General features: G+C 42.2%; 4 protein-coding genes across 5 annotated transcripts; 2 read left to right on the top strand and 2 right to left on the bottom strand.

Moving 5' to 3' along the window:
- Positions 1-2461: 2461 nt before the first annotated feature.
- Tfb1 (transcription factor B1) lies at positions 2462-18651 on the bottom strand. Its single transcript, XM_028301941.1, has 12 exons — positions 18204-18651; positions 17515-17716; positions 16565-16701; positions 15264-15465; positions 14527-14632; positions 13677-13799; positions 12746-12988; positions 12204-12299; positions 11658-11765; positions 6446-6464; positions 5512-5705; positions 2462-4378 (listed from the first exon to the last, which is right to left on the bottom strand). Exons 1-12 carry the CDS (start codon positions 18355-18357, stop codon positions 4256-4258), a joined length of 1707 nt encoding a protein of 568 aa, XP_028157742.1. The 5' UTR covers positions 18358-18651; the 3' UTR covers positions 2462-4255.
- An 878-nt stretch (positions 18652-19529) lies between these two features.
- On the top strand, positions 19530-24011 carry Taf3 (TBP-associated factor 3). Its single transcript, XM_028301999.1, has 2 exons — positions 19530-19761; positions 19916-24011. The coding sequence occupies exon 2, from the start codon at positions 19936-19938 to the stop codon at positions 23212-23214; it is 3279 nt and encodes a 1092-aa protein (XP_028157800.1). The 5' UTR covers positions 19530-19761; positions 19916-19935; the 3' UTR covers positions 23215-24011.
- Positions 24012-27415: 3404 nt separating this feature from the next.
- Afg3l2 (AFG3 like matrix AAA peptidase subunit 2) lies at positions 27416-30473 on the bottom strand. The gene is made up of 2 exons (XM_028302058.1): positions 28861-30473; positions 27416-28597 (listed from the first exon to the last, which is right to left on the bottom strand). Exons 1-2 carry the CDS (start codon positions 30314-30316, stop codon positions 27735-27737), a joined length of 2319 nt encoding a protein of 772 aa, XP_028157859.1. The 5' UTR covers positions 30317-30473; the 3' UTR covers positions 27416-27734.
- A 373-nt stretch (positions 30474-30846) lies between these two features.
- Positions 30847-49099, top strand: LOC114351028 (serine/threonine-protein kinase 40). Of its 2 annotated transcripts, XM_028302072.1 has the most exons (11): positions 30847-30883; positions 31037-31373; positions 31759-31902; positions 33386-33619; positions 36002-36134; positions 37801-37981; positions 39412-39505; positions 39965-40153; positions 40931-41097; positions 45215-45385; positions 46965-49099. In XM_028302072.1, exons 2-11 carry the CDS (start codon positions 31047-31049, stop codon positions 47095-47097), a joined length of 1773 nt encoding a protein of 590 aa, XP_028157873.1. In that variant the 5' UTR covers positions 30847-30883; positions 31037-31046; the 3' UTR covers positions 47098-49099. The 2 variants fall into 2 exon arrangements, with proteins under 2 accessions (XP_028157873.1, XP_028157865.1); XM_028302064.1 differs by lacking the exon at positions 30847-30883 and having other exon boundaries at positions 30890-31373.
- The last annotated feature ends 3686 nt before the right edge of the window (positions 49100-52785 follow it).

Genomic DNA, 52785 nt, shown 5'->3' with positions numbered 1-52785 from the left:
AGGGTTAAAGTGTAATTGTTTAATTGCTAACTTATTAGTATAATAATAAGTTATTTATAAATTAAGATGCCTATTTATGGTGATGATGACTTTAAAAAGAAGACAAGTCTGCATTTCAATGGAAAACATACATTTCTATGAATGTATGTGAATTGACTGGATTTTATTACACAATAATAATATTCTTCCTGAGCCAGATTTTTAATTGGAAATCATAAATATAAAAATAGCAGTGATAGCTTCGCTATCTTAATTTTCGAAAACCAATTAAAAATCCAACTGTAAATCATTTGCATCGAACTCTAGAAAATGTAACATTTATTGCTTTTTGTTTCATTTTGAAGAATACCACAGTTATCCGAAAATACTTAAAATTAACATTACAAAATATAACTAAACCGAATGTGTGGTAACGAGAATTTTGGATTTCTTACACGCTAACGGGTTTATTGTCGCCGTTTAATTTTAGTACAAAATGAAATATTATTACTTTGATATTACAGTCATATAAGACCATGTTTAAAATACTATAATTTGTTTTAGAGTTCAAATAAATATTTTTAAAATTTGCACGGTGATGAAGTTCAAATAAATTAAAATTATTAATTCGAGATAATTAACGACACATACATGAATTTGGGAAGAAAATATGAATAATTATGACAAAGTTTTAGTAACTAATTGGGACCAACGTCTCAAGGCGATATTATGTGCACATAAAATTGTGTTTATGTGTGAAATATTGTCAATTATTAAGACGCCGATGTCTGCATTTAAAAAGTTAGATTGTTTAAATTAACCCATAGTTATTTGCTTACACAGCGAGGTTTGAAGTGACTTATATGGTTCAGATACTAAATGTAACATAAATCTAAAATTATCAGAATGCTACTTCGAAATAATAGCTCTCTCTCTCACTCAAACGAGCGTCTCAAGCTGAGCGAAAGAGACGGATATAATCCTGTCGAAAACATCTCGCAGAGTAGACTAAAGCGTGCATCACAATAAATTATATCAAAAACAGTCAGATTTGGTTTATCAAAATGCATTATTTTCATGCTTATCAGTAAATTAATTACTATTACAAACTAATTTGATATTCGGTATTCACAGACGTGGACATTTATACAGTGAACGTTGCTAGGTATATACATTTTATACATTTCAGTTATTTAATATTTACTTAATAATGTTTTCTATTAGTATTAGATCATTCTCCACACCAAATTAACAAAATAGATTGTCTATCTAAATTATAAAATATGTTTTGAAAGAAGTGAGAAACAAAATCTAATTGCTTTTTAAAATAAATGAGTAGACCGTTTCATGAAAAATTTAACTCCACCAAACTTCAGGAAAAACGGCTCTGCCGTTGTAGGCCGCAGAAATCATAACTTTATCGTTTGATAATACAATAACTGGGTCGTTCTACTTTTAAGGTTTAACCATGAAAAAAAATAAAGAAAGCTATTTAGTACATTTCATACGACTGAAATGTAGGAAAATTACCATAGATTCGGTATCTGTAGACCAGCAGCTCAGTTTTTTATCAAAACTTATATTTTTTTGCGTTTTACTAGACTAAGATGGAAAAAAATGTATCCTTCGTCACGAAATTCAGTTGTTTAAAACTTGATAAATTAAAAGAAATTTCAATAGATATTTGCATTTATTATTACAAAATCTCAGCTTAAATCAGTCTTGGATAATTGGTAGTTAATCGTTATTTAATCAGGTAACAATTCCATAAAAATGAACAGTTTGTCCCTTTCGTCACATTTACACCTTTAAAACTTAACAAAAATCTATAATTTTTCTCTTTTATAAAGTTATATTGAAAAAGTAGTATTACACACTAAAAACCAAGTATTACACGACATAAAATGAGTTACAAAAAGAGTTAACACTCTCATTTTTGTTGTTTAAGAGATAATATTTATTAGGGGACGAGATCAAACTCTTCGTTACGAAGGAGACGTAAATGTGATGAAGTAGACATCTAACAATTAATAATCAATCTAACTTGAAAACTAATGAGTGTCTCAGCCATTTTTCACTAAGCACAGGCATATCTTTGCTTATTACTAAAATATATAATGAAAAATATGAGGAAAATCAGCAAAAACCTACACAAATAGGAACTGAAACTAAGAGTATTACAACTACGGATTAAGATCGTTTAGTCGACGCAGCGTTGAAATTGTACAGATAAATGCAGTTTGCGCACTCACTACGCGACGTCAAGCAATAAAAACCTAAAATTCGAACGCCAACTTTTTGCTACAACGCTCTTAAGGCAACACCTTAGCATAATATATTTATAAGGAAACTGTGAATGTATGGTGTATGTTTTGTTGGTTGTCCTTAAATAAATAAATAAAACTTACTGTCAAATGACTCTACATTTCAGAAACACAGATTTTTTTAAGTCTGATGCACTATGTTTATNCCACCCAACTAATTAACGAGGCATTCACATTATTGCTTACTAGTCGAGAGTTAAATAATTAACTAATAGGTAGACAAATTAAAACTGCAAATTACTATTAAATCGACATTAAAGAAACTATGAGTAACGTCATCTTTAATTATTTTTAATATCAACAGAAACAGGCACATTCTTATAAATAATTTAAATTATGAAAAGAATCACAATAATATTTTTTAAAGAAACAACACACTATTCATAGAATAGCGGACTAAACGAACAAAACATAGAAGTATATAAAATAATTTTAAAACCTATCTAATATGTTTTTTTTATTACTTTATAGATTGCTTTGAATTGAATAGTGACCAGTAATGGTAAATCAGTAGTTATACCAGATACAATGATTATATTGAACTTCTTTACAATTTGACCAAGAAGCTAGCTATATTCTGTGGTTTTGAACATAGACCAAACACAATAGACGAACAGCAGCCTAACTGGTCAAATTATTAGATAATCATTGTAGAAAAGTCGATGTATGAGAGTATACCTGTGCATATTTTTATTTTATATCATTTTTTTTTTTGGCAATATAATATCGTTTTTTATGACATGTTATATTAATGAATTTAACAATGATAATTTACAATCACTTACTGACGATATTATAATACATTATTTTTGAACACTTTTCCACTTCAATGCACCAACGTACCCTAAATCGTAACTCTTTTATTTTTCCATAACAAAGTCCTATAGCCGTTTACAAACAAGATAATAAAAGCAAGGTTAGTGATAAATTGTCTTAATGTCGTGGCCATAAGGTGCATATTTCATTGGCCGTTAAAGGCATCTTATTTGAAAAAGCCTGAAATGCACCGTATGTCCACGACTTACCGACTTAGCTTGAGGTTCCTTGACTTTTTTCTTTGTGCTGCCTTACTTGAATAGAAACTGCTTTCACTAAAAATCTTCCACTTTCTTAAAGATTTTCTTCAATTCAATCTAATCTTCGTAATTATTATGAGCCCTTTTTTAATATGTGAGCCATACACTGCCAAGTAGTAAGACACTTGTGAAATATGGCTTGTTTCATGGTCTGTAGGATGTTCATGAAGCAAATTATATCGAACAAGAATCAATTAATCCGTAACTCTATTTGAAAACAGTAGAGATAGATTTGACTTCTGTACGGTGTGATGTCAAATAGGCAAAGCCCTACAACTTCACGACCGAATTCATTAAACATTTTGGGCGTCCTAAACGATATAAAAACTTTTAGATTTTTGTCAGTTCAACTCCAACACAGGTAATCTGACACAATTATCACTTGTCAGATTAGCGGATGATATTTAACTGTACACCTCACACTGACTGTTACGAACCAGTCTAACGCGTGGGCAATTCAATAATCAAAAACCACGCCATATTTAGATGTACTCCTCACACATTATTTGTGAGTTATTTTAGCCATCACTTCTCCGACTACGGGTGAGCATTCCGCCACTTTAATTAGCTGTACTCCCCACATAGTATTTACTAATAGTCTCAAGGGTGAGCATTTTGCCGCCTTAGCTGCACTCCTTACAATAATTATTTTCTTCATTCCTACGGGTGAGAGTTTCCCCGCTAATTTAACTGTACTAAACTCCTCACACTGTTACGAATCAAAGTTACGGGTGAGCATTTTGCCGCTCGTTCGTCACGCAGTATTAAAGTATTGTATCAGTCCTACGGGTGAGAGTTTCACCGGCTTATTTAGCTGTACTCCTCACAGAATATTAATGAATTTTATGAAAAGTCATCAGTCTTACTTAGCGTGTACTACCGCAGCTTGGCCTGGCGCTGCTGCCACATGGCGTACTTGGCGCAGGCGGCGTCGATCATCTGGTTCATGTGTCTGGTCAGAGATGTCGCTAGCGGTGTGAGGTCGCGGAGCATCTTTTCCTGGAATGAGGAAGAAAGTTACGTTATGAACGTTCAATGAAGATGTGTTCTATTAATTTTGAATCCAAATGTAATACTAACTAGCTATCTGCCCGCGGCTTCGCCCGCGTGGAATTTTGTCTGTCACAGAAAAACAATATCGCGCGCGTATTTGCTCACCGTTTAGACCTACCCTGGACTACGACAAACATTTTAAAACCAAAATCAGCTCAATCGGCCCAGCCGTTCTCGAGTTTTAATCAGACTAACGAACATCAATTCATTTTTATTTATATAGATAGATAGATTATATTGCTGTCGCGACTGTGCGACGGGCGGCCGAAGTGAGTGTGCGAGCGCGACAGACACATAATTACGCGTGAGCGATAAGGATGAGTAGCTTGGGGTCATTGGACGAAATTCTACGTGCTCGGCGACCGGTCTTTAGTAAGTAGATACAAACACTACACCCACACTCACCTCGAACGGGCGCAGCTTGACGTTTCTAAACCTAGTTGTTACTAGCTCGCTTACATCTGGAGCAATGTAACTAGCTCGCGTACGAACTAGCTCGCTTACATCTGGAGCAACGTAACTAGCTCGCGTACGAACTAGCTTGCTTACATCTGGAGCAATGTAACTGGCTACGTCACGAAGCAACAGACAGTAGGTCGCTCACCTAAAACGGCCGCAGCTTGAAGTTCCTAAACCTAGTTGTTACTAGCTCGCGTACGTCTGGAGCAATGTAACTAGCTCGCTTACTCAGGAGCAATGTAACCGGCGACGTCACAAGCAACAGACAGGTCGCTCACCTCGAACGGGCGCAGCTTGACGTTCCGGAACCTCAGCAGCGCCTCGTAGAACTTGTCGGCCTTGGCCACGTTGTCGTCGGCGTCGGCGCCTCAGAGGTAGATGCGTTGTGACTAGCTTACATCAGGAGCAATGTAACCGGCGACGTCACAAGCAACAGACAGGTCGCTCACCTCGAACGGGCGCAGCTTGACGTTCCGGAACCTCAGCAGCGCCTCGTAGAACTTGTCGGCCTTGGCCACGTTGTCGTCGGCGTCGGCGCCTCAGAGGTAGATGCGTTGTGACTAGCTTACATCAGGAGCAATGTAACCGGCGACGTCACAAGCAACAGACAGGTCGCTCACCTCGAACGGGCGCAGCTTGACGTTCCGGAACCTCAGCAGCGCCTCGTAGAACTTGTCGGCCTTGGCCACGTTGTCGTCGGCGTCGGCGCCGGCGGCGGCGGGCGCGGGGAAGCAGCGCCACAGCTCGCGCAGCAACTCCCCGCCCGACAGGTAGATGCGTTGGAGTTCGCTTGCCACGTCGGGAGGGATCAGTTCTGGGGAATTCAAATAAAAGAGCAATTAATATTACAATTAAAATTTCGTATAACACTGGGATCCACACTACAGATGTTTTAAGAGACCAGTAGTCCTAGGATGCGCGCCGCGATATAATTGTCTCACGCCATGTTATCGATTTCACGCGATAAGCCATTTGTCGTCTAAAATAATCGATAGGATTTATCACGGCGCGCATCCTAGTCCGACAGAAGACAATGAAATGATGTCGGAATAACTTCAAATCGGACGCCAGCGTCACCTATCAGCGCTTGACAGAGCCCATGACGTGGCGGTCGACTGAACGGAGACAAGCTTTGTAGCAGCAGTCAAACAGTTAGTGCTTGTTCACGTAGGCACGCGCGGGCGCGGGAAACGTCGCGAGCTCGTGTTCACATTGACGACCAGGCGTTCGCGCGAGTGTGACGTACTATCGTTTCTAGCGACAAGTTCAAACTGGTTGAACTTACCTGACTGACGTCGCGAGTGAAACGCGCGCGCCGCCGCTAGTTTGACATGAACACACACAAACATCTTCACGTGTTGAAATTACCGCGAGCGCTCCGCGCGCACCAGTCGCTAGCTTGCCCGCTAGTTAGACCGCACGTGCGTTTCGTACGTGAACACTTGGAATCACTACATATGTTTGATATTTCGTCACCGCGCCCGCGCCCGCGCCCGCGCCCGCGCCCGCGCCCGCGAGTCAACGTGTACAAGCACTTAACCCGCGTGTACTCACGCGCCATGCTGGCGGCGCACTATGGAGCGAAATTGCGATTTATGGACATAGCGATTTTTTTCACAATTTCTATTTGAAAAAAATACCTATCGATAGGTTACGTTATTCTGATGAATAAATGCTGCACAAGTTTTTCTCTAAAACCAATAGTTTGACTGGAAAAAAATACTTTCCATTTTCGTTGTATGGAATGAAACATAAAGTGGTCGATTTCGACTAAGCCTTGACAGATAATAAATAAATAATAAATAAATCTTTGGACAATTTCTCACAGCGCCAGCTAGCCCCAAAGTAAGCAACTTAATGCTTGTGTTATGGGTGCTAGCTTAACGGATATACTACTTATATACTTTTTTTTTTAAATACATAAATATTATACATAGTCACACCCAGACCCGTCACAGAAATTAAAATTCATCATTTCAATTTCTGCCCGGCCGGGAATCGAACCCGGGACCTCTCGGCATAGTAGTCCGTTCTGAACCACTACACCAAACGGCCGACAAACCATTATACCATTGTTATACAATCAATCGTGTAATAATATACACTAATATTATAAAGAGGAAAACTTTGTTTGTTTGTTTGGTTGTAATGAATAGGCTCAAAAACTACTGGACCGTTTTAAAAAATTCTTTCACCATTCGAAAGCTACATTATCCAAGAGTAACATAGGCTAGGAAAAAAATAGGGTTCTGCAAAATATGTAGGTAATGTAGTCCACGCGCGCGAAGCCACGGGCGGAAAGCTAGTAAGTCATAAACTAAAAGCAGAGGTCTGCTAATTTCTTACACATAGGCGCAGCTGGCTTTATATCAAAGTGTTGAGGTGTAGAGAGGCTTAGGTATGCCCTTGCAGTGGAAGTAAGATTATCGATACTTTTTTTTATAGTTCACATGGGATATGGGGAACAGAATGTGGTGCGGTTTTGCGTGATTCAGTTCCGATTGAGTCTTATACATATAATTATACAGTGTAGTGGGATAAAGTCATCATCATGACTTGTCGCCATGACGGCCTAGCCAGTGACCATCCTAGCTGGATGGCTCATGGTTAAAGGCCAACCCGCCCCTTAAGTCCCCAGCCTGTAACTGTCATCCTCGCCAGTGGTACAGCCTGTCTCGCCTGAGGCAGCCGGATGGATCTGATGGCATCATTGAAGACCAGCGGCCGGGCCAGGCCTAGCACAGCGATGTCGTTGTCATACTGCGGCTGTCCATATCGCGGGTGCACCGTGGACCAACCCTATTCTAGTGATAGAGTCTAGCACATAGGTGAGAACTTACCGCAGTGAGACCCCAGCCAGTGACCGTCATCCTCGCCAGCGGCACGGCTTGTCTCGGCTGGGGCAGCCTGATGGATCTGATGGCATCGTTGAAGACCAGTGGCCGGGCCAGGCCTAAGACAGCGATGTCGTTGTCATACTGCGGCTGTCCGTAACGCGGGTGCATCGTGGACCAATCCTATTATATGATAGTCTCGCATATTGATATTGTGATGACTTACCGCGGCAAGCCCCCAGCCTGTAACCATCATCCTCGCCAGCGGTACAGCCTGCCTCGCCTGAGGCAGCCGGATGGATCTGATGGCATCGTTGAAGACCAGCGGCCGGGCCAGTCCTAAGACAGCGATGTCGTCGTCATACTGCGGTTGTCCTTGGCCCTATTCTATTGATAGAGTCTAGCACATTGTTGAGGACTTACCGCAGTGATTCCCCAGCCAGTGACCGTCATTCTCGCCAGCGGCACGGCCTGTCTCGGCTGGGGCAGCCTGATGGATCTGATGGCATCATTGAAGACCAGTGGCCGGGCCAGGCCTAGCACAGCAATGTCGTTGTCATACTGCGGCTGTCCGTACCGCGGGTGCATCGTGGACCAACCCTATTATATGATAGAGTCTCGCATATTGATATAGTGAGGACTTACCGCAGTGAGTCCCCAGCCCGTGACCGTCATCCTCGCCAGCGGCACGGCCTGTCTCGGCTGGGGCAGCCGGATGGATCTGATGGCATCGTTGAAGACCAGCGGCCGGGCCAGTCCTAACACAGCAATGTCGTTGTCATACTGCGGCTGTCCGTAACGCGGGTGCACGGTGGACCAACCCTATTATATGGTAGAGTCTCGCATATTGATATAGTGATGACTTACCGCGGTAAGCCCCCAGCCTGTAACTGTCATCCTCGCCAGTGGCACGGCTTGTCTCGGCTGGGGCAGCCGGATGGATCTGATGGCATCGTTGAAGACCAGCAGCCGGGCCAGTCCTAATACAGCAATGTCGTTGTCATACTGCGGCTGGCCATACCGTGGGCCAACCCTATTCTATTGATAGAGTCTATCACATTGATAGAATGACTTACCGCAGTGAGTCCCCAGCCAGTGACCGTCATCCTCGCCAGCGGCAGGGCTTGTCTCGGCTGAGGCAGCCGTATGGATCTAATGGCATCGTTAAAGACCAATGGCCGGGCCAGGCCTAAGACAGCGATGTCGTTGTCATACTGCGGATGTCCGTACCGTGGGCCAACCCTATTCTATTGATAGAGTCTAGCACATTGATGAGGACTTACCGCAGTGAGACCCCAGCCAGTGACCGTCATCCTCGCCAGCGGCACGGCTTGTCTCGGCTGGGGCAGCCGGATGGATCTGATGGCATCGTTAAAGACCAGCGGCCGGGCCAGTCCTAAGACAGCGATGTCGTTGTCGTACTGCGGTTGTCCGTAACGCGGGTGCATCGTGGACCAACCCTATTATATGGTAGAGTCTCACATATTGATATAGTGAGGACTTACCGCAGTGAGTCCCCAGCCAGTGACCGTCATCCTCGCCAGCGGCACAGCCTGTCTCGCCTGAGGCAGCCGGATGGATCTGATGGCATCATTGAAGACCAGCGGCCGGGCCAGGCCTAGCACAGCGATGTCGTTGTCATACTGCGGATGTCCGTAGTGCGGGAGCACTTTGAGCTGACCCTACCATACATTGATAGAGTCTAGTTCATTGATATAGTGAGGACTTACCGCAGTGATACCCCAGCCCGTGACCGTCATCCTCGCCAGCGGCACGGCTTGTCTCGCCTGAGGCAGCCGGATGGATCTGATGGCATCATTAAAGACCAGCGGCCGAGCCAGGCCTAAGACAGCGATGTCGTTGTCATACTGCGGTTGTCCGTAGCGCAGGTGCATCGTGGAACAACCCTATTATATGGTAGAGTCTCGCATATTGATATAGTGAGGACTTACCGAAGTGAGTCCCCAGCCAGTGACCGTCATCCTCGCCAGTGGCACGGCTTGTCTCGGCTGAGGCAGCCGAATTGATCTGATGGCATCGTTGAAGACCAGCGGCCGGGCCAGGCCTAGCACAGCGATGTCGTTGTCATACTGCAGCTGTCCGTAACGCGGGTGCATCGTGGAACAACCCTATTATATGGTAGAGTCTCGCATTTTGATATAGTGAGGACTTACCGCAGTGAGTCCCCAGCCAGTGACCGTCATCCTCGCCAGTGGCACGGCTTGTCTCGGCTGAGGCAGCCGAACTGATCTGATGGCATCGTTGAAGACCAGCGGCCGGGCCAGGCCTAGCACAGCAATGTCATTGTCATACTGCAGCTGTCCGTAACGCGGGTGCATCGTGGACCAACCCTATTATATGGTAGAGTCTCGCATATTGATATAGTGATTACTTACCGCAGTGAGTCCCCAGCCAGTGACCGTCATCCTCGCCAGCGGNATAAGTTTATATTTATTAAAAAATATATATTTTGTAATGTAACTAAAAATTTAAGGTTTTCGGAATTTTTCCTTTATGTGTGCTATAAAACGTTGCTTCATGCCAAATTTCAAGATTCTAGGTCGACTGGAAGTACCCTTTAGGTTTTGATTCCCTTGCGAGTACTTGCGAGTTTCAAAATATGCAGCTTAAATTGCTGTTTCTTTTGATTGCGTTGACATAGAAGTTTGATTTTGTTACAGCTTAAAGGTATTATAGACCTGAGTATTTGGTATGAATTTCAATTTAATACCTCTACGCGTTTATGAGGAAATGGGTAGTAAGTTTAAAATTATTAAAAAAAAAATATATTATGTGATGTAACTAAAAATTTATGGTTTTCGTAATTTTTCCTTTATCTATGCTATAAGACGTTGCTTCGTACCAAATTTCAAGATTCTGAGTTCACGGGAAGCACTCTGTAGGTTTTGATTCCCTTGCAAGTGTCGAAAATTTGCGGCATAAACGGCTGTATCTTTTGATTGCGTTGGCTTAGAAGTTTGATTTTTTCACAGCTTGAAGGGACAGTAGACCTGAGTAATTGATATAAATTTCAGCTTCATACCTCCACGCGTTCCTGAGAAAAAGGGTCTTGACAGACGGACGGACGGACAACAAAGTGATCCTATAAGGGTTCCGTTTTTTCCTTTTGAGGTACGGAACCCTAAAAACATCCATCTTTATCACTACCCAGACGGGCGACGCGGAGCGCGTCATCTTCAAACACAGACTAAGAAAAATTTGGTTGAAAAGCAACCATAGTGCCTAGAAAATACAGCTATCACATTCATACTTAAGCATTATTACTTTCGTGCGAAAGAAACAGAACTATATTTTTTAAATGACAGGGTCCCGTACTTGGACAAGTGATTTGCGGCGGGAGCCGCCGCAGATCACTTTAGAGCTTCGTGACGTACGTCGGCTCCCGCCAAAGATCGCTTGAGAGGAAGATAAAATACATTGACATTTTTATAAGTTCGCGATACATTTAGTTAGTGTTCACATTTTTCCTCTTCTCTTTATTGACTCAGTAATAGAATGCCACCTTTACAACTTTTATTCAAAAACACTTCCAAACCCACTTCTCCCGCAAACAGTGCGAAACTCGACCGATTTTTTAATTTATACACTCAGAACCCGGTCTCAGCAATTTTTTCCTTGTAACTGATCTCCCGTCTTGGTGTAAATAGACCCTCTTTTTAATATTTCTTCGCCCCGGAGCCATTTATCTCCAGTTTTATTTACTAGTACTTTTAATGAGCTCTTTTTGTCACCTTGTTATATTTTTTACCTTTTTTAAGACGACAACAGAAGCGTAGAAAGAGCGAAAGGTTTTAAAAATGGGTTAAATTACAAATGCACCCGCTTGGTCGATGTCTTTTGCAAATAATAAAACGTTGAGTAGTGCTTGAACCTCCGAGAATTTAATCATGGACTTTTCAAGTAAGTCTTGCAATGCTTTNCATGAGCGCGCCGCCGGGACTGAGCTCGCCGAGCGCCGCCACCGCCGCCGCCGCCGACACGCGCGCCGGCCGCGAGCACTGCTGCCCGCTGCTCCACGCCTGGAATACAAATCAATTATTAGAAACCAGCAAGAAAGGAGACGATGACGCGACAGTGACGAGACGGTGACGCGACAGTGACGAGACGGTGACGCGACATTGACGAAACGGTGACACGACAGTGACGAGACGGTGACGCGACAGTGACGAAACGGTGACGCAACATTGACGAGACGGCAACGCGACACTGAAGTGAATGCGGCGCGACGCTGACGGGACGGCAACAAGTCTCCTGTGACGTAACGAAAGCGCAACGTGGATGTCATCATAATAATGTTGCGTCACACTAAGCGTGATTTCTCAAGCATTTTAAACATGATGTGGATGTCACTACTAATTAGCTCAACATAATTCATTATTAAAAGCCGGGTAAAGGGCTACAATTTTGCTCAAATTCAAGAGAAATAATTTCATATTCTACTTAACTTGACGACTTACCTGACATATCGACGCTAGCGCTGACAATGGCGGAGGATTCGTGTTGGGCCCGCTCTGGTGCACCTGCGACGAAGGGCCCAGGAGATACCGTTCCACCTGCAAAACGATAAACATTTGGCACTCGTTTTTCTTTCATTTAATTCCAATAAAAGATCTTTCCTCGACAAAATTGATCTACCACTTATACCAGTACCATAATATGATTGTGACACCAAAAAATGTTTTAGTAAATCAATAATTAAAATCTAAATTTAATAGAATTAAATTTTAATGTAAATTTAATTGTTTGCCTTGTTTTTCTTCTTCTCTTCCTGTACATTGCACCCCCCTGTTGACAACAGAGGGCCCCCGCTGAAAATCAGTTTCGAGACAAGCCCTGGCGCGGTCTTGACGTATGCTGAGCGGTGCCTTTTTGTCAGAGGGGCACAAGCAGCTATCTGTCCATTTGTGTATCTCTTTAATTATGTACCTATGTCTTGCCTGCTTGTATGTCTTTCTTTCAAATAAAAACTATTCTATTCAAAGAATCCCACAAAGCTTACCTTCGACAATTTCAACTCCTGCGTCTCCCCATTATCATTCCCCGCTTCTAGATCCTCGTAATGTATCTGCTCCATTATCCTCCGCTTTTTATCCGGCGGCGCGTCGGGTTTGGTCTCCGCAGCGCGTTTCTCAACTCCGTTGCCGACGACGCCGTTCTCCGTTTTGTTGTTGTTATTTGTTGTTTTGTTACTACTACTGCTACTGTTATTACTATTATTTGTTTTATGACTAGCTTTGAGCACCTGGAATAAACATTTTATTATATTTAGACAAGTATTGGATGGGGTATTTATATAATTATGAAATAATAAATATCAGTGGTCTAGCGGTCTCTACCCATAGTACAACAAACTTTGCTTACTTTAAGACTAGATGGCGCTGCGATGTCGCAACAATCATATCAATCGATTATTTATTCTTTCATTGAATATACTGTTTGGTTTTGCAGCCTTGAAATAATAACTATCGAGAGAAAATACATGCAGCGTCCCATGCTAGCTGGCATGACTGCGTGACAATGACGTCACGACGTCGACGTCGTTAATTCTCTAACCCAGTTTCCATACTAAATGACAATTTAAGCCAGAGTTCAACTAGGGTGTAACTTTTATTAAAAAGGGGGTCATGCCCATTTTCACTATCAATCCCTAATTTTGAAGTGACCCCTATACACAACAAAATTACCCCTACTTTAATTAATTACTAATTACCCCTGTAAACAAAATTCTTGTTATTTGTTACCATAGGGAACACTTAAAAATTAGGGATTTATGGTAAAAACGGGCATAATATCCTGTTTTAGATATCGTCTGACCTTATTTACGGAACAATCTTTTGAAATGTAACCCATATTTTTTATCCGTGCCTACCTGGCATGGAAGCTAACTGCCAAGTCCCCTAAAACTGAAACTAGCATCATCAAACCCTCACCATGATGGAGTGTTGGTTGAACCGCTTGATCATGTTGCGGTGGATGGACGTGGAATCGCCCTTCGGCTCCGGCGGCTCGTCGTCCGCCAGCGGCTGCGGTTCCGTGAACGAGGGTATGTCCACCTGGAAACAATTATCGATCCATTTTTTTATTATTATTATTATTATAGCTTTTTATTCCACATTTTTACAGTTTGATTCAATTAATCTATATCTCTTGTTTGTGGCCCCACTTGGGTAAAAGCCTCCTCCATCTTTTTCCACCTTTCCCTGTCGCTGGCTATGTGCATCCAATTTTTCCCTGCCTTGTTTGTTATGTCATCGATCCATTACCACTACATAAATAGTTATTTTGGAAGCGCTGGACGCAGGCCGCTACCAATCGATCAACATGGAAAGCATTGGGAGAGGCCTATGTTCAGCAGTAGACGACCTATGAGTTATCGCTGAAATGATGAAAGTGCTATTTGGTGCTGTACAGGTGGATACTAAAACTTCGTTTCGAAATAAATAATTTGGTCCCTATTTCCTCCGCAAAGAATTCCAAATGTGTTGGAAACAGATAAAATCGGCGGTTCACGCCACAATAAATAAGCGACCGAGACGGGACCGCGACCGTTACTGGACTTAGGTTTCTATCGCCAGGGGTGTAGAGAAGGCTGAAATAACCGATAAGCAGAGGAAACAAGTGCCTGGGGGTCCCACGATTTTTACGATGAAGTGGGTTAGGGAACCCAACAACTTTTGATACAGAGCCCGTCTATGGCACGATTGGCACGCTACGCCACTGCTGTCGCCTATCTCGGTCTCGCTCACAAGAAACTTTTTTTTCTCCCATTGCGCAACTTACCGTGAGATCCAGTGTGGTGTGTTTCATGGCGGACGCAATCGCTTGGTCGTCCATTTTGGCACATTCACCGAACAGATCTTTACTCGACGATGAGGCGATGCGGTCCCTGTAAATAATTGGTCAATCACAAAGAGAATTTGTTATTTTGTCGACGTAATATGGATCCAAAAAATCTGTACCAGTGACCACTGTGGAAAGCTCGAAGAACTAGTGTTTTGGCAAAGGCTAATAGTAAAAGGTATATTACTATTGGCTAAAGGTAAGTAAACCAACCGCGCGATATGGAAATCATTGGGGGAGGCCTATGTTCAGTAGGGGATGTCCTGTGGGTGACATGATGATTATGATATTATTATTATGAGATACAGGAATTATAATTCTTAGTTCAGGCACGTATGTACTTTTACCTATTATAGTTTAATATTAGCCTATTGTAAAAACTGTCAATAAGTTATTCAATAAAGAATTTATTTATTTTATTTATTACAGTGACAACTGTCTGATATTTATAGCACAAGTTTGTTCAATTTGCGACTAGATGGCGCTGTGTAAAATGTCCAAGTACCTACATAATTTTATTTTATTTTATTTCTTACATCCACTGGGCTCATAAAGGTAGCAGGAAGGCGCTGGATGCAGGCCGCCACTATCCGGCCAGTGTGGAAATCAATGGGAGAGGCCTATGTTCAGCAGTGGACGTCCTATGGCTGAAATGATGATGACGATGACCCACTGACCTGTGGAAGTAATGCGACTGGAAGAACTTAGTCCAGAACTCGGCCTCGGTCATCTTCTTGGGCACGTAGTCGCCGTGTTTCTTGCGCACGGCGGGGTACGTCTTGAATATCGCGTCGATGACGTCCTGCGTCAGGTTGTATTTCAGGCCGTTGCAGCCGTCGGTTTGAGGTTGGATGTCAGCAAGGAACGCGCCTGACACTCCTGCGAAAGGATTTTTTATTTATTGGGTACACCAATAACAGTCACATAAAGTAGTATAGATATACAAGTAGGTATTTAGGTACATTTTTTTAACATGGTTAACACATGATGTATATATGACCTCAAGTACAGGTATACACAGAATTTCTTTTTGCAAAGTTAGGGATTTGAAGATAAATACTCTATTTTAGAGATGCCACTATAGCTTACATTTAATTTTGATAGACTTATCGATAGTCCGACTAATTGTACCTACTACTGTGGATAGAACTATAAATAAAGTAAAATATTCTACTTATTGATAAATTGAAACAGAAATGCAGCTGTAATATCCTTGATCAAGAATTACTTTTATGGTTGAAAACTCATAATCATTTAATACATATTTAAACTTGCAAAGTAAATTTTGCCTAGTAAATCAATAAGACATTACATTGTAGTCATCAACTAGCTAGCTCATTAGGACTAACCATTACTTGTTTAGACTAGTCACATTGTTTGCATTCATTAGGTAGATAAGTACTTTAACTGACGCGCGATTCTACATAGACGCGATTCTTTATTGAGTTTGCTACATCAACCACTCACGTCTCTATTTAACAATTTTATATTTTTTTTCTAATGTTACATTATGATAAATATGTATACAGCACAATATAATATTAAGATAATGAGAATTTCGCAGTGCTACTGTTACAGTTCATTTATTGTAGTGTTCAGTCGACAGCACATCAAGCTATACATTTTCGTTGTAAACTCGCCCCTATCGCAACTACGTAAGATACCGCAGTGTTTACGTTGACGTGCTGTCGACCGTACTTTCAATACTTTCAATGTAGTATAAGTTATCTATTATGTCATGCACCCCTATTATTACGCATTCATGTGAGTTTTTCGGATTCATAAGAATGGAGAGGAAAAGAGAAGCATCACAATACATTATGTTGCAATATTACGTCCACACTGCTCTGCAATGTCTTATCCCTAATTTCCCTAAAGAAAGTTATTTTCGTATTGGGGTTAAACTCAAGACACAGATTTTGAGCGTCTAACCCACTAATTACTTTCTGCTGTGTAACATATTGTTAACATAACTTACCAGCTTCCTGCTTAATGTTATTTGATTCTGTGTAGTTTTTTAATGTAGGTGTGTTCCAATATTCTTCACTATTTATCACTTTTGATATGACCAGATCCTCGTATAAATGCTTCAGGGTAGGGTGTAGGGATAATAACCTGGAACAATCATTTAGAAATTTGGTTCCTGACTATTTTATGTTTATAAGTACAAAATAGATGAATATTGCAATAATTGTGTGTTTTATTTTAAGTTTAACCCCCTTACTAATAACAAGTTACACAAGCATTGAACAGTTATTTTTAATGACATTTCCATACTAAACATCACTTTATACAAGTGTTCAAAATTACACTTTTATTAGATAACGGTGTTTGACTTTAAGATGTAAATAAAATGTATTGTGATTTATACAATATACATTAGTTTGTATTGTATCACATTTGGAATTATCTTAAAGGAAATCAAATTACAAATTGTGGTCCATATTTACATACAATATCAATGCCCCAGACAAACAAGTCAAGGCCAAAATGTCAGGACAAGTATGTAGCAATGTGACCTTCCCAGTTATTCATACTTTCATATTTACATGACCAAATGAACGCAAATTGTCGCGTTTTCGGTCCCGTCAAGATTCAAGTTTTGATTATTGATTAATATAATTCATATTAAAACTGGAGAAATAATTCACCTAAATAAAATAGTGTTATAAAGCAAAATTTGTGTCTAGAATTATGCAACATATTTTATTCAATACATTTTCAAGTCTATTTAATAGATTTGTAAATCAGTCTACATGAAAACATGTCTACACACAATTATTAAGTACATGTTATCATCCCAATCACTGAGTTAATCTGCCACTTTTTATTCCTTTTTACTACAATCATTATATCAATGTACAAATATTAACAGAATAATAAGTGGCCATTTAGCTGAATTGAAATAACTGACAAAGTATTTCTCACCTAGATTTCATTTCCAGCTCTCCATCGATTTGCCTCTTAAACTTTGGCAGCAAGTTCTGCAATAGCATCTTGACCTGGTCCCTGTCTTTGGCCTGAGCCTCCGCACCTGCCGGGTTCACGAAGTGGAACGTTGAACATGTCCCGTCGTGCAGCACTACTTGTAATTGAACTTTTGGTTTGCCAGCCGGTGATATTTTTTGTGCTGAAAATAAAAAATACACTAGCATTAAATAATATTTGTTATTTTGTATCTAATTGTGGGTATACAAATAATAAATTAGTTATGCTTTGACTTGAGTTGATGTTGTATCTTTTATTTTGTGAACATTGGTTTTATTATGCCTTTAATTAATAACAGAGTAAATTAACAACAGTCTTTAGTAATAAAATCTTAATTTTATTGGTGCGATGACAGTACGAACTAATTTGTTGTCTTGGTACACTCGCAAGTTGTGACTCATCGCCGAGCAGATTAAAGGTCTTACAAGGTGAATACTGTGTCCAAACAACAAATGGGACTGCACTGGGACTGTATTTGAGTATTATTGAGAATTGCAGTATGCAGCATAGACATTAAAATGCTGCAAATAAATACATTCACCGCTCCTTTTCACTCCACCGACACACACAGAACAACACTTTTGACAAGACACAGAACTCCACAGATACCATATAATAGAGCTACTCACTTTTAATATCAGCATATTTGTGAGATACGGCCACTGTATCCCGATTCTCCAGCATCCATGCCAATCTTTGGTTCATAACATATAATGTACCATCCCCCTTCTTAAACCGAACATGGCCCACGCTGAGCAAGACGTCCTCCGAAGACGTCGTCATCTTCTAAGCTTCAGAACAATCTATCACAAGTTTATCAGCAATCCACCAAAGTTATATTTTTTTTGTAAGTCCGAACTTGAGGTTGAAAATTTGACTCGGTGTGAATGACCCCTCGAGTCACAAAATTTAAATTTCTGGCACGTCGCAGCAAAAATATAATGTTTATCACATCAGAGAAGTGGTTTTCGAGTGTAAAAATGGGTTTAACAATTTTTTTTTCTACAAAAAGCACATCACAAGTCCATCAACCATTTGCAGTTTTGACAAACTGTCAAATTTATAGTGAGGTGAGTGAACAATCAAATTATCTGACTCAGATATACAATTGAACATAATTGAATACTCGTATGTTTTAATGCGATCATGCTATGGTTTATAACCGTTTTAGTAGCGCCACGGACTTCTTTAAAAGTCAGCACGTTTCCATGCCCTTCATGCTACGTCTTTTAAGAACATTAACTAATCACAACAAACCTTATTAAAATGTCTTCATTTTGTGCGTATCTTTACGATTACCTACCTAAAACCCTAAACTCATATTTATATTTTAAATAGAGGCCTTTGTATATTATCAAAATAGACAATAAATTTTCTTACTGTTCTAGTCTTTTAACCTAGAGTCTAGGTTAGATCTTAGACCTAAACTAAGTTTAGTAAAATCGTAGAATATACTTAAGGGGTAGCCATTTTGACAATAATAATAGCCCTACCCTACTGTAATACCTAAAGAGCGAAGAATTACATGAAACATCTTCTTCTTCTTCTTTTTTGATGATGTTGGATTTTTTTTTACATACCTATCGCAAAACCAAACAAAAAATATTTATATCTTACAAATACAACGTGGTATACCTACATAATTATTGTACAATAGCGGACGTGGCTACGTGACTCACCCTATATTAGTTTAATTATTATTTTTATGATTAAGCGGGGTCTCCAGCGTAAATTTCCGCGCGTGTTCGACTGACATTTTTTTAAGAAATTTTGTTGAATGTTGACATGTTTTTGTTTATTGTGTAGGGAAAAACATGCACTGGATTTCCGGTTTTATAATATCGAAACATACGTAACGTTATTGGTTATTTAGAAATGGTGTTTAACGGTATAATAATAACGGGTAATGTGAATGCACCCATTAACAACCGCCATTTTTTTTATTTTAATCTGGCAGCATTGAACATTGACAATCCAAAATGCAATCATGGCGCACGGGGCACTGTGTTTTTAGAATGCTGAGAAGTTTTTACGTAAACACTTCATTATTTTGCATTGTAACTTAATTTTCTGTTTGTATAAATTATCTGTGACTTTCAAAGACTGTAGTGAAGCATACATGTGCGTTCCAAGCTTTAGGTTTCCACCTGTTCGCAGTCACGTCTCTGCACCACTAGACACTTGCAAGTATGAAAATCATGAGATTCACTGTTTCAGCTATGCTATAGTTTGTAACGTGACGTTGGTCCTCGCTAAACGCGGTCAATGTGCTGAAGCAGGTCTTTTCAGTTCATTTTGTGGTATTGTTTAGTTGTAATTGTTTGAATTTCGTTTGTTCCAGATAAGTTTGTTGGTGTCATAATGTCAGAGGCGTTCGCCCGAGATATACTACGGAGGAATGTTGCGCAAATATGCCAAACTATAGGATGGAACGGTATAAACTCAACGCCACTGGACATTTTGGTGCATGTGCTGGAAAAGTATATTAGGTCACTTGGCACTCAGGCTAGCAGATACGCCGAACAATTTAATAGGACTGAACCAAATTTACATGACTTAGGATTAGTATTTCGTGACCTACACGTGCAGTTGCCCGAGCTAGTAGAGTACACAAGGTGTGTGCCGCCCGTTCCGGCCCCGGTGGGTGTGGAAAAGTTCCCAAAACCCAAGGACTCAAACTTGAACTTTCTCAAACCCGGCAGCCATGAAGTCGTCACAAGGCCAATGCATGTGCATGAGCATCTCCCTCCCATGTATCCTGAGAAGGAACGGGACACACCGGCGGTGGCTGGCACTGTGGAGATCCGACAAAACGGCCTTGACAACGGTGACAGTAACGCCACATGCACAAGCCCAGAGATATCTGTCACGGACAGTCCAGAGAAACCTAAAGACATATTCAAGAGACCAATCGATCCCGTTTCACTGCCAAACAGCAAAAGGCCGAGGTTACGTCTGGATGAGGAGGAGCGGACCAGAGAGATCAGTAGTGTAATGATGACCATGTCGGGCTTCCTGTCCCCCGCCAGAGAGGGGAAGCTGCCGGAAGCCCGACCCCCAACAGTCGTATCAGAAAAACATTACGACAAACACAAAGCGAACTCACATCATTCTAATCCTATGAAAGTACCAATGTTAGACAAAAGTGATAAGAAATCTAAGAAAAATAAATTATTGAATGGTAAAATTATGAAGAGTAAAAGAAAAGATAAGAGTCATAAAGGTGAGAGTAGTAAATCTAAGGATAGTAGTAAATTGAGTAAGTATCCCCCGGGATATCCCGTGCCGCATAAGAGTAAGGACGTGCACGCGCAGCCCACACACAACCACGTGAGCGCGGCGCCGCGCCCGCCCGCGCCGCCGCCCCGGCCGCCGCCGCCGCACGTGCCGGTCCCGGAACCCAAGCCCGTCATCAAGCAGGAGCCTCCCGACCTGCCGCCGCAGCCATCCGTCGCCCCCAAGCATCCCGTTCCCACGGAGGACTCCATTCCGGTTCCGAGGAAAATTCCAATCCACAAATCACCGCTGGTTGCGAATTCCATACCTGTACATAAACAGTCTTCCACGAACTCCCTCATACCGGATGTAGAAATTAAGAAAGAGGTCATCGATGAGGAGGAAAAACTGGCTTCTCAACCGGACAGATCAAAAGTTAATATATTTAAAAGAATATCGAACAAATCAAAAGAAGATAAAAACGCTCCAGAGGTTGTTTCTGATAAGTTGCAGTCTGATAGTTTGATCTCAAGGTTGCAGAACTCGACTCATGTGAATTCAGTCGAAAGGCACGCCCACGAAAACGTCAGAGTGAAACATGAAGAACCCGTTGTTAATAATAATGATAATAGTGCACTAGATTATTCTAAAGTGATGGATTTAAGAACTAATGAAGTTATAAGTATCGACGATGATTCCATGGACACGCATACAACACAACAATCCAGGCCCGCTCCCCACGCGGAGCCGCGGCCGAGTATATCGGTTAATAAGTCTTTGCAAGTACCATATCCCAAAGATGTAGCTAGTGTTAGTCCAAAAATAAAGAAGGAGAAAAAACATAAAGATAAAAAAGATAAAGCCGCCAAATTGGAGGCGAAACTGTTGAAGAAACAGCAACAGGCACTGGCGTTCGAAATGGCGCAGGCTGAGAGGCAATCGATGAAACTGAGCACGAAATCGCCGAAAAATCGGAAGAACGACGCGAAGGTGCCGCAGATGCCGCCGGGATTCCCGTTCTTCCACGGCTTGACGCCCGGGAGAGGTCTCATGCCCGGTCCCGGGTTAATACCGAATCCGGGACTCATACCGGGCGGGGAATTCCTCGCGGGTCTCGCCAATAACCCTGCGTTAAGAGGCCTGCCGAACCCGAACCTGCTCACGAATCCGTTCGCGCTCGGCGCAGCGGGCCCGGGGCTGATACCGGGGCCGAGTTTCCTCCACGCGTCCGGGCTGTCCAACCCTCTGATGAACATGGGCAACTTCCCCCACACGTCGAGATCGATGAAAATACCTCAGATGCTCCGTCGGCCGAGCCTCGAGGTGATCCCCGTCGACAACGACGACGACCGGGGGCTGCACAAGTCGCCCATGTCGCGCGACAAGGAGCGCCACGACAAGCACAAATCTCCGACCATTCCGAACATTCTGCAGAAACACAAGTCCAAGTCGAGCAAAGACCACAAGGCGATATACAAAATGCCTCCCGTCCAGCCGGACATCACGATAGAGCTGAACCCGCCCAAGACGGAGCCGCCGCGCGAGCCGCCGCGTCCGCGCCTGCCCACGCCGCAGCCCGCGCCGCCGCCACCTGAGCCCGATATAAAGCCGGTCGAGCTCGCGCCCGAAAGCGCCGACCCCGAGAGGAAGAAGGACAAATCCCACAAAAAAGATAAAAAGGACCGGGACGGCATCAAAATAAAAAAGAAAAAGGACAAGAAAGACAAGAGCAAAGACAAGAAGCTGAAGCAGGAGGTGAAGGAGAAGATCAAAAAGGAGAAAAGAGATAAAAAGAAGGAGCGCGCGGGCGACGGGCTCGTGCCCAAGCTCACGCTCAAGCTCGCCTCGTCCGACTCCAGCTCGCCCATGCCGCCCAGCTCGCCCGACGTGTACAAGCTCAACATCAAGCCCGTGGTCAAGCGCGAGGAAACCGCCAGTCCGCCGCGCGAGCGCTCGCACAGCCGCTCGCCCGAGCTGGCGCAGATCTCGGCGCTGGTCACGCGCCCGCCCAAGCCCAAGCCCGCGCCCAACCACGAGCCCGAGGACGCGTCGCCGCCGCCCGCCGCCTCGCCGCCGCGCCGCAACCGCCCGCCGTCGGCCTCCAAGTACAAGCGCATCCTGTTCAAGCCGCTGAAGGCGGAGGACGAGGCGGAGGCGCCGGCGCCGGACGGCCCGCTGCCGACGCCGTACTACGTGGACGAGCAGGGCAACAAGGTGTGGGTGTGCCCCGCGTGCGGGCGGCCCGACAACGGCTCGCCGATGATCGGCTGCGACGGCTGCGACGGCTGGTACCACTGGGTGTGCGTGGGCATCACGGAGGAGCCGGGCGCGACGGAGGACTGGTTCTGCGCGGGCTGCCTGGCCAAGCGCGCGGGCCCGGTCGCGCGACGCCGCGGCCGCAAGCCGAAGCCCGAGCGCCATTGATGGATGCCGCCCCGCCGCGGGGCCGCGCTCTTGTTGACCGTTTAGTTGTTGAATGAATGAAACGAATGAGACGTTTTCGCCGTTTACGTTACACTGTCGTAGGCTAGGTTAAGCGTAGATAATGATATTGAATATTGACATAAAATGTTGAACATGAGTAGCGTAGTCGCCTGTATGATTACCGTAATTACCATAATTTTAGATGTTTTGTTACGATTCTTCTTATTTGTCGTTCGCTCGGTTAGATCAAGATCCGCGGGCGTGTTATACACTACTCGCGAGTAAACATAGAGAATAATATTGTAAGATTCTTTTTATATTGTACAAAAACTGAATTTACTTAAGAAATTGGTGATGTATAAAGTTAAATGTAGTGCATATTTAAATAAACAGAAGGGCCGGATGTATTTTCGGTCGATATTTGAATATTTTCATATTATAATTTTAATATAACCCTGTTTTTTTTTGTTGAAGTTCTTCCTTCAATTTTTATGTATAGGGCTGTCGCAGCGTCGCGATCTCTCCGGTCTCCGCAGGGCGCGTGGGGGGTAGTTATAGTTCTTCGTTTGTATGGCTTTTAACGCAAAATCATAAATTAACAGTTGTTTAATATAAGTCTTTATTTGTTGGGGATAGCGCCTGAAGTCCTTTGGACGGCGGAGACGAGAGCGGTCGCGAGGCCGCGCGCCCCTCGCAATCGACTAACTTGGAGGGAAGAAAATGTAAATTTTTTGATTTCAGCCAGTGGCCAATTAAATATATTGGTACTCGAAATTGTGGTAATCATTTAACTCCTTTACTGTAAGATTAAATTAAATAAATTGTTATATATTTTAGGTAGGGTGCCAATTTTTTGGTCCGCAGAAAATCCACATACATAAGGTCAATTACGTTAGCTGTTATAACAAAATTAAAATAAATACGATTTTGAATAATGAATTTATATTTTTATTTCAGTTTCGAAAATACAAGATAGGTCATAATGTGCACATCCTCTGTAGTCTGTCACACACTAGCTAGAGAATAGAATGGAATAGAGGTTCACTGAATCATTCATTTGAAATGCAAAAATGGCACCTTTTCATTTAATAACCTAATATTAAAGCAGTTCAACCACTTGTGGCTGTTATCCCAAAACAGGTGGCAAGAGGGACAAGTTTTACTAGAACTTATGTATTCATAATGCCACGTGGCGTGCAATTGTTAGCTTATGGGGTAATGGGGCTTTTGTAATGCTAAAAGCGGAATAGTCCCATTGAATCTATTACTTTTCTTTACTAAGTACACCCTTTCATATTTCTTTAGCAAGAAGCCCGCAAAAGAAGCACTTGCGTATACCTTACTAACATTAGAAGAGGGCTTAGTTGAGGGCACATCCCTATGCCACGTATTATTACTAATATTTTGTGATGCCACGTGGGTGGGATCATGAAGCTATAGGGTGGAATACAAACACCTGTCACAGTCACGTGTTTGCCATGGCGGTATACATGCGCTAGAGCAAAAGCTTTGGATATCTAAGTTCTAAGTAAGTACCTACTTACTGCTACCTAGCTTACTGCCAATATTTTGTGTAGAGCAACTATTGTTGTTGGTTTATATTCTTATCATTTCAAACTTAGTACTCAAAATATTTACCGGTCTAACTTGGTTTCGAGTAACTGACATAAATGTATGAATACTCGCGCTTGCAGGTGGCGACTAACGATCGTACTACCTACCCTACCTACTAAGTATAGGACAACTGTGAGGCAGCTGAGCGAGGGGAGCGAGCGACCAATATTTCGGCGTTATTAAAAATGTCATAGCATTCAATATGAACTAAGCAGGCGAAGGCTATAGAGGTACCTACCGCCTCATGTGGTCTAGTGGTAAGACCACCTGACCATATATTCTTTGCTTCAGACGCAGAGGTCCCGGGTTCGATTCCTAGTGGGGGCAGATTTTTCGTTTGGTTTGGTTGGTGGTAGGGCTTGTTCTAAGTCCGCCTGGCTAGCTACCACCATCTTACCTTAGTCTGTCGCCATAACAACAATGTTGACAGCATTATTGTGTTCCGGCAGTTAGAGGCAAGATAGCCAGCGATTCTCCGTGGTTGAGGATTCCGGGTGAAGCTCACTTACCATCAGGTGAGATACAGGCCAAGATCTTCCTCATTGTGGATATAAAAAAAAGGTTCTAAATTAAGACTCATAATCGCGTCTTTCGGATCGCAGGAGAGAGTAGTAAGTAGAGGGGTCACGTTACCTACGGAATGCGCGAAGAGGACATTAGGACGTCTACCCCCAACCCAAAGGTGGCGAAGAAAGGCGCTGGATATAAGCAGATACCAACCGGCCACTATGGAAATCATTGAGGGAAAGCCTATTATGTTACTAGCTTTCCGCCCGCGGCTTCGCCCGCGTGGAATTTTGTCTGTCACAGAAAAACTTTATCGCGCGCGTCCCTGTTTCAAAAACCGGGATAAAAACTATCCTATGTTCTTTCCCGGGACTCAAACTATCTCTATGCCAAATTTCATCAAAATCGGTTGCGAGGTTTAAGCGGGAAAGCGTAACAGACAGACAGACAGAGTTACTTTCGCATTTATAATATTAGTTGGGATAACAGTGGACGTCCTGTTGTGACCCGATGAAAATGAATCGGACAGTTTTTTTAAACACCATGCATGTGGAGCTTAGTGTTATTGTAAAGTATGCAAAATGCAGTAGATTTTGCAACTCTATCAGTTGATAGAGTCGCAAGTTTTTAGGCATTAGGTACTTAGGTATGTAAGTATGTATTTCATTTCAATGTCCATGTAGGTACTTCTTATCTACACCTTGTATTCTAGACTCTACCAACTTAGCTTAGCAGTTCCACTGAGCAAGTAAGCTCCTTACTTATTTTATTCGTTATCAACAGAAAATTCATTCCAGGAATCCTTTACAGGATTTCGCTGACACCGTAGTCTTGGTTATATCGATTATTGCTTACACACAAAATACCTAGTAAGTACACGTACGGCATTGATTTTCGTGCACGAACATGACTCGTATTACTTACTCGTGAGAAAGTGATGACGGAGCGAATGATAATTTAAATAGTAATTGTATCGTTAAGTATTAGGTACTAGAATTACATTTAATTGTAAACAAGAGTGACTTATTAAAGCCAATAACATAGGTTTAAATACCTACTGGCCACTCATGCGAGACGCTTCGTCCCTACGCATTTCGGAGTGGTCAGGCGAGGTGTGACAAAACTTTCTCCGGCCACTGCGCTATATTTCTGAACAAGATCCATGCTTGCTGCATTAAATATTATTCACGTTACAGAGCCATTTTATATTGGTTTTAAAGTTATACTTATCAAAATCGGTTTAGCAAACACGATTCAGGCGTTACTGACTTACAACTCGGTATTTTTAATCAGTACTTGAATAGTTAAATTATTGTTTGTGATAAGACTTAGGCCTCAGCCTCGAACTTAGCGGGAAGCGGGGCGGCGGCGGCGGCGGCGCGGGAGCGGCAGGATCTTATGCGTAAAATCAAATAGACCGGTTCTCGAAAACAGCGGCGCGGCAGCGGCGCCGGAGCGGGCAACGAGCGGGCAGCGGCGAGGGAGCGGGCAACGAGCGGGCAGCGCACTCCTTCTTTTGCCCACAATAAATCGAGCGTTAGGAATAAATTTGAATCGAAATAAAATTGTCGCCGTTGTTCAGACATTTCGTTTGCGAATAAAAACAAATATCTCGACAACACAACCCCGAACACAACACTTCGCCGCTAAAGCGCCGCGCGAGCTGCCCGCTTGTTTCGAGAACGGGTCTGCGTTGCCCGCCCCGCTCCAGCGCCGCCGCCGCTCCCGCCCCGCTGCCCGCTAAGTTCGAGGCTGAGGCCTTAGGCATGTATATTTTGCTTGTGCTTAATTTCATAATAACTAATTCGTTTATAATTTTACGTATATTTGTCGATACTTACTTATTTTAGTCGACTGATTATGCGAACTTCTAGGCCGCCACTAGATGTCGCTTGCTAGCTAACTGTCGATGACCATCGATTAGCACCTAAATTGTTAGATTCCTCTCTATACACTACCTTTATCCAAAATTATTGACCTGCATTAAAAAACTAAGGGTGATTTTATGATACGGTAGTAGACCTTAGTTCGGTTCGGCCAAGGGGTATGGAACTACGTAATAAATACAAAACACATGAAGTAACTGGAATTTATTTATTTTACAAAACAAACGCAGTAGTAGTCACAAGTAGTCGTTAATTGCAACTAGAAATGCAAGCAGCCTTCTGTTAATATGTATTAATTACAGTTTAATTACATTACTGTTTGTTGCTTCTGATTATATTACATCGGCCGCATTTTCGGCGCAACTAAGAAAATCCAGTATCCGTTCAAAAACAAATCTATTTCGTGTCGCTCACATCACTAAAACAACAAAATCCCTTTAAGTCTTAAAGGTAATAATTAAAATATATTTCACATAAAACTGACTAAAAACTCAACAATCTACAAGTATGGGCTTATTTACTGGGCTCGGCTCCGGTGGGTATGCTGGCGGGCGGCGGCGTCGTCGGGTTCTTCTCTTTGTTCCAATCCTTCAGGCCTTCGGGCAGCGTCGTGTCCTCTTCAAGGGACCCGGTGCCTTCGACGAACTCCTCGTAAGTACTCTTCTCAGGGAACGGCCTCGGGCCCAGCAGCTCGATCATGTCCTCCCGACTCAAAATCTCCTGCTTCAACAGCCTCTGGGCGACCTTTTCAATATTGTCTTTGTGCTTCGTCAGCAGTTCTGTGGTAAACCTGTGCGCTGTGCCGATTAGATCTCTGACTTCCGAGTCGATGAGCTCGGCGGTTTTCTCCGAGTACGGTTTGTCGACGACCATTTCACCGGGCTGGGGCATCTCAAAGGAGACGTTACCGACCTTCGTGTTCATACCGTAATGGACGATTTGTGCGTAGGCGCTCTGGGTGATCTTCTTCAAGTCGTCCTGCGCGCCGGTCGTGATTCTTCCGAAGAAGATTTCCTCGCTGACCCTGCCGCCGAGGGTCATGCACATTCTGTCGAACAGCTGCTCCTTGCTGTAGAGATACTGTTCCTTGGGTAGGTACTGGGCGTATCCGAGGCCTTTTCCGCGGGGGATGATGGACACTTTGAGGAGGGGGTCGGCGTGCTGGAGGAACCAGCCGGCGACCGCGTGTCCGGCCTCGTGGTAGGCGACGATCTTGCGCTCGTCGGGCTGTAAGACGTTGGACTTCTTCTCCATGCCGGCCACGACTCGCTCGATGGCCTGCTCGAAGTTCTTCATGGTGATGTCGAGCGCCAGCTCTCGGGCTGCGATGAGCGCCGCCTCGTTGCACACGTTGGCAATGTCTGCACCAGTGAAACCTGAAACATTGGCATTTTGAAAGTTAATTATTTTGTTGCATTAACCATTCCAACGCAACCTGGTTTTGAGTGAGAGATAAAATTGATTGAAGAAGAATTTTGAAAGAGAAAATTAATTAGAAATAAATGGGAAAGATAAGCTTGTTGTTAATTTACTAGTACAAGATGGACTTGATGATCTTTACCTTTTAATCAACTTAAGCAACATTTTATTTCTGCTTGCTGTATTTTTTTTTAAATCTGTAAACTAAATAATTATTTACCTGGAGTTAATGCAGCCATTTTACGTGCTAGATTATCTTTATTCAAGGAAGTTTTAAGTGGTGACAAATGCACTTTGAAAATGGAAGCTCTGCCCTTGATATCCGGAGCGGGAACGAAGATCTGTCTGTCAAATCTGCCAGGACGTAACAGAGCTTTGTCCAAGATATCAACTCTGTTGGTTGCAGCTAGAACCACAACATTGGTTGTTGTGTTGAAACCATCCATTTCAACTAGAAGCTGGTTCAATGTATTTTCCTGCTCAGAATGCCCACCAAAACTACGTCCACCACGTTTTCTACCAACAGCATCGATTTCATCTATGAACAAAATGCAAGGGGCATGTTTGCGGGCCATTGAGAACATGTCTCTCACTCTAGATGGACCGACACCTACAAACATTTCCAAAAACTCTGATCCTGACACAGTAATGAAGGGTACATTGGCCTCTCCTGCTGTGGCTTTGGCTAACAAAGTCTTTCCAGTACCAGGGGGGCCAGTCAGGAGAGCTCCCTTAGGGATTTTGGCTCCCAAATCAATGTACTGCTGAGGATTCTTTAGGAAGTTTACAAATTCCATAATCTCAATTTTAGCCTCCTCACAACCAGCCACATCTTGGAATTTAACTCCAATGTCTGTGGGGTTTATTAACTTGGCTGTTGACTCCATCACACCACCAAACAGCCCACCGCCTTTCCGGCCACCACGGCCCATCATATCTGCTGATCTTCTCATCATGTATATCAAAAATCCTATGATTAACAGAGTGGGGAGCATGCCAGTCAAACTGGACGCTTCCACCTCAGTTTTATAAATAACAGGAATAAAGTTAGGAGGGTCAATACTCATCTCTATTTGTGCATTCTCCAGGTTCCTTTCAAAAGAATCGACACTTCCAATGGCGAACCAAATCACTTTGCTTTCTAATGCTGATCCAGGTTGTAGCTTAACACGCACCCATTTCTTATTGATAACCTCAAGTTTTTCTACTGCTCCCTTATTTAGATATAAATTAACGAAGTCTCGCCAGCTTATTTCTCTATATCTTAGTTCGAAGTAGGCGATAGAGGCTAGAAGGGTCACCACTCCCATCGCGCCGAACATCATCCATTTCTCCCTGTCCTGGCCCTCGTACCCGCCGCGGCCGCCGCCTCCTCTCCCGCCCCCTGTGTTTGAAAACATGTTCATGTTCCATTTGTCTGCGGAGGACGACGGCTTGGAAGCCGCAGGCGAGCTTTTAGACGGCGCAGGCGCGCCATCCTTCTCTGGTAGTTTCTGCTGTTTCTGACTGGTGCCAGGCTGGAAATACTTTTCAAAACCTTTAGGCGGCTTCTTACAAAACTCGTACCATTGGTTTAATACTGTATCTAAAGCTGGAACACCGATCGCCTGCAGTTTGTGTCCCTTGAAATGTATTTTCGATAATTGAGTCTGTGTCAATCTGAGGCCCTTCCACATCCTGAATCTGTGTGTTTTATTTACAATAAATGAATATTAATCTATATATTGCACAATCGCACTGAGAATTGTATCACAAAAAATCATCAAGAAACTATGACAAACATGGTTAGAAAAATTGTCAAATTTGATTTGACAGTCATGACTTTTTTCCAGCAGTAGTGCCGCGCTCACAAAATTTTTGGATTTTGGTCGTCTACATTTGAAAGTTCAAATGATCGAGATTTCCTTTTTAATTAAGATTTCAATTAAGTAAAACGTGAAGCTGAAACTACCCAGTTTCATAATTTTCTTGGTTTTCTGCTAATTAACAGAGTATTAACAATTTTTGGAAATGTAAAACTAAAAAACTCCGTCTGACATGGAGGTACCGTCTGATTTTGAAATCCTTTAAAAAATTTACGACACCAAATCAACTGAAAGTGTAAACATAAATAATTTCAAATAAAGCAGGTATGGGCTGTGCTTTTTAGAAATATCAAAATGTGCAAGCAAGTGTATTATTTATTTTGTTATCAACACTATTTTTGAACGAAAAGCTGTCAGACATTTTCGTTTCACAGACAGGTAAATAAATGACAAAAATTTCACTTTGCACTTTTTGTTCTTTACCTCGGTTTTCTTGACCTCATAAGTATCCAAATTTTAAGCTAAGTGTATAAATAATATTAGTCTTCGTATTACGCTTCAGTGAAGTGAGTGGTTATAGATATATTGCAGTATAAACGACATGGACCCCGAAAGACCTGAGAGCAGTTCGAACCATGGAAAGAGGACACGACCTTTACTCCTGCAGCCAAGTCCGAAGGTGGCTAGGGTGTCAGCGTACGCGAGCACGTCCTCCAGTGGGGTCCTGAAGGGTTCTAAGAAGATAACGCCTAAGAAAACGAAGATTACATATGATAACAATGATGTGCCTGCACCTGGGACCCCAGTGCCTGATAAACACGTTCGTAAGGCTGGCCCTTACCTACTGGGCCCCAAGCTTGGCCCCAGCCCTGTCAAGAGCATAGTTCAGTGTCTAGCCAGGAAGGAGAGGACAGATGACTTCTATCAGGTTAGTAAAATGTGATCTAAATAGTATTCTATTTCCTATTACTGTTTCTAATATTGTGAAATTGAATTGCAATAACTTGATGACAAATTTTGAACATAAACTGTATTATGAACTGCTCATACTGTGCTTAACATCTAATCTATCCAATCCAAAGTAAATTTTTAGTAGAGGCACAATAAAATAAATATGCAAATTTTATCGAGTGATGTACATTGAGTTTAACACTGCGCCATCTTATGTTATAATAGGTGTTATCTTGCAACAAATTATGTTAACATTGTAGTTTGATATAATTTTACCATAATATCATATTGATGCTTATTTAATTTGTATTTTTATTACCATGTTATCCCAATGCAACTAATGTTACTCGTTTTAATTTTAGGTAAAAATTCTAACACTAAAGAATGAAGGTCAAGCTGAAACCCAAGATGACAGGCAGGGTAAGATGCTCCTCCACACTGAGTATTCCCTGCTGTCTCTGCTGAAGGACCAGGACGGTGTCATACATCACCATGGCCTTTTCAAAGTGAGTACACAGTAGTAAGATAATATAGAGTAATACAGTTGTAAGATCTTTGCGACTGTAATTTATTTAGTGAATTTGAATCAGTTGCCTTTGCATTTATTGCTGTGCTTTTATCTAATCCTTGTGTTTGAATATCATAAGTCTATTTGCTAAGAATAATTTATGGTAGCAGTAACATATACAGGGTGTCCCGTAATGTAACGTCAAGCCGGAACTGGGTGTTGAGGCAAGTTGTGCTGGTTATCAGAAAAATATAAAAAAAAATCTATGTGGCATATTTTAAAAATAATAGGCATTTAAAAAAAATCAAAAAATTCTATTCCAAGTGACGGTCCTTTTACTCGTGTTGCCACAAATCTTCACTTTTTCCAAATTTTTTTTTTGTTATGTAACCCTGAATAATGCTTCTCTAAATTGTTATCAAAATTACAAAACCAGCTGCTCCAGCTTGGATGAAAAAAATACATTATTCTCAAAAAAAATTTCAAAATAAAAATTTTGCCTAGTTTAAGCTGACTGTACTGAAAAAAAAATGTACTACGCGAGTGTGGCAAGTGACGTCATAATTTGGCGCATTTGGTTACGGTTACGGATATCCATAACATCCCTGCTAAGATGGCCCTCTCCGTCCCGCTCATACCTTTTAAAATGGCTTCTCCACCTCACTTAAGCCAGAAACTTAAATTTTGAGCACATTAGAATAATAATTTTAACCAAGGTAAATAAAGTTGAAAACGGGACTATTTCCAAAAAACCAAAAATTGTCGACAATTATAGCAAAAATTTACCAAGTGTTATACCATTTTGGAATCCTTACTAAATGCGCCAAATTATGACGTCACTTGCCACACTCGCGTAGTACATTTTTTTTTCAGTACAGTCAGTTTAAACTAGGCAAAGTTTTTATTTTGAAATTTTTTTTGAGAATAATGTATTTTTTACATCCAAGCTGGAGCAGCTGGTTTTGTAATTTTGATAACAATTTAGAGAAGCATTATTCAGGGTTACATAACAAAAAAAAAAATTTGGAAAAAGTGAAGATTTGTGGCAACACGAGCAAAAGGACCGTCACCTGGAGTAGAATTTTTTGATTTTTTTTAAATGCCTATTATTTTTAAAATATGCCACATAGATTTTTTTTTATATTTTTCTGATAACCAGCACAACTTGCCTCAACACCCAGTTCCGGCTTGACGTTACATTACGGGACACCCTGTAGAATGCATTTTATAGTCAGTATCTTTAGACAGTCAGTATTTTTATCCCTAATTAGAGATTAGTAAGGTTTAAGAATGTTATTGTTTTCTTCATCCACTGAATCTATTTTGCATCTTGAATAAAAATATACATAATTAAAGTGATAATAAAAACCCTAGGTCCCTAAACCTAAATTTTGTCTATACTGTTTTGTGCAAATTATTGATTTATAGCTGAACTTGTTACTATGTACCTGGTATTTTACTCCCTCCCTTTTCATTTCCAGGATCATGCATTAGAAGAAATACCCAACCCCAATGGTCCAGGGTTCATATACACTGGAAGAGTCAGGCAACGGTTATTCCTTGTGTTAGACTGTGTAACGTCACATCAGTTCAGTGAAAAGGCCTCCGAACTGATCAACTTGCAGCAGTACGTCACCAAAGTCAAAAAAGTTCCAGAAAAAGAGGCCATATTGATATTCTATGATATTGTTAGGGTTGTTACTAATTTACATAAGGTAAGATTTAAAAATGTATTTTTAATACTTAAATTTATGATCCTACTTATTAAGTAACTAGCTTTCCGCCCGCGGCTTTGCCCGCGTGGAATTTTGTCTGTCACAGAAAAACTTTATCGCGCGCGTCCCTGTTTCAAAAACCGGGATAAAAACTATCCTATGTTCTTTCCCGGGACTCAAACTATCTCTATGCCAAATTTCATCAAAATCGGTTGCGAGGTTTAAGCGGGAAAGCATAACAGACAGACAGACAGAGTTACTTTCGCATTTATAATATTAGTTGGGATGCCAGTTTTCACCATCAATCACTAATTTTTAAGTGACCCCTATGGTAACACATAACAGAAATTTTGTTTCAAAAGGGCAAGGTTCGAAAATATCCGATATTTATTATAAATATCAAAATATCGGATATTTATGATATACAGGGTGTTTGGCGCATCGTGTGCCAAAATGATTTGGCGGATAGAATGGGTCATTTCCTATATTTTCAGCCCCCATAACACGTTCCATGCCAGGCGGCTACTTTTAAATTAATGTTTTTAGTAATTTCACCAAAATACCCAAATCGCATCATTTAATTTCGATTTAAAAAAAAACTACTAGGCGCAGCTCTAAAGTAAATATTTTGTTTTGACGTGCATTAATGTAGGGTTGCATCAGATCTAAATTTACTGGCAAATATCATCTACTTTTTTTTAAATTCAGCTTTGAAGTTTTCCGAAAAGTTAAAAATGGACTGAACAAAAGGGGCTATAAACACAAATTTCGCAAATCAGTCCGAGTAGAGTCAATGCACTAATTTAAGAAATTTGTGAAGTTGTTGTTATTATTTAAACAAGATTAGTATACCGTTTGAATGAGGATAGACTAGAGAAGTTTTGATAAAATCCGAAGATCGCTACCTCTTTTAAAAAAAAATTTATACCTATGTAAACTTAAATGTTCAGTCCATTTTTAACTTTTCGGAAAACTTCAAAGCTGAATTTAAAAAAAAGTAGATGATATTTTCCAGTAAATTTAGATTTGATGCAACCCTACATTAATGCACGTCAAAACAAAATATTTACTTTAGGGCTGCGCCTAGTAGTTTTTTTTTAAATCGAAATTAAATGATGCGATTTGGGTATTTTGGTGAAATTACTAAAAAAATTAATATAAAAGTAGCCGCCTGGCATGGAACGTGTTATGGGGGCTGAAAATATAGGAAATGACCCATTCTATCCGCCAAATCATTTTGGCACACGATGCGCCAAACACCCTGTATATCCGATATATATCAACTTTGATATATATCAATTTTGTATGATAAAAAAGACAAAATTTTGTATGACAAAGCCATAGTATTATTTTATTGTATTATTCATGAATACTATTGCATATGTGTTACATAAACATGTTTTTAATGTTTTTAAAACTTAAAATCAGACAAATAAAGCAAAAACATAAAATATCTTTGAAATACGGCAAAATCAACTGAGAAAATAAAAATCTTATGTCAAAAAGTACAAATACAGTAACAAATTTTAAAAGTTGATATATATCATCAAAACCGGCTTGATATATATCGGATATATATCTGATATATATCTTGATATAGTATATCCCTTGATATATATCCGGGTCACTTAAAAATTAGGGATTGATGGTAAAAACGGGCATAAGTCTTCCGCGAGTATACACGCGCCCTGTCGAGCGCAAAGTGCAAATGAAAAATGTAAATCCTCTATGAAAGAACCTTTATGAAACTGCTTCATTTTGTTTTACTTACTTTAAATAGTGACTGAGTTTCTTGCGCTGCTTCTTCTCAGCACTGGCCCATTTATTGTCCTGAAGCAGTGGTAGGGTTAATACTGGGACGTGTAAAAGTGCTTTTTTAAGCCTATTTACAGAAATACATGAGTTTTAATGAGTTTTTAAACTTTATTGCAGACAATACTACTTAAAATTTACTTAAACACTTCTTCTTTTCTTGTCGACATCAAACCTACACAGTGTCAGCCCAAAACTCTGCCACAAGAGTGGCGTTGTCAGCAGCACTCATCAAATCCTCCTGAGTGCAGTTGCTTGGTCACTCAGGGCACGACATCAAGTCATATGATCAATACTTACTTTAAACTTTAGGGGCCTTCCATAAAGTACGTCACACGAATTTCATGACCCCCCTCCGTCCTTGTCACAGGTGGTCACATTTCTGATACCCCCCCCTCCCTAGTGTGACGTCACATGTTTTGCAATTTCACATCGAAAAATTATTAAATTAACAGCAGTTCCGACCCCTCCCACCCCTTGTCACACCATGTCACACTTTACAACCCCCTCCCCCCCTCTTTACGTGTGACGTACTTTATGGATGACCCCTTATAGTACAAAATGTTCCAGAGAAACATAGTGCACCGAGACCTGAAGCTCGGCAACATAGTGCTGAACCAGCGCACCGGCCGCGTCACCATCGCCAACTTCTGCCTCGGCACGCACCTGGGCAGCGACCGCGACCTGCTCAAGGACCAGCGAGGTACAAGACTGTTTATGTAAACTATACTCAACATCAAATAAACCGCAACTTCCACGACGTGAACTTTAAAGATTTTCTTCTGACACAATCATGGTGCCCCAACAATTTTGGTGTTATTTGAAAGCCCAATAAATAAACTTAAAGAAAAACACATTTAATTTCTTAATAAACGTTTAACATAAACTATAAATGTGACTTGAAAAATAACCTCACTTGGGGCTCACCTCTGGGATCAATTAGACCAATTTTTATGGTTATGAAAACAAATAATGATCTCACGTGTCCTCTTTAACAGATGGATAGCGATTAATCCCAACTTAACAGTTTTATAGCCATAAAAGTTGGCTCTAGCGTAACTACCTATTTTTTGAAGAAGTGTCTCCGGATCCTTCTAAAGACACTTTTTTGTGGTAAAAACCTTTGCTTTAATGAAACGAAGCTTAGAACTAGGCTTTTAAATGATGCCAATATTGGTGGGAAGTCGGGATGCATACGTTTGAAAGTGCTTGTCGCGGGAGGTGCGATTTATTTGATGTCGAGTGTATTTCCTGATGGTTAATGGACAAATAGTGCAAATCATCAGGTCATTAAGTCTCTACCGCAGGAACATGATTCTCTGTAATGTTTAAGTACGTTTGGTGTAGTGGTTCGAAACGGACTACTAGCTATTCCTGAGGTAGCGGGTTCGATTCCCGCACAGTACAAACATTGGTGTGCATGAACATATTTGTTTGTATTGGACTGGGTGTTTTCTATGTATAATAAGTATGTATGTATTTACAAAAAAAAAGTATTTAAGTACGTTTATATTCGTTGTCTAGTACCCATAGTACATGCTTTGCTTAGTTTGGGACTAGAAGCGCAGTGTAAAATGTCTAAGGATATTTATATTTACCAAACGCTTGTAATTCGCATACTTGTCTTCTGAACGCCTTTTACGACGTTCGCGTGAAGAGTGGGAGTGAACCTATTCTACTCTTCTAAAACCGTACGGCAAACAGCGCCGACCTTGGTACAACTGGCAGCCCTGGCCATTTGAGGACTAAGTAGGCTTTTTTCTCTAAAAAAGCAAAAATGTGGTCATTGCTTCTTTGACAGGTTTCTGTTTAAATTATTTTTCAGATTAAATGGGGTGCCCTTTGATTGCGGGGTTTTGGGCACGAGCCCAGTCTGTCAGTGGGGCAGTGCGGCTCGACTTTTAGCCTAGGCGCAAACCACCGATTTCTAGTCGGCCGATAGTTGGGCCCAATTCTGATTTGTATGAAAAATCAATCGGTGTAATGTGCGCACTTCCATACATGCCCATACTGATTAACTGCCCGATTAAACTATCGACCGACAATAGGCTAGTTTCCTAAAAAAATTTTTTAGTCCGTCATGTTTAATATCAAAAAATATTGGTCACATATATTTTTATTTGTCAATCTAACAAATAATTACATAGTTATGGTGCGTTGAAGTTCCGCACGACGTCACAACGTGCGGCACTTTTATGCACGCATTGACGTCACGGGCCTCTTCTTATTAACTTTGGCGCGCTTTATCTTTAAATTTTCATTAGTTTGAAAAAGTGAAAAATACGTGTAGAGTATTTTTTGATAAGTTAACTGATGGACTAATTAAAACTCTTGCTTTTTGACCCAGGAAACATCCCTATTGTCCCCAGGCTCCCCCGCCTACATATCGCCCGACGTCCTGCTGTGCAAGCCGTACCTGGGCAAGCCGTCGGACATGTGGGCGCTGGGCGTGGTGCTGTACACCATGCTGTACGGCCAGTTCCCGTTCTGCGACACCAGCCTCACGCAGCTCTTCAGCCGCATACAGGCCGCCAACTACAACATACCGCCGTGAGTGACCGCAGGCTCCTCGCCTATATCCATTCCCACGATCCCTGCCTTCATCCATCCTCAGAATCCCCGCCTAGATTCATCCCCAGCTCCTTGCCTAAATTCATCCCCGGGCTCCTCGCCTATATTCATTCCCGGGCTCCTCGCCTATATTCATCTCCAGCTCTTTGCCTAAATTCATTCCCGGGCTCCTCGCCTACATCCGTCCCCAGGCTCCCCGTCTATATTCATTCCCGGGCTCCTCGCCTACATTCATTCCCGGGTTCCTCGCCTACATTCATCCCCGGGCTCCTCGCCTATATTCATCCCCGGGCTCCTCGCCTATATTCATCCCCGGGCTCCTCGCCTATATTCATCCCCGGGCTCCTCGCCTATATTCATCCCCGGGCTCCTCGCCTATATTCATCCCCGGGCTCCTCGCCTATATTCATCCCCGGGCTCCTCGCCTATATTCATCCCCGGGCTCCTCGCCTATATTCATCCCCGGGCTCCTCGCCTATATTCATCCCCGGGCTCCTCGCCTATATTCATCCCCGGGCTCCTCGCCTATATTCATCCCCGGGCTCCTCGCCTATATTCATCCCCGGGCTCCTCGCCTATATTCATCCCCGGGCTCCTCGCCTATATTCATCCCCGGGCTCCTCGCCTATATTCATCCCCGGGCTCCTCGCCTATATTCATCCCCGGGCTCCTCGCCTATATTCATCCCCGGGCTCCTCGCCTATATTCATCCCCGGGCTCCTCGCCTATATTCATCCCCGGGCTCCTCGCCTATATTCATCCCCGGGCTCCTCGCCTATATTCATCCCCGGGCTCCTCGCCTATATTCATCCCCGGGCTCCTCGCCTATATTCATCCCCGGGCTCCTCGCCTATATTCATCCCCGGGCTCCTCGCCTATATTCATCCCCGGGCTCCTCGCCTATATTCATCCCCGGGCTCCTCGCCTATATTCATCCCCGGGCTCCTCGCCTATATTCATCCCCGGGCTCCTCGCCTATATTCATCCCCGGGCTCCTCGCCTATATTCATCCCCGGGCTCCTCGCCTATATTCATCCCCGGGCTCCTCGCCTATATTCATCCCCGGGCTCTTCGCCTATATTCATCCCCGGGCTCCTCGCCTATATTCATCCCCGGGCTCCTCGCCTATATTCATTCCCGGGCTCCTCGCCTACATCCGTCCCCAGGCTCCCCGCCTATATCCGTCCCCTGGCTCCCCTCCTACATCCATCTCCAATCTCCCGCCTACATTCATCTCCAAACTCTCCGCCTGCATCCATTTTCCCCGCCTATTAGATCCAAGCAGCTTCCAACTGGCCAATCTAAGAATCATTAGGTGTTCAGCCATAGACGTCTTTTGTTTTAAACGAAAAACCGAAAACAAACTTAAAATCGGACATGTAAGTTCTGATCTTTTAATTTATTTTCAGGGATGGCAACTCAGTGCAAGTGTCAGACAATACGGTATTCCTTATCCAGAGGCTCCTAGTAAAAGATCCAAAGCATAGATTGTTGGCAGAAGAGGTAAGTTATTCGTTTTCAAATCGTTAGCATTTTTCACTTCGTACGCGTGGACCTCGTAAAATCTGTTGTTGGATATTATGTTGATAGATGGCGTTTCACGGCTCCCCCGCATGAATATTTACGAACGTCAAAAACAGTAGTTTGTCCAGCGCTGTAGATTTTAACCAATGACGATAGATGGCGCTTTTTAGACACGTCTTTTTTATTTGTTGAAATTTATTTGTCACATATCGTCATAAATTATAGCCTATATGTTAATCTGGGTTATAAACAATAATACTGTAAGGTTTCAACAAAATCCGTTCAGTAGTTTTTGCGTGAAAGAGTAACAGACATCCAAACATCATGACATCCAGACATCCAAACTTTCGCATTTATTATATTAGTACGATTAGTAAGATAAGAAGTAAGAAGAAAACTAAGACAATTTATTTATTAAAACAACTAATATATTTGTAGGTGCTAGACCAGCTCTCCAGCATCATAGCAGCATACGTAGTTGTCCCCAATCCCCCCGAGGACCTACAAGTGGTCCCCGACATCCCCTTAGACGAGGAGCCCAAGGACAAAAAAGAGCAGTCGAATGAATTGGACAAGAAACCGTTTGTGAACATCCCCGAGAGTAATGAAAGGACACCGAGTGCTACTGTGAGTATGAAGGTCTTCATAAGTAAGCAATCCAATCCTCTTAACTCCGACTACCTCATAAAGGTAGCAGAAAGGTGCTGGATGCAGTGCGCTACCAACTTGGCGATGTGGAAATCATTCGAGGAGGCCTATCAGTGGACGTCCTGTGGCTGAAATGAAGATGAATCCTCTTAATTTTTCAGAGGCAAATAAAGATTGGGGAGCCCTGATGTTCGTATATAATGTCCCTTAGGCTTTTATAACATCTAGGGTGAGTGGGCAATTTTACTCTGCCGGCACAATATGGCTTCACGACTTACGAGTATTTTATCTTTTACGATCACGGGAGGACACGGTCGTGAGGGTATATTTTGATATGTCTAAGCTATGAGAGACACTTATTGCGGCTCATTTTCGTTACACCATATAACACTTGATTTATTAATTGAAGTATGTCATAATAGGCTAGTTTCTTAAAAAAATTTTTTTAGTCCGTCATGTTTAATATCAAAAAATATTTTTATTTGTCAATCTAACAAATAATTACATAGTTATGGTGCGTTGAAGTTCCGCACGACGTCACAACGTGCGGCACTTTTATGCAAGCATTGACATCACGGGCCTCTTCTTATGAACTTTGGCGCGCTTTATCTTTTTAAATTTTAATTAGTTTGAAAAAGTGAAAAATACGTGCAGAGTATTTTTTGATAAGTTAACTGACGGACTAATTAAAACTCTTGCTTTTTGACCCAGGAAACATCCCTATTATGTAATTTAAGTGTATTTTTCCACCTCCAGGAAGACCTAGGCGTGTTCTGCGTGCCTCTGCCGGACTTCCTCGCGCTAAACTTCCCGCCGCCGCGCCCCGCGCCGCCCGCGCCCGCGCCCGCCGCCGCGCCCCGCCAGCTCGCCGTGCAGAGGGTTGGGAGGGACGCGAGGCCATTGTTACCCTGCGAGATAGCCAGGTGAGACTGGTGACGCCAGTAGGTGAGGTGCTCCCACAGGCAACCACTGGCGTCACACCAAGATTTAGGCGTTCACTAACGTCACGCCAAGTCTTAGGAGTATATTTCCCGCCGCGCTCGCCAACACGCCCCGCCAGCTCGCCGTGCAGAGGGTCGGCAGGGACGCGCGGCCTTTGTTGCCTTGTGAGATAGCCAGGTAGGATAATGGTGACACCCCTACCTGCTGACGTCACGCCACATCACCGCGCAAAAGGTAGGGACAGACGCGTGATCGCTACTGATCGGTACGGAGGCACCCTAACCGATGACGTCACACTAAATTACCGTGCAGAGAGTAGAAACAAATGCACTTCCACTGCTGCCTTGCGAGATAGTCAGGTGACAGATTAAAGCGACTAGAGTATGGAAACACTCCACCTGGCTGTCCGTACACAAGGTGGAGAAAGACGCGCGCCTGTTGTTACCTATGGAATCGCTAAGTAAGTAAGTAAGGGAGTATTTTAGAACACTTGGGTTATAGGAGCACCCCACCTGCTGACGTCACACAAAATCACCAAGCAGTAGATGGACATAGATGCACGCTTGTTGCTTTACCAGATAAGGTAAAGGGATTAAAACGTCTGAGGTACTTAGACGCTCCGCCTGATGACGTCATGCTAAATCACCGGGCGTATTCTGCGTGCCTCTGCCGGACTTCTTAGCGCTAAACTTCCCGCCGCCGCGCCCCGCGCCGCCCGCGCCCGCGCCCGCCGCCGCGCCCCGCCAGCTCGCCGTGCAGAGGGTCGGGAGGGATGCGCGGCCATTGTTACCTTGCGAGATAGCCAGGTGAGAGAGAATAACGAGTCCATAACGTGACGTCAGTAGGTGAGGTGCTCCCACAGGCAACCACTAACGTCACATCAAGACTTAGGAATATATTTCCCGCCACGCTCGCCAACACGCCCCGCCAGCTCGCCGTGCAGAGGGTTGGGAGGGACGCGAGGCCATTGTTACCTTGCGAGATAGCCAGGTGAGACTGGTGACACCCCTACCTGCTGACGTCACGCCACATCACCGCGCAAATCGCCAGGTGCTGAATTAGAACGACTGAGGGTACGAAGGCACCCTAACCGATGACGTCACACTAAATTACCGTGCAGATAGTAGACTAAAATGCACTTTTGCTGCTGCCTTGCGAGATAGTCAGGTGATGGAAACACCCCACTCACGTCGCTACGCTAAATTACCGTACACAAGGTGGAGAAAAACGCGCGTCTGTTGTTACCTATGAAATCGCTAATTAAGTGAGTATTTTAGAACATTTGGGTTATAGGAGCACCCCACCTGCTGATGTCACACAAAATCACCGAGCAGAAGGTTGAGATAGATGCACGCTTGTTGCTTTACCAGATAAGGTAAAGAGACTAAAATGACTGGGTTATGGAGACGCCCCGCTTGCTGACGTCATAATTAATCGCCGTGCTAAAGACCTAGGGTATTCTGCGTGCCTCTGCCGGACTTCTTAGCGCTAAACTTCCCGCCGCCGCGCCCCGCCAGCTCGCCGTGCAGAGGGTCGGAAGAGATGCTAGGCCATTGTTACCCTGCGAGATAGCCAGGTAAGGGAGTAGTAAATTGGCTAACGCCCAGTAGGTGAGGTGCTCCCACAGGCAACCACTAACGCCACACCAAGATTTAGGCGCTCTCTGACGTCACGCCAAGTCTTAGGGGTATATTTCCCGCCGCGCCCCGCCAGCTCGCCGTGCAGAGGGTTGGAAGGGATGCACGGCCTTTGTTACCTTGCGAGATAGCCAGGTGAGATAATGGTGACACCCCTATATGCTGACGTCACGCCACATCACCGCGCAAAAGGTAGGGACAGACCATAAAGTTAATATTCCTTCGGAATAGAGCAACAATCACGAGCTGTCAAACGAAACCAAAAATGAGATGTCATTTGTGTGTGTAAATATAAATCCCACCAAAAACATTCTGTAAAAAACTAGCCAAGTCTCGATGGAGCTGCTTGTTTATCTCTAAAAAGTAATGAAATCTAGACAAAGTCGTGCCAAGTCTATGGTNAAATCTTTGCTTACAACTTAAATTAATGTTTAAAGAACATAATTATCACACTTAGTGCTTAAAATTCTAAGCGCATTCACAAAAATAAAGCTAAAGTTTGGAGGTGTCGATTTCAATAAATTTACCTGTGAAATGAATATTTTGCGGGATTATTTCTCTGGTTTACATCACAATCAAGGACGGAACAGGTCACCATTGTATTACAATAAAAAAATTCCAAAACTATACAGGATTTTACGAAATTTTTAGAAAAAACTGTGATTTGAAATTCTGCTTTGTGCCTCTATGTGTCACTGCCTGTCAAATCTTTTGCAAAAATGGTTCTATTGACGTGACGATGATAGCATCACACATCTCTTTTTATCACACAGGGTTGCAGATAGTGACATCTCGCTCGCTCATTCTTTGTTACTCTATTCCGAAGGAATATTAACTTTATGGGACAGACGCGCTTGCTGCCTACAGCAAAGCTGCTGCTTCGCCAGGTGATAGATTAGAACGACTGGGGATATGGAGGCACCCTAACCGATGACGTCACACTAAATTACCGTGCAGAAAGTAGGCCGCTGCTACCCTGTGAGATAGCCAGGTGAGACATTAGTGCCCCTGGGGTAGTGAAAAACCCCTCCTGTTGAAGTGTCTATACCCAAAAACCGCGCAGTGACAGTAAGACATTAGCACGAATGGGGTAAGAGACACTCCACCTGCTGACGTCACGCTCAATCACGGAGAAGAGAGCCCGCTGCGCCTTGCAAGATTGTTATTCATACGGTGGGTTAGTGACGTCACCCTAGGAGTAAACTTTCCGCCCTCCGCGTCCGCCAACACGCCCCACCAGATCACTGCAGAGGTTGGGGAGAGATGCTAGGCCGTTGCTGCCTTGCGAGATAGCCAGGTGAGACTGGGGTCCATAACGTGATGTCAGTAGGTGAGGTGCTCCCACAGGCAACCACTAACGTCACACCAAGATTTAGGCGTTCACTAACGTCACGCCAAGTCTTAGGAGTAAACTTCCCGCCACCGCGCCCGCCGCGCCTGCTAACTCGCCCCGCTAGATCACTGTGCAGAGGGTCGGGAGGGACGCTAGGCCGCTGCTGCCGTGTGAGATAATGGTGACACCCCTACCTTCTGACGTCACGCCACATCACCGCGCAAAGGGTAGGGACAGACGCGCGATCGCTGCTGATCGGTACGGATGCACCCTAACCGATGACGTCACACTAAATTACCATGCAGAGCAGACAGAAATGCACTTCCGTTGCTGCCTTGCGAGATAGTCAGGTGATAGATTAAAGCGACTAGAGTATGACAACACTCCACCTGGCTGTCCGTACACAAGGTGGAGAAAGACGCGCGCCTGTTGTTACCTATGGAATCGCTAAGTAAGTAAGGGAGTATTTTAGAACACTTGGGTTATAGGAGCACCTCACCTGCTGATGTCACGCAAAATCACCGAGCAGAAGGTTGAGATAGATGCGCGCCTGTTGCTTTGTCAGGTAAGAGATTAAAACGACTGGGGTATGGAGATACCCCGTCTGTTGACGTCACGCTAAATCATCATGTTAGGACCTAGGTGTATTCTGCGTGCCTCTCCCGGACTTCCTAGCATTAAACTTCCCGCCGCCCGACATCACGCAAAATTACCGTGCAGCAGTTGGTAAAAGATACGCGTTCTCGTAGAAACTACTAATTAGGGCTATCGTTTTTATTCTTAACAGTTGGCACCCCTGGCGATTGACAGGAACTTACTCTACAGTGGCGCCATCTTGATGAGTGCAAATGCGATTGTCCTCCTACCACTTTCGCGCTCACCAGTTGGTGCCACTGTCTTCGCTACTAGTAAGTGACAGGACCTTACTCTACAGTGGCGCCATCTTGTTGAGTGCAAATGCGATTGTCCTCCTACCACTTTCGCGCTCACCAGTTGGTGCCACTGTCTTCGCTACTAGTAAGTGACAGGACCTTACTCTACAGTGGCGCTAACTGGCGAGCGCTAAAACGGTAGCCCTGATTATTTGAATGTTTTACAGTAGCCATACATTATCAACCTTATTTCCAGATACCAGCACATGTTCACGAACAACCAGCAAGGCAGCCAGCCGCGCGCGGAGCCGCGTCCCGCGCCCGCGCCCGCGCCCCCCGCGGAACCCGCGGCCTCCCGTCTCCGAGCGTTGGCCCAGCGCATCCCGAGGCTAAATGCGCACGCGCCCGACTTCAGGGTTATACCTTGGTAAGTTCAACTTCAGTAAGGCGGTTATCACACTGCGCCGCGCTCCGCCGCGGAGCGCGTGATTTTCATATAAAAAATCACGCGCACGGACGCGTCGTCAGTGTGAAGTGCCGCGCGTGTTTTCTATACAAACTGAGGTACTTGCATACAATGATTAAATCTGTCGCCCCGCGCTCCGCGGCGGAGCGCGGCGCAGTGTGATAACCGCCTAAGGTCAGAGTAAATACAAACGAGTAGGTCATCTTCATAGAGGCGCACGGGCGCGGTTTGTGTGTGAGCGCCACACAAACCGCGCCACACTGACAAATACGATGCGCACGCACACACTGACAACATTTAGCGGGGATTAGCGAGGAGTCAGTGTGTGCGTGCGCGCCGCATACGTATATTGGCGCGCTCACACGACCTTCACGCGGCCGTGCGTTTCTATGAAGATGACCTACTCATTTGTATTTACTCTGGTAAGGTGGACCGACGATCTGGTAAAGGTCGCTGGAGGTGCCTGGATACGAGCGGCGCAAGACTAGTCTTTGTGGAAATCCTTGGGGGTGGCCTTTGTCCAGCAGTGGACGTCTTTTAGCTGAAACAAACGAACGAAGTTCAAGTTAACTGTATAGTTAAAAGATTTTGAAACATCAAATGGCGAAGATCGGAAATAGTAATCGGCATTGATGGCAGCGCCCTCCTGCAAATGACATTTCAGTGTTTTCCAACGTGGAGAAAATCGGAACCAGCGATCCGGTTTTCTCCACGTTGGAACGTTGGTTAAAATTAACTGTGCATTTTACATTCATAGACTATAAAATCATTTCAGCAAACGCTTCGCCCTAGGTTTTCTACAATGATTGGTCCTGCTCGCAATGTAAGTGCTTCTCTCACGGCCTTCATCAGATCGTCGATCCACCACACATTGTATTATCATACAGCTAAAGAACTGATAGGTGATATAGTATCTTCTGTTACAACCCGATCCAGAGCCCCGATTACGGTAATTTTTAACGTCAACAATCCAGACACGCTTCTCGATTCTGCGATACGATTGGTCGTTCAACAGCGCACGTCAGCTGTTTTGACCAATCGTATTGCAGAATCAGAAACGCATCAGAAACGCGTCTGGATTGTAGACGTTAAAAGTTACCGTAATCGGGGCTCTGTTAACCTGGCAGCTGTGACGTCACATCGACGCTCTGGCATGGATGGAGCAAACGCGGGAAGGTATACAGTTAGCTCGATCGGGTAGCAGGTACTTCCTCCAGAAGTGATTTAGCCAAAAGTGACAAGATCAAACTTGCTTGTTGCAATTTCTTACAGAACTTGCGCGCAAAAAGCAAATCTAGTATGTAAATCATCAAACTTCTAACGCTCGTAACTCAGTTCAGACTGAGTTTAGAGGTATACTTGTCATAGTAAGTTTGGTTTATTACACTATTTTGTAATCAAAAAACAAAGTTTGGTCGATGGCCGCGCGAAAAAAAAAAGACGCCACCTTCCATACAAAATCTGGCATTGCCATTTAGAGTTACAAAATTATAATCTTACTATCAATGGAATATTCTATTTACTTATTTATTCTCCCCAGGTCAGAAAGGAATAGAATCGACAGGTCATGGGATAACGAGTACGTTCTTCGCTTACCCGTACTGGATTTGTCTCGAGCGCGCGCGCCCGCGGCCCCTAGACGCGACCCACGCCCCGAAGGCGAAGAACAGTGACAGTGACGTTGACAGTGCGGTGACAGTGACAGCACAGTGATAAATGGCAGTTGAAATGAAATGAACTCAAACCCAAGATTTATATTTTCATCTACCGGTACCGTGTAATGGCTATGCTCACGTTACATAGGCAAACGTGGAAAAATAATACCCATAGAGGAGAAGAAGAAGAAATGTTGATAGGTCTTTGCCAGAGAAATTTTAATGGCCCAGTTACACTATGCGTGAACTTGATCAAATCGGATAGTGTAGACCAGTGTTTTTCAACCTTTTTCATGACGCGACCCCCCTAGCATGAAAAATTTTTTGCGACCCACCGACCGTTCGCTTTTTTTCATGCCTTTTACGAAGATGTTGTAGGGACCGAATTCTTCAATCTATACAACATTTATGCTTTTGCATAATTACATTTCGGATAAATCTAGCTTTAAAACTTTACTGTTTTTTTTACTGAGATAGTTTTTACGACCTCTCGCGACCCCCCTATAGAGGCCCACAGGTTAAAAACACAGTTGTAGACACACAGTTCCGTGCGTGTATTTACGCTTGTATTCGATCAAGTTCGCGCATAGTGTAACCGCGCCATAACTCTATACGCTTCAGTGGGACAGTCCATCAAATCTGAAATGAATTGACTCTCCAGTTGTACTTTTTAACAAACCCTTTCAATAATAGCTATACAACTACTACAGAATATTGGACCAATAGTAACCAAGGCACTTAATATTCATAAGTTTACTTTAAAATAAAATTTTACTTTACAAAATTAATCTTAATTTGAAATGAATTAAATTTTAATAAAATATTGAATTATATTTAAGTAAGCTATCTGTGAATCAGATCTTGGAAATTATGATAAAATAATTATTTCCATCTATGTATATAAAATAAAAAATGGCCTACACTAAAAATGTGTTTTAAAAGGTTTGAGCACTACAGTTTTATCTTCTTAATGAAAAAAATATTGTAAAGTATATTATAGGTCTTAAAATCATGTCACCTTAGCCCATATATGCCCAAAACTATTTAAATCTCAGATTTTTATGTAATTTGGCATATTTACAGTTTCTTTTATAGGCATCGCAAGAGAACTTGTACCATTTGGTCGTTTTCGTGCCTCTGGGCATATATGGGTTAGTATCAACCCCTATGCTTATAAACAATGTGTCTGTAATATTTTTCTGGCTTTCTTCTCACTCATATTATTTTTATCTGTACTTATTAAACACCTAGGACAATGTTTGTAAGTCAAAGGGTATATTTTTGCCAAGTAAACATAATTTAAGTAGGTAATTATTGTGCACTAGAATTTAACACACATAGAAATGCATTTGGCATGTTTGTACATAATTATCTAATATTATTACTGTTTGAGTAATCTACAAGGTATTTTATTATTTCGCCAAATAATGTGATTGTTGTACAAAAACCCCGTTAATCACAGCATCGAAATATCACTGCCACTATATGCAAATTGATAGGAATAAGATATTGTTATTAATTTGAACCCTTAAGCTAAGTTATAAAGTTTCATTTGCATTGGGAACTAACGTTAAAAGGGCACCATCACACTCAATACTTGTATGATTGATTTGGTCCTATATGGGATTATAATTACGAGTAGAACTGTGTTAAATCTTCTTAAGTGTGAAGAAATAAAAAACAGCCAATTTAATGACCTAAGGTGATAAAAATATTAAGTGTGCGAGAGCCCTAACCCCTTGTTATAAGCTGTACCAAGTCTGATGTAACTTTTACGCTAGTAAAGTAGGATAAATGTCGGCATTACTACTGATAAGTTGTTTTTGGTTGTAGTGCGGTTATTTTTTTATTCTTTTAAGTAGCCTTAAAGCCTAGTCTACATTACGGCACATTTATTGTATCGCAACAACGTTTCGGTATAAGGTATCGCCACTGTAAAATAGAATGGTTTAAAAGTTCGAGAAGTCACCGCGATCTAAACTACAATCAGCGCCATCTGTTGAGCAAAACTTAACACGTATTAGTTACAAGACCACGGAAAAAGTCAATCACGAGGGAACAGTGTAGTGTAGTTTTTAGGCGTGTACCTTGTACCGACGATATAAAGACTATATTGGCTTGCAACAAGTTCGCGTGCGATTGCCGTCTACCCTCGTCTTGCGTATTTTTTATTTTGTATATTTTTATTATTTAGTTGATTAATGCAACTATTCTTTATTTTTGTAGGCATTGTAAACTTAATTGGTATCGTCCATTTTGTAAATGTGTTAGTAAGTATGTTTTATCGGACCGCCGATAGATGTCTTTTTTGTGTTTGTATTAGGAATTAGAACTTATATTCGTCGATTGTATGGAATCCTTTATGTGAATCTTTGCGAGTAACTACCCAATTTTATTAATGCTTGCTTAATATGTATCTATGTTATATTACAGGGTAAATATGTTTTGTATTGATTTTAAATAGTTCTGTCTGATATATTAGTGCCATCAATTTGTTTTCTTCTTATACATATATTCAAATATGAAGTATAAGATATTATTGGCTAATTATTGTGTATCTTTTACGACCACAAAAAAGACGTATAAATGTGTATAAAATCTTTATTGAGGAATTAATTGAGTTCTGATTAGCGTAGTTAGTTTAAGTAGGACAATTTGTTATTTGTTAGCTGCATCCTGTGGTATGGTATGTACTAATAAAAATGTATTTTAATGAATTCACTTTCTTATTATTCCACAAAATATTTCCAAAACCTGACACTTAAAACTCAATGAAGGCTAATGCCGGCTGTTGAGTAATTTCAATCGTCAGATATGCCAACAGTTATGTATAAAAATTAAAGCCTTCATTAAAAAAGCATAGATGTAAAAATTCTTGCTTCTTCAGAATTTTCATTCTAGTTTAAATAAGAAATGTTTATCTATAATTTGTATCCTTCAAATCCACAAAAGTCCGCAAGAAAACTTCCCGAGCTGAGGCCACATTAATATTAAAATTAGTTTTCATTTAAGCAGGGTCGACGCTGAAAAATTGAGCAGACGGGCATTTCATTTTGTGATATTACCCCAGACTGTTGCATGAATACAAATAGTTTCCTCTTGGAAAACTCGCGGAAAGCATATTTCATCAACACCTTTCGTAAAAAATGGGACGGTTGTATAATGATAAATGATCCTAATTACTGTAGAAGATTTTAGCTAAAAGCCTTGAATAAAATCTATTATGATTATGATTTATCAATTTTATTTTTTTGAAATTAAAAGTTAGTCACTCTCTGGCTAATGTGCAAACAGCACGAAGCCATATTGAAAAAAAAAAACCTATATTCGAAATTCAAATCAAGCTACCATTGATTTATGACGCCAAGAAAAAAAGACTTAGTTCGAAATTCGAATTTGGAATCACGTGACATACGCGGTCAATGACGCCCGCTCGTACAATAAACTTTTTTTACTGTCAAACTGTGTGTTTCGCGCCAGATAGGTATTTGTAAAAAGACTAAAAAGTGAAAAATAAGTGTATTTGTGGCGATGAACTTAGTTAAAATACTGATTTCTAAAAACTTTAGGGCCTTGTGAAAGTGAATGTGTGTCGCGCGGCTCGCGCCCACCAGTGGATGTTTTTTTTCAATAGACCGACAATCTAGTGAAAGTTGCGAGAAGCTCCTAGATGCAGGCATTGCAGCACCGGTCGTTGTAGATGACTTCGAGCTGCCAAGTAAGTGCCCCTTTAATTTCTAGCCAAGATCTGACACTTAGGCTGAGTTGCACCAACTTACTTTAACCCCAACAATAACAATGACCGGTGTTTTTTGTATGGAGTTTGACATATTTTTGACGTTTAAGTTAAAGCAAGTTGGTGCGACCCAGCCTCAGTGTTCAGCCGGACACAAAGTGATCGCTTTACCTACGTTTTCTTCATACGTATTTTCCGTATCTAATCATATTTCATTAAGAACTTACGACACTTTTTAAGTTGACTCTGTATGAAATGATTAAGAGTTACGTCCGTTTTTTATATTATTACTATTAAAAGATGGGCATAATGACAAATTATTATTGAGGTAAGTACCTATTTACCCTTACACTTTCTACTTTTATCCATCTGTTTTTAATTGCCATAATTTTGCCATAGAATCCTTTGGTGTTTGGCGTTAGTTGGCGCTACGAAATTGATGTGAACTTATTCAAATGCCTTTGCTTTCTTGTAAACCCTGTTTTCATTCGTCACGTGTCTCGCATGTAATATGTTAGGTCATTTACCTTCCTTACGGCCACATAAAATAAACAATCGATGGGTTATCCCCAGGTTGCCATAAAACGAAAGAATAGACGCTCGTTGGGATTTTTAAATTTTACGATCTCGATTTAAATTCGTTTTTATGATTGTTTTAGTGCGCACTTTATACCTGCTCCAATATTCAGCGGGTTAATCGACCGTGCTGAATAAATAACGTTATGCATTTGTAATTATAGCATAATAACATTATCATCTTCAGTAAACATCAGGTGCGATTGTGGTCAAATACCTGCCTTGTTGTGCATAAAAAAAAATGTATTAGGTAAGAAACTTCATTTTTAGATGAATGAATGAACTGCGATATAAGCACGTTCGCTTAGTGCAGAGACAGCTCGACTAAAACTGTGGGTCTAGACAAAGTGCAAATTATAATAGCAAACCAGTCGAAAAGTGGTCGAAAAGCCCCTTTTTTGTATGGAGTTTTGACGGATTCGATTTTCGATTCGATCAAAAAGTGAGTTTTGTCTAGGGGGGCTGTAGCTGTACATTCGTCATCTTTAATAAATAAACACTTTTTTACTTTAACTTTTATTGTCATAAAGCTCAAAGTCGTTATTTAGAGTTTTTCGTTATTTATTTATTTATTAAATCTTTAGTTTCGTTTATTAAGGGGAGCTGGTATTGTAGATAATTTTGTGCTGAAACGAACAAAAATGTTCTTAGCTATCAAAATAACTTCACTTTTGGCCTAAGCAGAGTTCAAATCAACCTGTCGCTCTGTACTCACAGCTTAAATTAGTATGGCAAATAAATTGAATTATTAAATTAATAAGTCAAATAATAATAAAGTTAATTCTGGACGACTTGATTAAGTTGTTTATCGAGAACTGGAACGTGGATTATCTCATCTCACTTAACCCCCAAAAATAAATAATTTTACTACAAAATTTTATTTATTATCGAACATTCTGGTTATTAAAAAAAGAGTATAAATCCACAAAACGTACGCTGTTCCTTTTTACTGAGGGGGGCGCCGGGTATCGATCCCGGGACCCTCGCACGAATGCGAGCGCTCTCCCGTCTGAGCTACGCCCCCGACGAACTGAGTGGCGAATAACTCGGCCAGTATCTGACGCCCGTAATCAAAAACATTACTATGAGGTCTCACAGTGCGCGTGGACGCACAGGGTCGCACGCGAACCAATCACAGAGATCTATTCAACGCTGTGCGTTCGATTTGCTGCGTCACTTAAGCAAGTATCGTTTGTGAATACGGGTGTGAGTTTCTAGGCAATTTTTGATTTAGTATGTTAAAATAAATAAATAAATAATAACAAATCTTTGGACAATTTCACACAGCGCCAGCTAGCCCCAAAGTAAGCAACTTAATGCTTGTGTTATGGGTGCTAGCTTAACGGATATACTACTTATATACTTTTTTTTTAAATACATAAATATTATACAAA

Source organism: Ostrinia furnacalis, unplaced genomic scaffold, assembly GCF_004193835.3.
Source record: "Ostrinia furnacalis isolate ACB-3 unplaced genomic scaffold, ASM419383v2 OfSCF0077, whole genome shotgun sequence".
Taxonomy (NCBI): domain Eukaryota; kingdom Metazoa; phylum Arthropoda; class Insecta; order Lepidoptera; family Crambidae; genus Ostrinia; species Ostrinia furnacalis.
Note: the sequence above shows the minus strand (reverse complement) of the source record. Positions and strands in the feature narration are given on the sequence as shown.

What these genes read in the sequence shown, in the direction of transcription:
- Taf3 (XM_028301999.1), top strand. Translation starts at nt 19,936, where the DNA reads ATGTCAGAGGCGTTCGCCCGAGATATACTACGGAGGAATGTTGCGCAA.
- Afg3l2 (XM_028302058.1), bottom strand. Translation starts at nt 30,316, where the DNA reads ATGTGGAAGGGCCTCAGATTGACACAGACTCAATTATCGAAAATACAT. An exon ending in AATGGCTGCATTAACTCCAG is followed by an intron (nt 28,598 to 28,860) that starts GTAAATAATTAT and finishes CCAATGTTTCAG; the next exon opens with GTTTCACTGGTGCAGACATT.
- LOC114351028 (XM_028302072.1), top strand. Translation starts at nt 31,047, where the DNA reads ATGGACCCCGAAAGACCTGAGAGCAGTTCGAACCATGGAAAGAGGACA. An exon ending in AAAGGACACCGAGTGCTACT is followed by an intron (nt 40,154 to 40,930) that starts GTGAGTATGAAG and finishes TTCCACCTCCAG; the next exon opens with GAAGACCTAGGCGTGTTCTG. An exon ending in GACTTCAGGGTTATACCTTG is followed by an intron (nt 45,386 to 46,964) that starts GTAAGTTCAACT and finishes TATTCTCCCCAG; the next exon opens with GTCAGAAAGGAATAGAATCG.